This window comes from Pithys albifrons, chromosome 2, assembly GCF_047495875.1.
Source record: "Pithys albifrons albifrons isolate INPA30051 chromosome 2, PitAlb_v1, whole genome shotgun sequence".
NCBI classification, from domain to species: Eukaryota; Metazoa; Chordata; class Aves; order Passeriformes; family Thamnophilidae; genus Pithys; species Pithys albifrons.
Genome location: NC_092459.1, coordinates 8,659,943 through 8,732,031, shown reverse-complemented (window position 1 = coordinate 8,732,031; position 72,089 = coordinate 8,659,943). Strand labels below are relative to the sequence as shown.

General features: G+C 40.1%; 2 protein-coding genes across 2 annotated transcripts; both read right to left on the bottom strand.

Moving 5' to 3' along the window:
• Window positions 1-37,446: 37,446 nt before the first annotated feature.
• Window positions 37,447-41,866, bottom strand: RDH14 (retinol dehydrogenase 14). Its single transcript, XM_071548307.1, has 2 exons — window positions 41,456-41,866; window positions 37,447-38,240 (listed from the first exon to the last, which is right to left on the bottom strand). The coding sequence occupies exons 1-2, from the start codon at window positions 41,798-41,800 to the stop codon at window positions 37,623-37,625; spliced, it is 963 nt and encodes a 320-aa protein (XP_071404408.1). The 5' UTR covers window positions 41,801-41,866; the 3' UTR covers window positions 37,447-37,622.
• Window positions 41,867-48,405: 6,539 nt separating this feature from the next.
• NT5C1B (5'-nucleotidase, cytosolic IB) lies at window positions 48,406-55,215 on the bottom strand. The gene is made up of 6 exons (XM_071548306.1): window positions 54,946-55,215; window positions 54,546-54,713; window positions 51,703-51,832; window positions 51,118-51,240; window positions 50,294-50,478; window positions 48,406-49,309 (listed from the first exon to the last, which is right to left on the bottom strand). Exons 1-6 carry the CDS (start codon window positions 55,072-55,074, stop codon window positions 48,971-48,973), a joined length of 1,074 nt encoding a protein of 357 aa, XP_071404407.1. The 5' UTR covers window positions 55,075-55,215; the 3' UTR covers window positions 48,406-48,970.
• Between the last annotated feature and the right edge of the window lie 16,874 nt (window positions 55,216-72,089).

Genomic DNA, 72,089 nt, shown 5'->3' with positions numbered 1-72,089 from the left:
TAAAACTATTTTTAAAGGAAACATTAGATGCTGGGTTCCAAAATTATAAAATAGGACATTTTGGCAATGTCAGAATATTCATATCTGCCAAAATTTAATTTCAGCAAATCTAATAGGACTGTGCAAAGCATTTTCATTTCAGAACATCTGCATTTTTAAATTCTATTTTTTTTTTTTGGCAGGAGCAACATAGTGATTCTAAGAACATATGATTAATCCACCTGTACTTGCAGATCTTCCTAGTGAAGAGTAAGAGAATATTCTTAAAACTGGTTTCAATTTTGAGACATTGAAAGAAGTTTCAACTAAATGTTAGAGTTTCTGTTAAATGCAATTAAAATAGACAAGGAATTATAAAGGGAGTGCTCATAATGATGTAAGAATATGTCAAACACAAGTGTTGATTCAATGAATCCTGTTTTTAATCCTTACATCAAAAAATGGGACTGATGGCACCTTATTTTAGTTATTTAAATATTTTTCCAGGCCTATCTTTGTCTATAGTCACTGAGAGAGGCACTTTCAATAGAATATTAATCCTAACAAAAAATAGGTACAAAAGATACATGAGATAAGCTTTCCTCCATAAATTTATGCAGCCTGGGTGAGGTGTCTGAAGAATACTGTCTTGTTTTGGCACAGAACTCCAGTTTTTGCCAGAAAGTTGCAATACTAGAAAAATGAGACAAAAAAATGCCTTAAAAGAAGATGAAAACAACTCATAATAAGTGTTTTGGTAACTCTTGACATTTCTTAGGACATCACTCGTAAAACCTCTGTTCAGGGTGATGTCTCACCCTTCTCACTCTGTGATTAAAGAAAGGAAATAGAAAAAAAAGAGATTTATAGCAGACCATCCTCAGAACAGGTCTCGCTGCCCCCCTGCTGATGGCTGTCAGTCACCAGGCTGTGCTGGCGAATGTGCAGTCAGAGCTAAAGCTAAAGTGTACCAAGCTTCTACCTGCTTCACTGTTTTCTCTGTACCTGGAATGAGAGACAGAAGAGGTGAAGAGGTTGCATTCACCTTATGCAAGGTAAGAAAAGACAACAAAGAACTTCTGTTTCCTCTGTTTTAACTTTCAGAGGAATTGCAACCAACAGCCATCATAAGAGCAAATCTTATAACACAATATGTTTTTCCCCACAGGACAATCCTAGCCCTTCATTATCTGTTAAACACAGTCCTCCAACATGTCTAGGAGAGGATTTAAGCATAAATGGTTGTCAAATCACTCTCACAGTCTTGTGGTATGCTGTAGGTCTTATGGGAGTAGAGTGGAAAATTTGTCTCTAAATGAATCAGAGTAGAACTTTGAGAGGCTGTGTGGATCTCAAATTTGTCTTTAGGGTATACAACAGTTCATAAGACTGCTACTTTTTTGTGACATAGCTTTTATGGGGGTAGAGCCAGAATATTAAGCTCATTACTTCCAGATGGAAAGGTTGGACAAGACAGAAATCCTTGGCATTGGGACCATGGACAGAGTGGTGTGATACGAACATGACATATTGAAGTAATCTAGATAGAAGATACAATGTTAGCCAAGGTTGTCAGTTGGATACTTTTTAAAACATTATATGGTTTGTAACAAGGTATTGTGTATCCTTCAAAACCCTCTAGATTGAAATCCTGGAAAGACTGTGGGGAAAATTGTGATTATTTTGCTTAAGTTACGAGAGTTCATTTTATATATATTAAGAGCTTGGCATCATTTGCCTACAAGAAATTTCAGGCCAGCAATTTATACCGTATGAGCAATGTACATCATGCTAGCAGCACTTAAATGAGTCCAGGTGCTCATTTGTAACTTGGGATCTTGTGTGTTCTTATTCATAGGCTGTACACCGATAATAGTGTAGTGCCTCAAATGACAATGTGACCCAGCTACGTCTCAGGCATCACACATCTGTTTAGAGATCTCTTTGCATGAAATCCTTACAGCTACACTGACAGTTTTCCACCAGGGGGCATGAAAAGTCCACAAGATTAATCGCTCTTCCAACTTAATTTGCTTTGGATGTTTTGCCAAGGAAGACTTAAGTGCATTTAGCAGTCAGAAGCTCCATCCTGCACTTTCAAAAAGTGTGTTATCTAAGTGAGAAGTAGGAACAAAGGGAGACACATAACAAAAGACTTGAGGAGAACTGCACACTGGACACAACTCTTTCTCATAGTCTTTATTGTTCAGGTGAGCTGTACATCTCCTTTTGAATACTATGTGCAAAATTCTTTTCATACACACAGGACATTATGCTTTTTATTACTTCAGAGAACATACATCCAAAACCTTTTCATTGTAGCATTTAAAACAAACCCACATTATGATATTTTCCTTTTGTGTACTTTTACAGATCCAGTGATGAGCACAGATGTCTTTGTCATAGACTTGGATGAATCAAAGAGAGTTAAGTTCCTTAGAAATTTTTCAAGGCCGCTTTAGAAAGGTATACTACTCATTCCTGTGGATTTTCCTATGTTTAATGCATCATCTCCAAACTTGTAAAGCTTCAGTCAGCTCCAGCCAGTGACAGGATGCCTCAGTACAAATCAGAGCATCTTTAGATTTCTGATCACCTTCAGTCAGAAGATTTTTTCCATTCTCTACAATTGTCCAAATGCACTTCAGAAAATGCATCTTACTCTTATGAACACACCCTCTCACTTCTCTGACTTTAAAAGAAACCTGTCTCCCTCAATGAAATTATTAACTTAATCACTTTGTTCAAAAGGCTTGCTCAGTAAGGTCCTACAATGCACTCCATTACTATTTCTGCAAGAAAAATTAAGTAAACACAAATAGGGAGCTAATTGCTCTAAAAAGGAGCTTTGCACAAGATACATGTTATAACTCTCAAGGGAATTGTGAAATTTGGGAAAACACAAGGTGTATTCTGTAGGGTATATATGTTTATGTGTTAGCCAGTTTCTCTTCACTGTAGGGTTTCACTCTTATCTATGTATTTCACTCTTATCCATTTCTTAATGTTCTCTGATTACACACTGACTATTGCGAAAGAATTGTTAGCTGAAATTGCCATGGAAAGCTTACAAAGCCTTTCCCATTTGCACCAGCCTTTACAGAATAGGTAGGACCCTGAGAAGCACAGAGATGCAATGCCTGCAGCCAGCCAGCTGTGCAACTGCTCAAACTGTGCACAGGGAATCCCAGGCTCTGGATTAAAATATTAGTCACAGATAGCCTCATTTTTTTTGTAGTCTACCACTCTTCAAGTATTGAGAACATAAAAAAAAAAGGGGGGGGGGGGAGGGGTGCCAGAAGGGCTCAATTTGTAATGAAAACAGTAATAAACAGACTCTTATAGAGTCTCGGGAAGATCAGAGGACTCTGTGGCAATAAGTAATAGCCATTCTACTTTCAGGAACTATTAGCTCTGCAACTTTTTCAGATGACCTATTTTCTAGAGAGACTGAAATGCATTTCTTAAAATCTGGGATTCTCTTTTATGTAACTGGCTTTGACTCACATTAACTGAAATCTATACCACCTCAGTCACAGTTACAGAACTGGATAACAAACCAAATAAAAAAGAAAAAAAAATTATGCACTGATTAAATTTTTTTTAACCTGAGAAGACATCAGGAAATTTGACCTGATGAACACTGTTATATAATTTGGTCACATCTGAATTAAGGCAAATAGCTTATTCTCAAAGAAAGTATATCTTTGCAACAGGGTATGAACCTATATTTGAAAACAGAAATAAGATGAATGTTTCTCCCAGTCATGTAAACCCACAGGTTAATTACAGTTCAGCCACTTCAAACTATTCTACATTCTTTTTGAAAAAGAACCTACGGTGTATGACCTTGTTAGGGAAGTTCACAGACTATAGAATAAATGAATCTATGAACAGATTTAATTATTTAAATTTGAGAGACAGGAAAACTCCTCAGTCATCCTGAAAGAAATAAAATGAGACTTAGTAATAGAGACTAAAATAGACGCAATTGATATATCTCATAAACAGAAAATAAGACTGCAGTAAAAACTTCTTACTGGAAAGTGCTGAAAGATCCTCAGGCATTCTTATCTATGAGGTCAAATTAAAAACATATTTGCTGTATTTATCACTTCAAATTTTGAATTTAGAATGATTAAGTATAAAGGAAAGAAAACTGGCAGCAATTGTCTGTCTGGTGCATTTTCATAAGAAAAATAGAAATGGGTGGAAATGCAGAGTTTGAAGGTAGTGGAGGACATGCAAGAAGCGGGATGAGGATGTCAAAGCAGTAAACTTATGATGTACTTGTGGGAGTTCAGAAGCCTGTATAATGGTTCATGGGGCCAAGAACTCTGAACCTAGTTCATTGCAAACAGGTTCTGGTATGCAAGTTTTGGGCACAAAGCCATTTAGACTGAAAAAACATCTTCAGAGTTCCCACAGACATAGGATTCTGCCCTGGCATGGGTATGATGCTTTGTGCTTGGAAAGAAAACCACGCCAGTGGAGTAGACGGACACTGCATTTTATGCTTCAGTGAAGCATGGAGCAAAACTCAGCAGAGATCTGCCTTGAAGGATCATCATTTACCTCCAGACTGTAGGAGTGAGTGAATAGCAATGCACTGCCAAGGACAGAAGAAAGAGACGGACTTTCACTGAGCTGTGAAAACTGATGGTCAATCCACAGGCAGGGAACCTGTGATCCTTCACAGTCTTTGTGATTTCACTATATCTCAACTCCCTGGAACCATATTAGTATATCTTGACACCAGTTTTGGCTGCGCTGTGAAACTCTGACACAAAACTGATGTTTCAGTGTCCCTGTACTTTCTGTGGTACTGCTGGGTAACTTACAGACAGTAAAATTTTAAGAAAGAATAAATGGAAAATTAGCTGGGACTAGTAGTTCTTTCAGAAATAAGAACGTAGGACTCAGATGGGACACAGCCAGGACATTCAGGACGAGTCACCACAACTACTCAGCTGCTTCCCTGGCCTTTGTAGTCCTAGTAGAGCAAGTCCTAGCAGCAGTAATCTGATCCCCAGGAAATGTGTCCCTCTGAAGGATGAAAATGTCAATCAGGATCAACAGGTTTGCCATGGAAATCACTGAAACTGGACTGTGTCTTATGCCCAAGATCCAATGGGATGATCACAATGTCCCCTTGATCCAAATGATTATGGCTCAGTGGTAGTTTGTTGCAGACAAATACAGTAGCCAACAGATGTAAAAGGAGATAATTTTTGCCAAAGTGGTTTCAGACAAACATCAGTGAAAAACTTACACTGAAAGGATTCCCCTCTACAAGCAAATATATCAAATTAAAAGACACATTTACTTACAAGAAACAGAAAGGTTCTTTCAAGTCTTAAAACTTGGGAAAAGCATCAGCTACAGGCAGATTTCCTGTAGCTTTTTAAAATACATTTTTGCAACAGCTGTCTCAAGTCCTGTGGAAATACCCCAGAAGGGAATCCTGTCCCATGACAGAAGGACTGCTTTGATCATACTGATTATAAAAGCAGATACAGAAGGTCACAGTGACAGAAACTTTCAATTTCTTTTTCTGAATGTGGAACCTAACACATTAACCAAGACTTTAGCTATTTGGATATATGAAATTGTTCCTACTCTCATCCAGAAGAGTTAAACAACTTTGATGCAATGTAAATTTGCAGAGTTCAATACCCAGAGTAGTTTTCCTTTAGTGCATCAAGATCAGCTACCAGTGAGATCAGCCTGCCTTGGCTTTGCTGATAAGGCAGCAGATGTAGGTGAAGTCTTCAAAGTTGAAAATGTTTGGATGAAAATTTAAAAAAATTGCATTAATATTTATGATTCACTTTATACTTCCCCATTCCTATTAACAAACACTGATTACTCAAATATTCATTTTAAATTATAAGCAACCACTTTCCCCCCTTTTTGCTATATTCTTTCATGTGTTTTGTATTCATCTTTTGCTTATGCCAAAACTCCTGACAACAAAATATATGCTGTTAAGGGAGATTCTCTGGTAGGACATTTTTGAATGTCAGAAACCCAAAATTCTTCACCTTTGTGATCTAATACATATCTTAAGCTTCATGTACTTCCATGCAGAATGAAACAAACCATGGCAAATGGAGATATCTAAGGGACTGAAGTGGAAAGTATGTTATTTACTTTCAACTGACTTTGCACAGACACTGCAGTTCGTGAATCCTTTCCAAAGCAATTTCTGAGTTATGACCATGCTGCATATTAAGGAAGAAAAAGAGATGCCTGTAAGATCCTTTTATCATTGCTATAGCATATGGAAACTAGAGTGAATATCCATCCTTGACTGCCCTACTTACATTACAGGTTTATTACTGCTTGCATTCCGATTTTGTGTGTGAGTTGTAAGACTACTTACAGCACGGACTAATACAGGGTGGGGGAGACAAAGAATATTCTGCTATTGCTATTTGTGCTTCACAAGTTGTCAATAGGAAAAAGTGTCCATTTTTCAAAACTGTCTGAAAACAGGAGGCAACAACCCTTAAGTGCATCAAGTTTACATGCTTGCTTGGTTGCTAGGTGAGTTTCCTTAGGAATCTAATTCCTGTATTGGCAAAAAAATAAACACTTATAAAATTCATTCCTAACCCTGATAAGGAAGCCCAGGAATTGAAGCAGGAAAATGGAAGCTCTGTGTTTTGGTTAGAGTTCAGCTTCACAAACTGGGAGCAAGAGAAGACATCCTGACCCTGCCCCTTTCTTACCACTTCCCTTGGATTTTTGGGAAGCAGATTTCAGCTCTGGGACTGAAGGCCATGGTTAGGCAGTGAAAGTTTCCCACACCGTAACCAATTGCTCTTATGAGAGATGGTTGTTTCTGATTCTTTCTTTTTTTGATCAGAGAAACATGACAATAGCCAGGAACCCCTGTTTTTTTCAGGGTAAAACTAGTAACCATAGCAATCTTGGTGTCTTTTACCTGCACAGATCCATCACATCTGAGACTCTCAGAAACAAGACACTGACAAAAATTGAGTGGAAGCTGGAAAACATGAGAGGGAGCAGTTCCCAAGACTGCCTGCCCCTCAGCACCCACAGGAGGTGAGAGGGCAGCTCATCCCTCCCTCCCTCCCATGCTACCTTCCTGCTTATTATCCATGAGCATTCAGAAGGCAGCAATTTTCCCTGAATCACAGTGGCCTGTGGGTGCTCAGAACTGGGAAGTGGTGAGGCAGAACAGTCACTTAGGGGGTACTCTTGGCTATGGTCAGCATTGCCACATGCTTTTCCCTTTATGAATCTGCTGCTATGCCCTTTTTGGTAAAGTGACTTGGATTCATAAGTCATTTAGGAGCTTTAACATGTTTCTCCCAAAGTAACTGGCCCAAGGTCACAGAGGAAATCTGCAGCAGAACTGGGAAATAAATCAAGATCTGAGTCCCAGTCCGGAACTTCAGACACAGAACTACCATTTTTCATAGAAGGCTTAAATATGTGATGAGTTCTTTTATAATCATATAGTTTCCTTTCCAATGCCCTAAAGTTTTCTTGCTACAATCATTAAACTACTAGATGTCCACTTTTAACAGTTCTGCAGGAATTCTTTCATGTCAGTAGTGTTTGATAATAGGCCACATATGAGATTCCAAACTTACTTTTTCCATTATTAACCTTTCATTTACTGATATTTCCCTCAGTATGTTTTGTTCTTATACCCTCCTGCACCATATGTTTATAATCGTCTGAAACTTCTGAGTAATCCTATTATTTTTCTATTCTCTCTCACACATCATAAATGTGGGCTAAGTTCCAGGATAATTTATGTAGGATTAAAACATGGAATTGCCTTCAATGCTTCATCAATGATGTCTTTAGAGTTTATTTCCCAAATTTGTATCCTTCTGGGCACTAAAAGTCTGGGAAATGGAGATCACAAACACACAGTCACATACACTCATACACATATTTGAATACCAAAGTAAGTGAAAGATTACAAAAAAACAAGATTCATCAATGAAAAATACCTCATTCAAATCATATTGAAATGCAGAAGAAGACTTCCTTCTACTTCTCTGTGCATCACACTAGCTCACTATGTTTAACAGGGAAGCCTGAAATAATTATTGTACTGATGAAGTGTAGAATTGTAGAAAGGTTTTTCCAAAGGACAGGCACAAGCAGTCAGTGTATGAAAAGAAAGAGTTGAGTATGTGACAGGAGAAATAGTACCTGAGAAAAATCTGGAAGCCTAAAGAGAACAAGATTCAGCCTATAAACCCAATGTGTTGAGGCAGCATCTAACACCTCTCCGAGTCCGCTGTTTTTAATTAGCCTGTTTTACTTTACCCTGAAGGAGAAAAAGCATCAAAAGTCCTCCCTCCAGAGATTCCAGTGCCTTCTACCTCCCAATGAAGGAGCTGGTCTGGTTATTTCATTCTTCAAACTCAGTGGCAGGACAAAGGAGTCACAAAGGCTGTCACTGGAGACTTAGAGATCATGAGAGCACTGCAAGTGCAGATGGGGTCATAGGGCACAACCGAGGGCTCCAAAGCCAAGCACAAAGTGGCAGTAGAGGGAGGAGCATGTTCTGAAGATAATGAGGGAGGACAGGAATCACCAGGAGCAGCTCTTGCTGGAGGAAGCTTTTGGCAGCTGGCTCAGGACTTGCAGTCAATTTTAACAGCCATCCTACCAAACCCACTGAACCATCTCCAGCTCTAGAGCTTGTGGCTCCAGGCAATGGGCCAAACATCCATCATGAAGATAGATGTGTTCCTCTCAGCATGCAGCCTTTGTTCCAGTAGATGAGGTAGTCTTTTGGTAGAATAGAAGACATAAATGTAGCATGAAAAGCCTAGGATCCTTCAGACAAGTGCAAGCTTCTGCTTATAAAGACAAAATCAGATGTTTGCCAGGAACTAGCACTATTCTGACTTATTTATTATTTTTCTAAACTCCCACAACCAGCATTGTGATTTTTGTTGGTAGGTGTTAGCTTGAAATGAGAACAATTTTAGAAGATCCTAGGTGAACACAATATTTTTTTCTTAAATTATGACAACTCATTTCTTGACGCAATTAAAAAAAAAAGTAGGTGAGTTTTTTACTGAACCCTAATGACATTCATAAGTTTTTAGACATGGGAAAACTGACAACTGTGGTAAAGAATGGGTGAAGGAGCATGTCTGGGGTGTGAGTGGAGAGCAGGGTTCCTGTTTTGTGCAAATCGAATTACATATATGTGAATTTGTGGCAATGACTTGCTGGGGTAGGAGTCAAAAACTGAAATGAGAGGGGGAAAAGGAAGGTTGTCACAGAGACATAAGTGAAACAAGCAGAAAAGGCAAGAGAGCAGATGATGGTAACAAAGCTAGTTCTACTTGAGAGAAGAGAAAGAAGAACCTTTGACCACAAGAACAAAGTCTTTTCCAAAGCCCAGGCTGCACCTTAACAGTGGGACCCTCTGTGTCTCCTGTATGTCTAGACAATTTTAGCTAGAGAGAAAATGAGTTTGCAGTGTAGCTTCTAGAACACCCTGCAGGAAAACACTTCAGTACTTTGGAGCAGACTAAAAGGTGTGATGCAAATAGAAAAAAAAAAAAAAAGAAAGAGGTGCCTGCAGCTTGGGATAACTGGAATCAGCTTCAGTATTGGTCCTAAACATCAACTGGGACTCATCCTAGATGAGACGGATCTTATGAGAAAGAATTTTGCAACAAAAGAATATATAGTAGTGACTTCATATGACAGTTATAAATATCACTTTTCTGCATTTTGTAACTTCTGAGTGCAGGACAGCAAAACCAAAAGCCTTTTAGCCCAGTCTTTTCTCTATATTTTTTTGTATCTGATGGGAAATAGTCTGTCCATACATTTATTACATGTATATTATATTACATGTATACATAAGTATATGGGCGGTTCCAGTCCAAACTGAAAAGTCTCACAGCACACTCCTGAAGATGTCTCACCCCTTTGGTGCCCTTCTGGGAGGTAGAACTGAGTGTTACCTGATGGGAAGGGGTTGTGCTGCAGCATTAGGATGGGAGTCCGTGACAGGGTGCCGGCAGAAAGTCTGGATAACAAGGATTAATCAGGCAGTTCCAGAAGGACTCGTAATGATCTGATGTACGTTGCTAGGGCCACAGCAGCTCATTCCTCTATTTTTAATGAAAAGGAGGTCTCCAGTCCTCTGCAGAGAGAGGAACAACATCTGTATGAGGAAATTAAATAAGCCAAGGACCGTGATTTGTCCATGAGGCCATCTGGCATGGCATGGACATTCATACTCCTTAAAAACAAAGAGAGGGATGGTCCTCAGCCTGTCACCTCAATTGTGCCCACGTATTATCTGGTATGGTATTTGATGCCACAAACAGTACCAGAGAGACAATTTAACTCTGGGGATAACTGGGTGACTGTCTGTATGCAGGCCTTGGTTAAACTGCTGAAAAAGTCACTGTCAATTAATCTTACCTTCTCTTTGATTACTACTTACTGAATAAATATAATAAATATTTATTATTTATTACAAATAAAATACTTACTGAACAACAACAATAACAACAGCCATAACAACAAAGAATTATTACCTTAATATTTCTCTGGATAATTCCAGGAGGGCACTGTAACCTGCACTGAGACAAAATAGGTAAGATGACACTGCCTGGATGATATAAACATTCTGATTTGGAGAACTGGCACGGTTTTAAATAATTTGCTACCCATTAGCTCATATTGTGGAGTGATTTTCTTGAGTGAAAGTTAGATTGCATTTAAAGGGCAGTACCATTGTCTCAGAGTGCATCACAAGCTTTCCAACTCCTGCAAATGAGGGTTTTTAAATTATGTTTCAATAGCTTCCATCCATTATTATTAAATGCAAACTAAAATTACAGCAATAAGTAAAAGTATTTTTTTTTATTTTTTGAAAACCAAAAGTGCAAAGTTGCAAAAATGGAAAAATAGTGAATACGTACTGTGAGCACTATAAATTAAAAAAAAAAAAAAAGAAAAAAAAATTTAAAAAGAGAGAATAAAGGAAAATGGGGCAAATACTATGATTCAAACTTATCAGTGACAGTGAAATGCAGACAGCTCCCACAGCTCTGAACATTACAAGCTACAGCTGTTTGTGGCTGTGGGTTTTCTGCCTGATGACCTTTCAGGAATCTGAAGAGCTGGAAGAAATACTGTTGCAGCAATAAAGTCATATTAGGGTTGGAGGAATTCAAGGTGGGCACTGCTGTGGTCAGTGCTTTGTAAAAAGCTGTGTTTTGGGTCCTCAAGGACCTTGGTTTTTCAATCTGATAGTTGTTTGGAGGTGTGGGGATCCAGACACAGTCACTTGAAGCTGCAGGATGAGAGGGAGTGGGAGGGAAGCTTCAGTGTAGCATGTTTTCCATAAGGGCTGCTTGTCTGTTCAGAATCACATTAATCTCCCTGTTCTTTCCCACTGAATCCTGGGTCATTGCAAGGTTTCTCAGTCGACTTCCTGCTCATAGAAAGACTGTTCCTGGGCTGCATTTTCACATGTTTAGCTGCAGATCTGAAAAGTTGTGAGTTCTCCAAACATTTCCTCATCCTCATATTTTGCAAGACACTCAGATAAGTAAAATGTATCCGAAAGCTTCTTTGCTAAATCCTGCTCATAGTTCAAAAAGTAACCAAGGGTTTGGTTTTCCTCCAGTTTTTTATCACAAATAAACAATTCTTGCCTTAAAATGTCATCCTTATAATCTCTCATCAGCCTCAAGGGGGCTGAAGTCCTTTCCAACCTATGTTCACATGCCTGGAAGTCCTGTTGCAATGAACAATCTGCATTCTAAAGGTCTTTGTAGTGAGCAGCCAACTGCTTTGAGTTGCTGGCTTGATGCTTTTCCTATTGGTTTCTGTCACAGAAACAGTGGGTTGGCAAGCACAGACATCAGCTTTATCGTTATGTGCAGGAAATGTTGAGGTGGGATGAGGGCAGGACTATTTCGCAAAATAGGGAAGCAGGCACTAGATGTTCTGAGCAGATAAGTGTTCTGGGCACTGACATCTCTGCAGCTGTAATTCAGTTATAATATTGGAGCATTTGTCACTGATCCAGGGGCTCAGGGAGCAGGGAAAATGATTGATTAGGAGGTCTAAGGGAAGCAAAGCAAGATATTTTCTGTTGTTAGTTACCTGCTGTTTTGTGTGACAGGGAAAAGTTAGCCATTTATTTTGGAATAAGTGAAAAAGATTTAGTACAGTGTTAACTGAGCTTACATGTTAATTTTCTAGACTTTTCAGGCCTTGTGGCTTGTGGTGAAATACATGAACTTTGGAAATTGCTGCTTGGTCCATTTGCAGTTAATATGACTTGAATACCTGGCACCTGTGGTGCAAGGAAAACACCTCCCATGGTCTTACACTAACAGATACTACAGGATGGACTTCAAAAGGTCCCCTAAGGTACCAGAAAAGCAGAGCAGTATATGAAAAATGAAATTATTTGAAATATTCTTCATTAACTCATTCATTCCTAGTTCATGACATACTCAATGAAAGACAAGAGGCAAAGTGACCTGTGTTGAATCAGTAGCTTTGTAGGGGAGCAGGGAACTGGAGGCAGAAGATTCTGCAGCAGGAGGAGCATGAAGGGTCAGACACTGGGTGTGTAGCCTTGAGAAAAGAGTTATTAAAGACACTGAGTACAGCAGGATAGTTAGAGCACATCTCCAACTGGGTGAATAAAAGAAGGGAGATATGGGGAGGGTTGTAATCAGGTGAGAGGGAAGGGACAGAAATAAGTAGTGCTTAGATATACATATGTGTAAGGTATAAAAAATGCTAAAATTTCTGATACTATAGTCAGGCAGTCCTAAGATTTCCCTGCGTATACACAGAGGCCATGGTAGGTGTGACTGGTCCCAGCCATAGGCCTGTCATTCTGTACCTGTTTTTCTGGGAAGTCACAGTGTTAAATCTGGCTTTCTGGACTAATTTCATCAAGAAATATCTGTGTTTCAACCTCTCTGCAGCTAATATTCAACTGTGAATTTTAGAGGAATTTGAATTTATAATCAAATGTTTACAAGTCACAGACATTACATAATGCTCATTGCACAATAGAAAGTAATGAAGATAGCAAGAACAGACTGGGATACTGTGGGCAGGGTATTTGAAAGCCATAATGATACAGCCTGTGAAATCAGACTTTGTCTTATACTATGGCAACTGCTAAAGAGATCCTGATGACATCTCTATGCTGCTGCCACGGTGCCTTCCTGCCAAAATGCCCCCTGTTACTTGCTGGAGAAGCCCATGTCCTGAGAATCTAGGAAAAAAGTCAGGCAATGCCATTCTTCATTGCAATAGTGGACCACGGTAGAATCAGACTTGGCACTGCAGTGCCTGAGCTTCAGTTGCTAGAGGAAAATGACACAACAACAGAATATATGAAAGAAGTACACCTGACAGCTCCAATATTACTTCATTGGATTGTAGAAAAACCTTCCTATAATAAGGTTTTGTTCAGAATAGCTAGAAAGTGTTTTCTCTTTGGTAGTGTGAAGTACATGAAGAATGCCTGTATGCAACAGCCTTCCCTGATCTTCCTTTGCATAATATGTGATGAATGTCATGTGTGCCCATATTTTCTTATTCACCACTTAGGATGACTATATATATACATATACATATACATATATATATAGTAATGTATAGAAATATATATATAATTATTTTATGTATGTATGTATGTATGTATTTTAATTTTTAGGATCAGTCACTGGTAGATCTTGCTGAACAAATTTCACCCACTGTTCAAAGTTTAGCAAGGCCTGAAGAACACTCTTGGTAGGCAGTTTGGATGTACCTAACATGTTTTTTTAGGAATACACTACAACAGACGTGGCCAGACAGTGACCCAGAAACACAGAATGAGGTGTAGTGTGGCTTTGTCTAAAGATACCTGACCTCTGGCAGTGGATCTTACCCATGTTCAATTAAAAGTGAATGCTCATGTGCAAACCACTGCAAGCATGAACTGTTTTTCTTCATCCAGGGGTAAGGAAAGATGTGGTCAACATGGTCATGCAGAAAAATTGTTAGGAGAGTGTAAAACCAAAACTATCCCAGTGATGCCCTGGTCAACAGAGGCCCCTCAGAGCTGGGTGGTCCAAGCTTTCATTTCCTGTCTTCTGTTCCCCACCTCTGACAACAATCTCACTTGGTTTTCTGGTTTCCTACCAGGTACAGAAACTTAAATTGTTCCTGAATAAAAAAGGGATGCAAATAATGGAATACCAGTGCTGCTGCTATTTCATCAAAGCATTATGATAGTGATGAAAGATTTTGATCTGTACCATGTTATCACACAGGACTAGAGCCTGTTAAAGGCAATTTTATACACAAAACCACTTAAAAAATTTTAGAATTTGACCTGTCTAATGTGAATACTGTTTTAGGCCACACCATAAATTTTGTCCTTGCATAAATAAATTTTGGTGCAATATATGACTAGAGCTCATCTGTGATATCATAATGAAAATAACAGTACTATCCTTGTAATCCAGGGCATTGCTGAAGACAACAGGAAATATTTTTTAACAGAGGAAGACAGCAAATGAAGAGCTAGGCACATGCTGTGTTACATAGAAAATGTTCTCATTTAAAAAAAAATGGCAGCATTTAAAAAAAAAAAAAACAAACCAACAGTTCCCCCAAAAAAGCACCCGACCAAAACCAACCCAAAAACCTAAACTGAACTGGAAGCATTGAGAACCAAAACATACAATAGGCTGAGGAAGAAAAAATACCATTATTTAGAGCATCTCTTTGTAGCACTGTGGTATATTTGAGGAAGGGCTGAGGGGAAAGTAAAAGAAAGAAAACCAATGACATTTTTAATTGAGATTTTTAGAACTGTATTTTAGTTTAGAATTTCAGGGGAAAAATAAATAATCTGTGGAATTCTTTGGATTATTATGTCGTCTGCACATATCTGTTTATCATTAACAAGGAGCTAGACACCAGTAGCAATTATTTGGAATACATGAATCCAGATGACACCTAGATAAAAGTATCAGAGGAAGCAATATAATAACAAGGGGCTATAGAGAGATACAAAATTTTACCAGTAGGATAGTCCAACACAAAGATGTGTGAGCAAGTTGATGGGTACCACACAGGACAAGCCAGAGTGCTGCTCTCTTGTGTGCAACAGGAACAATAGCAGAAAGAAGAGCATGAGAAAGAAGAAAGGACATCTGTGTGCACATCCATCCCCAGTTGGTTTACTTTTTTCATTTCTATCAGAACACTTCACATTTTTCATAACTGGAAAGATATAGCCTTGTAAATTACATGGATTTTCCAATTCATCTACAGTATAAGGTTGAAGACTAATGATGGTGGAAAACATGTACCCATGGATGAGTCTCTTTTGAAAAGCTTTCAGATCCTCTGCTGAGTCTGTTCTAGGCAAGAATCTCTTCTTGACTGTAGACTGGCAGTTTGCCTCACACGAATGTGAAGATGTTGGGCATTCCTCATGGCATGGAAGATGGCAAAGGCACATTGCTTTGTGGGGTATTGTCACGATATGATTATGAATGGAGATGGTAATAAAGCTATTGTGACTGTATAAAATAACCCCTTCTTTATGTCACAGCCACTAGAAGGCTCCAACCATGATACAATTTATCTGTTAGTGTACCTCTGTTGGTGCAGAACTGTTATCACCTCAGCGAAAGACAGGCCAGCAGGCATCCTGGCTTGTCCAATATCACAGAGGGAGAGAAAATCCTAGGATTAAATCAGTTATCTTCATCCTGAATTCAATTTTAGTGCTTATAAATGCCTCACCTTTGTGTTAATGGAGTCCACAATCAAGTCCACGTTAATGTTCTCCAGGTGCCTCAGATTTGGTCCTTAGCTCCCAGCTGCCTCAGTTTTGGCAGCACTGAGCACTCCAGTGGTTAAATCCTCTCTGTGCCCTGACAGAAAGCACAAATAAAAAGCTCTTCCACTCAACCTGCTTTTAGCCTACACCCAGGGCTCCAGGCAAAATGTAGTCATTCCATGTCTTTTATCCAACACCATCAGCTGAAATGTTTACAGATGTTAGAGCCACTGAGAGCAGCATCCCAGCCACCAGGCCTTGGTTGTTAGTAGGTTATGTGTGGGATCTGTGTGGGAGGGTGGATAGAGTGGCTGGAAGGAGGGTCATATGCACTGTTCAGATAGTATAAAGGCAGAACCAGCTACACAAGCCAAAACAGCAAGCACATGGCTATTTTTAGCTTCATCTGGATCATATTAAGCATTCAATGGCATCTGAGACTCCCCTTCTCCCACTCAGTGATGCTACAGGGCCATATTTGATCCTGCAGCATAAAGACTTATGCTAAGAAAGACTCAAGCAGTGGCAGCCTTGATCTCAAATAATTGCTGTTACTAATGTGTTGTCAGTAGTGACAAATGAGGAGGAAATACTATTTTTTCAGGTGTAAAAGAAGGACTGGTCTAGACTCAGTGTTGAGCTGAGCCCTGGCTTCTCAGCTCTATGGCAGCATTTAGAAATATGAATCTGAAACAGGAGAGATGCTTTGATTTCACAGGAGCACGATTTTAGCCACATCCTTCTTGTTCACCCATTTTCTCTCATCTGTATCAGACAGTTTTCTATTAAGCGTCTTGGATTTAATGAATTGTTCTGATATTGTGCATCAGAATTCGAACAGACCTGCTTTTTTTCAATAGTGCAGGCCACTGTTTTTCTTCAAACCAATCTTTCCTGTCTCCCTAGAAATACTTTTGCCACCATCCTAGACTGTATTAATTAAGAATTCTGAATTATTCTCGATGGAGCTTGGCAGAATGATTAGAGAATAAATCAGAGAGAAAACATTTTTTTTAAGTACAGTCATATATTCCTTGTTTCCCCAAGACAAGTAAATATGCAACTTATTTCTAGTGATGCAGGTTAAAAAAAGTAAGGAGCAGAAAGGAAGCACAAAGCTGCTTTTTTCTCAAATTTTTAAAAAGCACCCCCAAAACATCTTGCTCCTTGAGCACTGGCAGGTCACACAGTTTATTACATCACTGCTTCAATACCTGATGAATACAAATGGATTGAGGCATAGAAAGGTGTTTCATAGCATATTTTCTGAAGCAGGAGCTTTAGATGCTGCTAACAGACTGTGACTTGTGTAATTCTCCTGCAGGTTTCTAGAAGATCAGATACTCTATAGTGTGTTTCTAATACATCATATTTCCATAATGCTAAGGGCTCAAAATTAACAATTAATGCTGTGATTTGTATTTACATAGTGGAGGATATTAGTACTATAAGTGAGGTTGACAAAGATTGGTAGATGAACTGCATTTCCAGTATCTATAAAGCTGGGATATTTGGCACTTGCTAGGAATGAATATTCCATATTGAGGATTTAAAACTTTCCGTAATTCTTACATATATAAATTGCAATTTTGACACCTGCCTTGTAAAGTGCAAGTGTGAGGAATGGACTCACAGGCATAATCATCTTCCATATACTTTTTTGAACATTCATATGATTTTTCCAAATAATTACTCTTTAAATTTATACATTGTTATACCAGGTGGCAAACTGCAATGGAATAAACTGCACGGTACCTTGTTATGTAATGGGAAAGCTCCCAATACCTAGTGACAGAGCCAATAAAATCTACAGCTATCACGTCCTCCTTTTCAGTGGGTTGTTTACTAGACTTTAAGTGTCAGATTTGTGTTTTCTGTCTGTAGGTTTCAGGGGCTTTGTCCTCATTGTGCACAGCAATTTGCAGCATTCCCTCATGCCAAGACACACGTGTATGGTTTTATCAAGGGTAACAGTGGTTTATTCAAAGAAAAAATTCTGCCTGCATTTTGTGGTGGGTTTGGCAATCACCTCTTTTCCAAACTTGCCATATTCTTCAAGAAAGAGGAATTAGGTTTAAGAGGCTCTGCAGCTGTTTGGCACCTGATATTCAGAGCTTATTATTATTAGTGATTTGTGATCTCTAACCAGTCAGATCACTCCTTTCTCTAAACACTTTTTACTTTATTTTTTTCACAGGGAATGTAAAACTTTCCTCCTTTAAAGTCCAATGAAGGGAGGTGAAGACATTTATTTTTCAAATGTTAATAAAGTGAACTTTATATTATTATTTCAATGACTGACTAAAAATATTATTTATACCATACAAGTGCTTCCATGCAATTATAGGGTGTTTCATTTGTGATTCAGCTGAGATAGAACAGTTCCCTTTCACTTAACAGTCTTAGAGAATGACCCCAAATTATTCACAGAACCGTATGTAATGTAAACAGAAGTACCTCTCAGTAATGTGTAGGTTTATGATTTTCCATTCTATGGAAAAAAGAGATTTGGGGTTGCAAAGATCTAGAGAAATCTTGTGGCTTGTATTATGCAGGAGGTCAAAATAACTAAGCACAGTGACCTTGTTGGTCTTATACTCCATAAATCCATAATGAGCTACACTATGCACAACTCATACAGGCCCCATATTCCACCGGCTCCAGTGGCACGGAACCCACTTACACCAGGGGAGGACTTTGCCCAGTATCTTCTCTTTCTCTCCATTTACCAAAATGGGCAACCAAGTCTTGCTAATTGAATTATCATGGGTAGGTTCTGAACAGGTGTCCCCATGTGTTAATGGAAATCAATTGGTTTGTTCTGGTCTTGCAGAACAAGTTCCATGTGCTGAACTGTACCATACTTGGCACTGGCTGGAAGTCAGTAATGGGTAAGATAGTTGGGGAACTGAGCAGAGTGCAGCAAGCTCCATCTTCTAATAATTCTACAGTTCTCCAGCACCAAAAGTAATTGCCATCAACTGTGTTATTTGAAACCACATCTCACTGAAATGTGGGTCTTTTTCTTAATATGGATTTGAAGCAATGTTTCTTTTGCCATGGGCTTCCTTGGAACATGCTTATGTTGGAACCTCAGGCTGGTGATGGGGTTATATATTTGGGCCAACAGTTTGCCTCAATCTGGATTAAATATGGGTGATATTAATTGCTGCAGATAATTGGAGTAATATGCTCTGTAACATATCTTTCATTTGGAAATCCCTCAAGAACTATATCATTGAAGCTGAAGTATGAAAAGGCTCCTGAGAGGTTGGTGAGCATTTCTGCAGGCATAAATATGGCAGACTCCAGCGTTATGAAGCAGTCTCAACTCCTACCATAGCCACTAAAAAATATTACAAAAGAGACACCAGGTTAAACTAAAACATCTTATTAAAAAGTCTTTTTGGTTGCATTTGCATCATTGTGATCCTGCTGAGTTTAGTAAGCTTTCACTGGAGCCTGCTGCTTGGTTCTAACAGCATGCCCAAAATAATGATTGTTGTATTGAAAATCCTCATGGAAAACTGGGCTAAAAATGTAATTTTTCTATCTGAATCTTTGGCTTTTTTTTTCCTTTCTTTTCCAGGACTCTCTGTTCTGTACAATGCAGAGGTGCTTCCAAGATGAGCCGCACACTCAGAGATACTCATGGTTCTCCCAATTTGTCGCCAGTGGGCTTTTGGCCAGTTATCCCAGACCACAGAACTGGCAGAGTATACTGAGAGCTATTGGCCAGGGACATTCTCAAAGTAGAAAAATAGTCCTTAAACATAATTCTCTGGCCACTACAGCTGAGAAACAGTTTCAGTACCATGGTTGTAAGAAGCAATTCTCATTTCCATCAAAAAGTTTTCTGTCTAAAACCAATTATTTTATGCCTGGAATAGAGTTTGTATCAACTATTCAAAGACAACCTAGAGTGACTACTAGATATAGAGTGACTATTAGATATCGTCTGAGAATCCAGCAAACTGATTTCTGCTACTGGAATATGAATGTTCATGGGAAAAATAACCTGAGTTTTCTGTTCTTTCAGTTCCTGTGTCCATCCAAAGTGAGTGATTACATGGACTCCATTTATAAAGCACCTTTACATCTGCAGAGCACTAGTCTGACAGCTGGGTGTTATTAGTAGTATGTTCAATTGATGTTTTATACTATATTGATGTTTTATACTATAACCATGGCAATAATATATCTGAATGACTTCCAAAGGTAAAATTAAACAATGTGGTTATTTAAACGTAATTTCTCCCATGAAGGAAGTTGTGCATTTCTTTATAGTTCAGCATTAACAAATACTAGCAAAATCCAGATTGGAAGGATAAGCAGAAAGGAAAGTACAGGGAAAAAGTTGGATTTGGACTGAGAAGTGAGATTTGCATAGCTCCCAGTGGAATTAGTTTTATGATTTTGATTTATAAATCTTACCTTATGTAAATGAGTTTCACTGATTGAAAGGTTTCCAGAGAAATGAACTCCTAACAATGGTTAATATCTTGATGGGGGGAGACTCCACCACATACATTAATCTCTGCCAGCAAAAAGAAACATAGGGGTTTAGTTTTATGCATCGTGAATAAATGCTTAACACTGTGGAGAAGGCACCAGACTTCAAAAGCTAAAAGTAGCTGGTAGGAAGGCTTGATATTTGACCAAAGACAATCATAAAATCCTTTCCTTCCATAAGATGAAAAACAGTTGGAAAGATTTACCTGAGACTTCAAACCAGTGCTTTGGCAGGTTTTTAATACCATTTCAGAGTAAGGTACAGTTCTATGCTTATTCTAGTGTTCTGTATCATTTTAGCACCAGTTTTAAAGATTCTTAGAATTACTACATGAAGAGTCAGCCCCACTTGTAGATCCATCAAACTTTTTTTTTTATTAAAAAAAAGAAAATTTACATGATGTTCCCAGTGATGCATCTGATTTCTTTCAATATTGCATTTTCATAGCTCCCTTGTCCACCGTACCCTATGAAAATTCATGATGTTACAATCATTGCTCTTCAAGAACTCTTTGAAGGATGAGGAACTAAGCCAGAGGCTGCTTCTACTGCTACTCTATATGATAAAACCATTTTACCCAGGGAGTGATTCAAGCTCAAGGGGTGCAACATGGTCACATCCAGTCTGTCCAGAGCACACTGACCAGAGCACACAAGGTATCACTTGCCTATGGGTGTCCTCTGTCACTGTGGATATCTCTGTGGTGATGAGACTTGATTATTTTATAACTTATATCAGTTTATGGTGTTAAAAATAATTTCTGTGCTGTCCTGCAGCCTACTAGAATAGCACTTTTATGGTATGAGACAGACATTATGTGCTGCATACCTTGGCACATGACAGCGTATGGCAGTGCTTGAAGTCACAGGACTATGTAGAGCAAAAGCATCCAAGCCAGGTGCATCTGTCTGTTCTGCCTATTGGTCGCAGTTCGGGAGCAGAATTCCCCAAGAAAAGCACCTGATAGTTTCTAAGGGAGCTAACTAATCCACTCCAGAAGGAAGCCCAGAAGTGAACATCTACACAGGCCAGACTGCCACGGGACCATGATGGATGAAGGAAGTGGAGACATATTCATTTGAGAGTACAGATGTATCCAGATGAAAAAAGATATGTACTTGTTAGCTGAGTGAAGTTACGAATGCAATTAGTAGTCTGGGTCCTGCAGAGAAGTTCATAGAGACAGCATCAAGATAGTTTCCCTAAAGCAGCCAGTGGAACTGTCCCAAAGAGCCTGTGGAAACACAAGAATTTCAGCTAAATGAGGGAATTATGCCAAAGGATTCACTTATTTTTTTCTTCTTCTACAGAAATGTGATTGCTTTTTTTCTTATTACCTCTGATGTCTTAAATGTCAAACACCAAGAACTGAGTCTCCATAAACAGTTGTTTTGGAAGATGAAATATATGTGGTCAGTTTTGCCTATGAAAAGTTCTTTTGATGTGCAGCTACAGCAGTGAGCAGGAATCTGCAGCTGCAAGCAGGGGAGCAGAAAAGGAAGATCCAAATTTTATAGGTTTATTTATTTAAAGCAAATTCTTTGATTCAACATTGCACTCAGCTCTGTCAAATGTGTAAGTCACACTATGTAAGTGAAGGCTGAAGTGCTGATTCTTGCTTAGTTATTCTAAAGTCTATTGTCAGTTCTGCCACTTTAGTAGCCTAGCTTCTCCCAGCTGTCATTCTTCAGCAATGAGTAAACACAGCAAGATTCATCCAATCCGTGGCAAAAAGGCTGAATCAATGGGCTGAGGCCAATTTTATGAGGTCCAACAACGTGAGTCCTGCCCTTGGGTCACACCACCATGCACTGGTACAGGATGGGGGCAGAGTGGCCCATACCTGGAGGTATTTAGAAGACATGGATTGGTGGCACTTAGGAACAATGTTTCATAGTGGTTTTGTCACTGCTGGGCTAATCACTGGACTCTATGGCCTTAGAGGTCCTTTCCAACCTAAATGATTCTATGAAAAGTAAAATTGCAGGAATGTCCTTTGTGGTTTTGCTCATCTTTAGCCATAGTACATAGGCTACAACACAAAGGTCTAGTAACAGTCTGCGGAAGCTCCAACTCAGAATACCACATAACACAATGAACATTGATCCTTTAGTTTAAATACTCAGACAGCTGGCGATCAGCCTGTAAATCTCATGTCCAAATTTACTTAAACCTTCATCTGAATGGCCTAAGTATCTGGGTATCATAAGGGGTTATCCTTTACAGGATTTTACACCCATGGTTGTCCTGGTTTAGACACCTAATTTGAAAAAATAGTTAACAGTCATTAAAACAGCATACTGGATGGAGTAAGTTCTGTGTGGGGCAGCTGAAATTCAGCTCAGTCTCTTCAGCAATTCCTCCTGACTGTTGCTGGTGGCTTACAACTCTGGCTGTTGAGCTCTGGGAGCCCACTAATTGGTACTCAAAACTTTCTCCTGATTGTGCAGGGAGGGAAAATGGATAGATCATTTTTAGTTCTGATTCTTGTAGCCTGGGACATATCTAAAAGAGAAGCTTTACAACATGAAGTTTGTCCATGCAGCTGAGAGTAGCACCCTAATACAGACTCCAGCCACAGGTTGTCAGTTTATAGGGCATCTAACTGTGAAGCTGTGGTGGGTTGACCTGGCTGGCCACCAGGTGCCCAGCGAGTCACTCTACAGATTAAAGACAGTTTAAGGAAGCACCATCTCCAAGTTAGGCAGCTGACTGACTCCAGCAACATCCTTGGCAGTAGCAGACAGCATCTCACTGAATGTGGCAAGACAGAAATGAAAGTGTGAGTGAGCTGGTGCTAGTGCATGTACATATCTTCCCTTGTTAGTCCACAGGCTTTATTTCCAAATACCTTTTGAGATATAGCCCCAATGACTGCACTGTTGGGTTGTATTACTTTTTTCATATGCAGCCTGTAGGATGTGTGTGACTATCAAGACAAATCACTCACCCAGAGACCTTGTCTTGCTCACCTTTTTTGGCACTAAGAAATCTGAAACAGGCAGACATTCAACTACATATATATTTTATATTCCTAATGTTTCAAGGAAACTTTAGGTTACTCCATACAGACTGTTAAACTTTCTTTATTCTAACAAATAATAAAAACAACATTTCCCAATGTGGCCTATTTAGCAGGAAGGTTTATGCTCAGGCTGTGTAGTAGAATTATACTTGAGTAGTAAAAGTGTAATGCAGCAAACTAAACAGCACCTTCTTCCAGAGAGTAATGCCACAATTAACAGAAGTGTTTCTCCATTCCACTACCATATAGCTGCTTGTGAAGTCCACTTATAATAATGACATCTGATGACTTGCAGGCCAAACACAAAATAGTTATTCCATTCTTTCACATGAACTAGAAGCTAATTATTTTGGGAATTTTTATTAAGAGACCTAGAAGCTGCAGTAGTTTATGCTTCTGCTGACTCAGATATATCTGAGGCATCAAAAATGGTGGATAAAAGAGCAGTTTGGTTTACATTTTCTTTCCACTCTGCTACTGCACAGAGCTGGAGAGAGCTGAGTCCCACTGCTCCTACAAAGTGATGTTATCCTTACAGCTACTTGTGTCAGCCAAGCCATATGGACCATGCATTTGAAGACTGACCTTTGTTCGGGTCATATTTTCACAAAATTTTAAAAACAACAGGATCATTTCCTTTTGTTTATCTATTCCCTTGTTCAAATAAAAGAAGTTGAAATAATATGAAACATGTCCAGTTTTGTTATCAGTTGGACTAACTTACATAGGCATAGAACTATTCTAAGTATTTAGAGCCTTTAATTAGTATGTTTTCATGAACAGACATTTCTAATCTCCTTGGACTTCCAAGCAGATGTTTTTGAATTAAAATCATTCTATTTCAAAAGACATCACTGGGCTTATTATAATATTTAAATAATACATTCCTTTTGATCGTGGTATTGTGACATACCTCAGACATCTTCATTGTTTGTGCTACTTCTCTCAATGAAAGTTGATATTGTGTTGGCACTGAATCAAGTGGTTATGCTAGGCACTGCTCTATGTCATGCAGTGTTTATTAAAATCAACACTATAAACAATTTAAATCCACTATTATTACACAGAAGACCTTTAAATTAATTTGTGCTGACAGAAAAACTACAAACTCTGACCTGCTTCAGCAGTTTATCTGAGAAAGCAAGACAAATATTATACACAAAAGATAAAAATCTATGTTTTGCAGTACCTGTTCCAGAAATGACATTTGACTGGAGGAAATATTGAACCAGAATAGCAAGTGTGACCAGAAAGAAGTACATTGCAAAGGGATGGCCAGTTCATTTTGGTTTTCCTACAGCTCACATCTAACCTACGTACAATATTATAAACTATTATAGATATGAGTTTCCTCATCACTGCTGCAATACAATATTTAAGAGGACTATTGGCACAACAATGCTAAAAAGGAAGTGCCATTCCTGAACTGCCAGTTGGATGTCTCCACTTTCGCAAATCTATTTTCTGAGTAAAAGAAGAAGTAAACCTTTTTAAAAGAAAAATGTTTATGTTTATCAGATATTGCCTCTGGATATGCGTCAAAATTCTTATGTGATAACAAATACATGAAAGGATAAGTTTCATCTGAAATAAACTTAATTCAGTCCCAAGTACTCTGAGCCTCAATTCAATAAACACTTATGTTTTCGTCCACCTCAGGGGAATTTAGACATATGTGTCAGTACCCTGCTGAAAAAGGTCACTACCTTGAATTTCTAGATTACTTTTTTTTCCTGTCTTATTTAGCAGCATTACCAAAGCTGTAGAATTCAGATCTCAAGTCTAGAACTGGCAGAATGTGCACATAGTAAACTTAGTCAAATGGGATGTTTCACTGTAATAGTCCAGAAATTTGCAAATAGAGAAATGTCTTTTAAGATACGAAGGCATCAGTGATATCTGGCCTCTGTCACATGTATTTATGTTTGTCTATGTATTTTATACAAAATGCATAATTTACCCTTCAAGGCACATGAAACGTTACATTTTTAATTTCTCTCTGCCTTTTTAAAATGTAAAAGAAAAGTATGAACATACTCTTTGTTTTGGTGCCCCCTCACCCCCCCGCCTTGCTCTTTCTAAACTTTAGAAATATAGGAAACAGGCCATTTTACTGTAAAATAAGTTAGGTATATCTGTCTAGCAAGAAGTTAAACGAAACCCTTCCTTTACTCAAAAAAGGTTCATTTGTTCAGTCTTTGACAACAACACATTCTAAGCACTCTGATTAACATTCTTTATTTTGAAAATCTCCTGGCATCCAGTTATTCTTTAAGACCTCATCTCAATACCTCTCCATTCATTTGTCAAGTTTTCCAGGCAACAGAAGACCCAAATTTCTTGCCAGTGAAAAGGGTGCAGAAAAATAAAACCATATTTTATGCAACACATTTAAGAAGAAAAAAAAAATCAAAACCAAATCACAGAAAACTCTACAGGGTAGGGTTTTTAGCTTGTTACCTTCAGAGCCTGATTACCATTTTCATTGAACTTGGCAAAATGATCTGAAATAATTTCATTTCTTCCTTCAAATCTTGTTCGATCCTGTGCTAACATCAAACTCAGGATGAATTCATAGGGAGTAAGGAAAAGCAATTCTGTAATTTATGAACAGAAAGCAGATCCATCCTTGAAGCATATGTACAAACACATGGCCATGCCCCAGTGCGAATTTCAAGCAAATAGTATGTTTCATAAGAAACAGTCAGTTTGCTCATTTCTAGAGAACTGGCAGCCACTTTGACTTGCTGAAAGATCCAAAAAACATAATTTAAGTACTGTATTTAAAGTTAATCTAGCTAACAAAAAACAGGGATAAACTTTCCTAGACTAAAATTGTAAATTAGATGCAAATTGACAATAGAAGTGGAACTTTAATGAAGTACAGTATTCCCCACTGCTGAGGAAGTTAATTTGATGGTTAATGACATTCATTTACACATGGCTTCATTTGCTGACTTCTTCCAGTGCAATGGCACTAGCTACCCTGTTGGTAGTCAGCAATCAGGAAGGAGGTTTCTTAAAAAACTCATCTAACAGACTTAGGAACAAACAAAAGGACAAAAAGGAAAATCAATGGGACTGATATTTCTTAATTTCCCCCAGAGAGCAGCGGGAAGTTTTAAGCAGAAAGACTGAAGCTTGAGTAAGTATTTCTGTGAGGCAAAAGGAAGTGAATCTAGGATGCTCTAAGGGTACTCAGACCTGCCACATGGGCATATGGGGTCTATTGGTGAAGTAAACTCAACCCATTGGAATAAGCCCAGTAACTTGGAAGAGAGTAGGAACAAAGGGGAGGAATCTGACGCATTCCCAGGTTTTTCAGCCCAACCATGACATGCCCATTACAATTTTCTTACAGCCATTCTATACAAGTGCTTATAATGCATTCAACAAAGCTGTGACCAAGCCCTTAGCTCTGTCTTGGCACAGATCAAATCAATAGCACAGCAAATAAATTACTGAGTCAACAATGCAAATGGTTTTCTCACTATATTGATTGCCTGACTATTCATTGTGCCCTACTTTATGCTATTTCAATCATCCTGAGGCAACGAAGTTCCAAATGGCTTAGCTGCTTGGCTTCCATACCAAAAAAGAATTTATTAATATCCCTGTGAATTACATTGGATTTTGGATTGTTTTCCATACTTTATTATTTATTGTGCATAGGCTGAACAGGAACCTACTGAAATAGAGTCCCAGCATTTTAACAGCAGCAGCTGAGGAGAATTTAGTCTTTTTTACAGATGCAAGAAACATGTTTTTTAATTTTTTTTTTTAAAGAAAGGAAAGATTGAAAGACAGAAAAAAACCCTTAAAAATGAGAAATACTTTTATTAGAGTATTATGAAAACAGTTTGCCATGCATATTTTGTTTCAAACTGTATTAACTGTAGTCTACTGAGATCAGATCAAACTACAGCATAAAAAGAGTGCATTTGTTTTCTCTGTACTCAGCAGGATTATTCACTTTTGTTGTTTCATCAGATATTGTTAATATAATAAATTGCACATGTTACAGTAACTGGCCTTTGCCAACTTTCCTAAATTAGTCTTCAAAGAAACATCTAAATGTTCTTCCACTATAAAGGAAAGAAAATGCTGAATGTACAGTGCATTAAGAAAACCAGAGTGGCATCATAAATGTCTGCATGCACATTTATTTCTGCTAGCCCAGTCTGCCTAGAGATCTTTCACTGCCAGGGCTATGTAAATCCAAACTAAACCAATGGTGATATATTTGCCCAGGAAGCTTTTGTTTTAAGTAATCTCATCTCTTTGATCAGCTGCAAAACTGCAAATCTAAAATCAACATGACAGAACAAACTTTAGCAAACAAAGACTTGCCAGATGGGCAGGTGCTGAGAAATATTAGGCTGCTGTTGTAGTGTTTAACTCCCTTACATGGTGATGAAAGAAACACTGCATGTGTCACTGAAGGTGATGATAATAAAACATAATGAAAATAATAATGAATCCCCACTGTATGTCTGCAGCAGGCTCTGCTCTGGTTCACACCAAATCAGCTACCACTTCAAATTATTCCTGAACACAGGTGTTTTTGAGGGAAGAACTGCAATTTATGCTTTTTCTATATTCACACAAGTGAATAGGAAAGCTGGTTTAGAAGTGACAAAAACCACAAGACTGCTATCCATGTTTGCTGGCAAATCTACCTCAGGTGACTGAAACAGTTACTATAATTGCCATCCCTTCCACTGTACCCAAAGGGTTACTGTCGTCTATCAAGGATAACTGAACAGATCAGAAATTTGGTTCAAAACTACCACAATTCACAGCCCACTCTACAGCCAAAACTGGTGACAGTCTCTGAATATGAGAGACTTCCCATATTCTCAGAGCTGTGAATATTCACAACTTCAATATAGTGTGCTCAGCATTTTGTGCTTCACAAGCACCTGTCTCTTGCAGACAGTGAAACCAGTTGCAAGAACCAGCCACAGCTATTGCCTAACCAGATCCACGCACGAATGCGCTAATGTTTGAATTTGAAAACTTGGAATGGGAGATTTTATTTCATGTTCAAATCCTACTGTAAGAGAAAATTCATCAAAAATCTTAAATCCATGCAAATATATTTATGGGAAATATTTTTACAAAAGAAAAATACTTCTGTGATTCAGATGCACAATTATCACAGACAGGAGTCATCCCCATAGGAGTCATCACAGAAAAGTGAAGCTGAGCAGGAGTCATTTCACCTAAATCTTGTCCTAAAAAGTCAAACTTGGGCTCTTAATTGTCCAAGTACCCATTATCATCAGTGTTGAAGTGAGGAGAGGCAAATACTGCCAGAGGGAGAATATATTCAAAATAGGCATCAGAGGAAAATGCGGTGAATGACAATCAGGAGATCAGTAACTTGACAATATTTTCATCCAACCAAAGTGACCAGTTGAGTCCACATATCTGTCCTCTGGGTTCTTAAAGTGAAAGAGAAAACATGTCCTTTTTTAGTACTTTCACTGAACCTAAAAGTATAAGTGATGCTTTGAGTATAACTGGGACATCCTAGACTACCATACTGAGTAAAAAAAAATCCAGGAAAAGTTCCTAGGGATTAGTGCCTGAACATATGCATCACTGAATGGTTATTTTTCATCCCTGACATGATTTTGGCTTTTGCCAGTATTTTGCCAGATAATTTCCAAACACAGGAGTTGCCAGGAAGCAATCTCAAAGAGCAGTTTGGATGTTGACAACCTGTTGTGGAAGACAAAGAGGATTCAAGAGTAGTGATACAAACTGTGACATTCCAGCTGTTCTCAGTGCCAAGGGGCAGCACGAGGCACATCCAAAGTAGTGATAGCCCGAGAGCAAATGAGGGAAAGCACTGAGTACTAGGATTGCCTATAAATGGACACACACTGGAGTATTACATCCAGTTCTTGTTTCCTTGTTCCACAAAAGAGGTAAAAAATTGGCTGGGATGCGGAGGAGAGACACAGAAATTATTGGAAACCTTGGAAGAGAGCCTTGAAATAAGAGATTAAAGGGGTTCAGTGTGTTGAATTTAATAAAAACATTCAGAGATGAGTTCTGTGATTACAATGTGCAAGTATCAACACAGGGAGAAAATACTGAATGGCAAGAGCAGCACTCTCATCTCACGCAAAAAGGCATAATGAGAGATGAAAGCTGGAAGCGAAAGCCAGACAAATTCAGGCAAGAATCAAAACACACATTTTTTAGAGTGAGAGTGATAACCATTGGACTGCACTTCCAAAGGAAGTGATGGATTCTCCTAACTACTGATGGCTTCAGATCTAGACTGAACGTTGCTCTGGAAGATAAGCCTTAGCCAAACACGAATTGCTGGACTTGACACAGGCTAACTGGGTTAAATTAAATGGCTTGTGTCATTCAGGAAGTCAGACTAAATAATCTAAGGGACTTTTCTGGCTTTAAAAAAATCTATGGATCTATAAAATGCAACTGTGTAACTATGTATTCTAGTCCAAGAATAACAGGTTTTGATAAAATAAGATTTCCATAGCCCAGTGCTATGTTAACAGACACAATTCCAAGAGATCAGACTATAGTTATAAAATTGGAAATGAATAAAGCATGATGACATGGTAATGTTAATAACAATACCAATTCCCCATGTGTTTACAGGGTCAGTCCATAGAAATTGAAGTAAAGTCAGTGGAATTTTAGCACTATAATATTTAGAGAAAATGTGCTTCAGCTTTCCAGACTGGTCTCTGAATGTCATGGATGTAAATTGAAAAATCACTTCTATCCTGTAAACACTTGAAGGAGGAAGGGGCACTTTTTGGTTATGGTTATTCCACTCAGTTACAGAGTTACAGGGTGCCAGCCTAAGCACTGAAATTCAATCATCTGCGCTGTTCAATAGTTCGGACACTTGGTATGGTTTTGGCTCCGGCCAACTAATGCTTTTCGAAATAACTCTGCATCAACCAGGAGTCAGCAAGGGGCAAGGACACTCCTATAAAGCCATTTGGATGTACCTATGTCTCTTCTGGGAGAGAACATAATATGGTAACATGAACATTGCCCCACATCCCATTCAGCCTGTGGTTAAGGAAACAGGTCCTAGCACTACATGCCCAGCAATACAGATGCAGACAGTGAGTTCAAAGTGTCAGTTGCTCCGCAGGAAAAGAGCTGAGCTCTCAATTCATTCCCTATCTCTGCTACAAAAATATTTACACTATATATATTTTAGTTTGACATATGAATTATATTGATCTATCTCTGAGGAAAATCAGCACTTTATAAACTGTTCAACTGCAAATTCAACCATAGCACTAACTATCTGAACTGACCTACCAAGGCCAAATCAAATTAAAAGCCAGAAGTGCCTACAAACAAGGTACACTCAATACTCTTATTCTAGATCTTTAGAATTCAGAGTGGAATTTGAATCCAAAATAAGAAATATATTAGGTATGCTGAGTTGGGCACTGTGGAAAAATCACTGAAAACATATCAAGAAGGGAGCATTATATTATCTTGAGCATCACAATACCAACCTCTTCCTAGAATTTAAATGCAAGATTTAAGGGAATGCCCCCATTTACTCATAACTTGAGATTTTTTTTCTCAAGGTATAAAGTTCTGCGTATTTTCCTTCCAGATAAAGCCACTCGAGGCTCTTTCTTTCATATTACAGCAAGAGGAGGCAAACTAACATTAATATAGTCATGAAGCAGCTAGATCTTTTGCCTGATAAATGGGAATATACTGATCTGAAGACAATTTTGGCTCAGGTTTAGGAGATAGGAGAGTTCCTTAACCACAAAGCTACTGGTTACAGTATGCAGCTGTCCTACAAAAGTCACAGCCATATTACCTAGCAGGAATACAAGTTTCATGAGGCTGAGAAGGGACCTTACATGAGCAAACACAATTACCGTCAGGGCAAGGATACCAGCCTAGGGATGGATGCCCAGTGCTCTGGTCCCATCTGAGCTACGTGTAAGTGTTGACTTAAATGCTCTAAAGTCCAAGTAGAACTGGAGAGCATAAAACCATGAAGAGAACCAAAAGGAAACATCTGACTGAAGGAAAATGTTTAATATAGGTAAAGGCATAATGAATTTGGCATATCCCATTCCTTAATGCTGTTCTAATTTTAAACAGCCTTTTGTACTGTGCTGTTGATAGCCTTGTGTGAGCCATCTAGGGTTCAGCCAACTCAGCTGCATGATCAGTAAAGAGACAATGCTACCACACACAGGGTTATTTGGATTAGTGAATACCATACGCAAGTAAATCATCTGCCAGATGGCATTGGAAGAAAGCTGCAACTCTCTCACTTTCATTTCCACAGCAGCAAACAATGTTCCATGTTTAAAATAAACTCTTCCAGATGAGTAGGAGATAAACTTTGTGGTGCTTTTTCCTTGGTCTTCCCTTTTACTTCAGGTTTTTTTCTTTAAAAAGAAAAAAAAAAGTGAACAAAAAGACCAGGAAAAACCCCCCCACCTACTCTGATTGAGTTACATTAATGAAAAATCCCAGTTTAGACCACCACAGTACAAAGCTGTCCCTCTAGGCAGCATCAAAATTCCATCCTATTTACTGAACAAAAGGCAAAAATGAAACACAATATTTTCATTCATCAACTTCTGTCAACAGAACTCTTAAAAATGAACACCTACCACATTAAGCCATTTCCTGTCATTTTATGGGTTTTCCACAGTGAAGAATTGTGCCACTTTGTTGAAACATGGATGTTTTCACATTTGTGCAGCTTTAAGCTTTTTTTAAAAAATAGCAAGTATCTAGAATGAAACAAACAGATCCCCCCAAAAAATCCAAATGCAGAAACAACATAACTGTAATCAAAGCTTTTTGATTATTATGTTTTCAAGTTGCTTCTCTTGCCTCTACAGGTGACAGCTCATTATCTCTTATTCTATTCTATTGTCCCAAGACCATGGTCTTAGTAATGCTAATACAATTAGTTAATTATATCACCTTGCTACTATATAAAAAAAAGAAATTACGACTTTTGAAAGTTTCCATCAACAGCAAACTTTTGTGAACAAAAACCTCCATAAAGCAGGTTTACTTTTTTTTCAGTATCTGTGGTGATGCATCTGAGATACATTTAGGCCTCTGAAAATTTGCAGAAAGGTATACTGAAGGAAAATGATGCTCTGGTCTCTTCCTCTTTCCAAGTACTTTCAGTGCCAGATGAAGCATCAAGCAACTAAAACTATCAATGATGTCAACTGGACCTGTAGGTTCTCAGCCTTTCAGGAGAGAAAATGGGTTGTACAGCAGCGATTTTCAATTTACTGTCTTCATCATAGGATATACCTATAGTACTGTATATAATAGGCCTTCAGGGCAGGCTGAAGTCTAAAATACCTATCTATTTACACTGGAGAAGGTGTTTCTGTCTGTAAATGAGTATATAAAATGATACGAAACCTACTCGTTGCAGCGCATGTAGGTTCTGAGCCTCCAGATGTGTCACTTGTCACTTTGCAGATGCTCTTCACGACCGTTTCCTTGAAGCGTCTAGAAAGACCCTAGCATTGCTTGTCTCAAGGGAAGATGGTATTTGGAGAGTGGGGAAAGCAGTGACTTAGAAGGACCCAGAATACTGACCTACTGTTGGAAAAGTTTGCAACAGGACTTAGACAAACTGGAGTAACATCAGTCATCACCAGACAGCAGTCCATGTGGCAAACTGGCAAACATCCCAACAACTGCAAGATGGGCTGACATTTCTTTGGGGAAAAAGCACGCAAACTGCTGGAGAATGTCACAGGATATTTAATATAGCCATAGCACCTCTACCATGACCCCTACCCCACCCCCATACTTCCACAATTTGTGAAGTATTTCTTTTTAAATGGCATACACACACAGAAGTGCATAAAGCCTCATTCATCCAATGTCTCTTAGGGTTCTACTGCCCAAACCCAAAGCCACGAGATCAAGATCAGCAAAAATATTTAAGTGTCTGACTCCCAGAGCTTTTAGGGGGATCTTGATTCCAGATTGCTTGCTTTGGCCACGGAGCAGGTGGTGAGAAAAGGTCAGTACCATGCTAAAATGATTATTAGAGATTTTGAGCATGTGACATGCTCCTGAATCTTTGACAGAAAATAAGCTATAAATTCTTTGCTTTACATAGACTAATTAAGTTTTTTTCACATTACCTGCAGAAAAGGGATCATTCTTAAATGTCGAAAGAAAGGGCTATCATAGGTGGTCAGTGTGCCAGGCTTCCCCCAAAAAGGCAATTAAGAAAGCACTCCTTTCTCTATGTTACATAGGACATTTGGAGTTAATTAACTATTCAAATTTATTTCTCTGATCTGAATCCAGTGACGACAGGTGTGAGGCTGCCAGTGGTAGCTGAAGCAGTAAGTCTAGAGGGAGGTCATCATTTTCTGTTATGAGAAATAGCAGCACCATTCCGGGACAGATGAAAAATAGTAATTCAACTGTGGAGGCCTCCTGGATCGTTTTGCAAGTCAATTATGCTCTAAATGATTAGTTTGGAAAAAGCTATGGGAAAAAGGGAACAGGCCTTCCATTTTAAAGGTATTTGTATGACTCTTGCAAGTTATTTATTTTCTTTATAGCCTTAGGTGGAAAGAAATTAAGTGTGCTTGAAGTGGGAATTATCCACATTTTTCAGCAAAAGCATAATCATGCCGCACATTCACAGGGCTCAGGCTTTGAAGCCTCTGAAGCATTCACTTAGTAGGAAGCTTAGGCAAACCAGCCAACTGCTGAAGGGAGGGGAGTTTAAATACTTCTGGTTTTATTGCATCATGGAAAAAATTATCATTTATCTCATTAAGATGGAGAATTTTTACTGGAGAACCCCCCCGGGTTTATAAGCTTGCCTGCTGTGTTGACCGGAGTAACTGAAAAAGAGTTGTCCCTTCACCTGGGGATAGATGTTGGCCTTTGTGGCGAGGTAAGGAAGGTAAATTAGTGACAGATTCAGAATATTTTTTTTTAAGTATGTAAGTTTCCCTTGGCTTAAACAGATGGGGCATATAAAATAAATACATGCAACTGCAATTTAGTTCACTTGCAGAAACCTCAGCTGTAATAGCTACATGTATGCAGAGAGACTGGCTCATAGCTAGAGCCTGTGACTGGGAATCAAAATAAAGAAATAAATTAAAAAAAAAGTAAGGAAATTTTTCTTTCTTAAATTCTTCATCTGTCTGTGAGGGAATTTGGATACAGGGTGCTTTCAAAAGCACCATAGCCAAATGTGAATAAATTACACTGAAGCAGTTGAAAAGCACTTCCCTTAAGACACTTGAAGCCTGTTCCTCTTGATCATTACATGGAGATGCTTCCTCCCATCAGCTATGTTTGTGTTCTCCAGCTGTGAAAGCAGACAGTGGGTATTGTATACCTGGATGTAGCTTTAAGCAGCTCAGCTCAAACTGATCTCAAGCCATACAGCTCTGACCCCAGTCCAGTGCATCCTGATGTACCACAGCAGCACAGCAGCTGATGAAACTCCAGCACTAACAAGCCACTCACCTTGATTTACCTCAGCTCCCTGATAAATCACTGACAGCTCTTCCTTTCCATCTTTTAAAATGAAAGATTACACTGGAGAGGATAGGGAAGGAAAGAGAAGGGGAGAAGAGGGGAGGAGAAAATGCTTGGTTCCAATCTAGACTCAGTAAGCATTCCTGCCCAGGGAGGTGGTGGATTCTCTGTCCCTAGAGGTTTTTAAGGTGAGGCTGGATGTGGCACTTAGTGCCATGGTCTAGTAACCTAGGGTTGGATTTGATGATCTCAGAGGTCTTTTCCAACCTGCCTGATTCTATGATACTCAGAAGGGCTCTTAGGTTTTGTACTCAGATTTTTTAAAATCTGTTGACCTGTCAAGGGAGTAATCAAAGTTTTCTAGTCCACAGTGGTTAAATGACATTCAACCTTGAAAGTGACTAATTTTACTTATTTCAGACGTTGAAAAATGCCTACCTTTCAGTCAGTCCCTAACAATCCGTCCTTTCAAATAGTTTTCAGGTTAATATTAATTCATTAATATTCCATTAAAAGTCCATTAAGGATTACTATACTCTGGAAAAAGGGCTCCAATTTAGTTATGATTACAGGAATGTAATCCCTCTCTGACAATGACTCTTAATTCCACAATGTTTCAAAAGAACATAAATACCTGGTAGATGTACGAAGCGGGGCACAACTGAGAATTCCTATTCTGCATCTCTTACTCCAGTACACACCGACCTTTCCTTTTTTGAAGGTAAGTGTATGCCCTATGTTGGTCATTCAGTCTAAAAATTATACATCTCTCTGCTCTGCAGGCAGTTTCAGTGCAGTTCTTTACTACAGTATTTCCAGGCTAACCATCTTCTCCGTTCTCCACTTTTGCATCCAAGGCTTTCCTTTCAAGTGGTATACATGTTTCAGCAGAGGAACAATACAGTAGTTTTCCTTTAATATTGCTACAGTAGTATTGAAACACAAACCCAGGTTTGGCTCAGCTTCCCTGGATCTCTTTTTAAGGAGAAGTTAATGAAACTTTAATTCTTCAACCACCTGTTAAAGGTGTTCCACAAAGCCATTTACAAGTATTTAAAACGAAAACGTGAAATGCAACACTGAAGATCAAAGCAGGACTTCTCTAAGCACATAGCACAGTTCCCTCTGGCATCCCTCAGAGAACTGGACTGTCAACACTCAAGAGTATGATCTGACAACATGCCCACCTCTACACTTTGCCTTACAGTGAGCAGTACAAAGCTCAACACATCACATGATTTTAAAAGCAGGCCCTGCTTTGTAGCTTGCCTTCTGATTTTCTGGAACGCTGCTGCTTTCTGCCCCATCCAAGTCACTTGCCCAGCACACTGTTGCCTATGAAGGGTAAAGCAACATCAAATCAACTCCACTGTGCAAAACCTAAAATATGCTGAGAGTCTGAGGAAATAATCAGAAAAATAACCTGAAAAATTTAGTTGATTGCCCCCTGAAGTGCAGAACTGATGTATTTATAAGTAAAGAACTACTGAATACCTAATTTATAATTGATTCTCATACAAGTAATGTTAACATAGGTCACTCTAAATAATTTGTCCATATTTATACTATGTATCTTTACTAGAAATTTTTAATAATGTAGAGCAAAATAAAAACCATAAATGTCAGTATGAACCTGTAAGTTACATGGATTAAGAAAAATAATCAGTACTGATTCATATAATATCTGTGTATGTTTTTGGAGCCATTCTATTTGTACCAGCCCAGACAACAGGCTCCCTGAACTAACCCAGGTTCATCTGCTTTAAAACAAGGCTGCCGGTTTCTGATACATCTCCCACAACGAAAGAGTGAATGCTAAGTCTTTTTTTTAAAGATTTTATTAAAGAATATTAAGTCAGCTGCATGAGACAGGATTCTGGAACCTCATTAGTTATTAAAGTGCCATCAGTCAAGGCAAACACACATTGAGAAGCACATTCTCTTCAGTCTAATCTGAGTGAGTTCTTCCAAACTTTGTACGCACACAATTTGTGCCATGCAAAGCCCTATAAAGACCCTAATACATCTTGCAACTATCCTTTTAATGAAAAACAAAGTTTCAAGAAACAGCAAGTTCAGTATTCAGGGAAATAAAAATACAGCTTGCACGACCAAGTGTACTTACACATTTAACAGCAGCAACACCACTAAAAAGAGCTGACTTTGTGCTTCACAGCAAAAAACTGTGCATGGCTCAGTAATTTTGTTCACTGAACCCTAGGGCTATCAAGCCTTTGAGCAGCACTCTGAGGCCTCAACAATTACAGTGCAAGATATCAGAAAACTCTATTCCATTTTTCATTGTGATGGCTCAGAAAGATGACAATTCTATTATTTTCAAATAATTTTTTACAGAAGTGTTTCACCAGCAGTACCTTGTATTGTCCAGGCTGACTACAAGTAGGAGAACACGAGAAATATGCACATATATTGCAAAACACAGTTCTGTTTAGTTTTTATTTGCAAAACATGAGTTTCCAAGCAGATTTAACCAGAAATTATATTCACACCCACAAACTGTATTTCAGACTCTTGTGAATGCCTGTGTCTATTGAAGATTGTCCTTTATTTCAAAACAGAGTTCCAACATAAACCACTCCCGTATTTCATATTTATTGAGCAAAATACTCTGTATTCCCACAGCATTTAAAGTGAGAATTTCACTGTTGCAAAAAGGCATTGCATAGTTATCTGCATTCTGTTTTGCAGACACTTGCTGGCTCTTACTTCAATAAGCCAACCATCACTTCACTGATATCCCACAACTTTCTTGCAACCAAGTCATCCATGGCTTTGGGCAGGAGTTCTTCCTCTTTGCAGTCTCCAAAATATTTTCCTGACACGCCTTCAACATCAGGAGAAGAGGCCAAATAAATAGAAGTCTGGGCTCCTTCCAGAGGCGTTTTGAAGAAAGCCCATGACACCAAGTTGAACAGGGGTTTGGCCAGCAAAGGAATATTCACGTGTCTGCCTAGATTTGTTCTAACAATTCCAGGATGAAGTGAGTTGACGGTGACTCCTGTGCCTTCCAAACGACGGGCTAGCTCCCTTGCAAATAATATATTGGCCAGTTTACTTCGACTGTAACAGAAGCTTTTATTGTAACTTATTTCACTGTTCAAGTCTTCAAAGTTAATCTCTCCATATTTGTAAAGCTTTGAGGATACTACAACAACCCTGCTTGGCGCAGAATTTTTGAGAAGTCCCAGAAGAAGGTTGGTGAGCAAGAAGTGACCCAAGTGGTTTACACCAAATTGCATCTCAAAACCATCCTCTGTCTTCATGTACGGACACTGGAATATTCCTGCATTATTTATCAGAACATCCAGTCTTGACTCTTCCTTTAAATAGAAAAGGAAAAAAAACATTCAGTTTTAGAACTGTCATGAAAAACACACTACTATGCTTAGTATTTCTCATTGGCCATTGTTAGAAAGAAATAATTTCATTCCTATTTTTCTGAATTGTAACTTTCTGATATTCTTTTAGAGCACTGCTGAAAAAAACCCGTTAGGCTGAACTACCACTAAACTGAGTACTTGACCCCAGTAAGATGCACCTATATGAAAGTAGGTCTGTACCAACTTCTAACAGAGGCAGTGAACACAACTATCTGCTTCCACAGAAGCAGCTTTTTCTGCAATTCAGTGATAATTTACCTTTGTGATATAAACACGCCCCCCCCCCCCCCAAGTAACTTACTGCACTGCAAAAGACCACACATTAATTTATGGCAAACCTGTGCTACAGCAGAGGGGTCTACTGTGTGAAAGACATGCAAACATGGAACACAGCCCAAGGAACTAACCTCAGGGCTGAAGAGGAACCATTACATCACAGACTCACCATCTCACTGGGATGATGTCATGAAAAACTTTTCAAAACAATGTTCTCATGATTTTAAACAGTTCATTGTGCTGCTTGGTGAGAACTATGGAGCAGGACTCACTCATAGAAAAGTAACACTTGTGTTCCATAGAATTTCAGTCTAACAGGTCTAGTGAAGAATGAAGGGACTGACGCTTAAAATATGCATGAGGTGCTCAGTACATGCTACTTGATGGATCAGTATTCTGGTTCAAGTCAGTAAAAAGCACACTCAAGGACATATGTTACACTCTACAGAACCAGGAGATGTAAGTAATTACCAGAGAGGATGGTATGGGTAATTTAAACATATGCATCATGCACTTCAAGCATGCTCCAGAATCCACTCGAAAATTGAGCTATCCAGTTCACCCAAAACTCAACTTTTACAAAAAACACAGATTAAAGTAAGCTGCCTAAAAAAGCTCTGAATTCAACACTTTCACCCACCTATGACAAAAGCCTGTGAAAGCATCATATATGCTTGCATGAATCAGAGACAAATGTATTCACTTTCTCCAGAAAGAGCAGCATGAGTTTTCTTTAAACCCAGTGCAGGGACTGGAAGGCTAGCTGAGATAATTTTGGGCCATTCTGATGATAAAAATAGAGAACCTCATAAATGAATTCTGTGCCATTTGCCTTTTATTTCACTGCTATTAGTAGCAATGATACAAAGAGAGCAAACCCCAAATCTGCAGTTGGCACTCAGTTAAAGGTGCTGGCATCTGATCACTCAAAACTTCAAGTACTTCAGTTTCAGACTGATTTCCGTGGGACTTGAGCCTGCTCAGTGCTTCATATAATTCGGTCCCTGAGGAATTATCCAAAGAGCGTCAAACTCACTCCTCTTCACCCACAGGGACACAGTGACCACTAAAGCAGGACAGGAATTAAGAAGTACTGACTGTACATTTGCTCACTGAAGTGATCCTTTCTTCAGAGAAAAATATTTGACAGGAGGATTTATTTTGCTAGACTTAACACTTCAAGAAGCAAGACCTCCACATGTGCCATTTTCTGAAACTTCCACATTTAGTAACACAGATTAACGTGATCAATGCCATGCAGGCAGTTTACTACAATCAAGTGCAAATACAGCAGAGTGCACTAAACAATGCTTTGATGGGCAATGGTACTCCTTGTAGCCTCTGAGCTCACTTCCATTTTCTCTGTTTTCCCATGGAACCCTCCAACATCTGTCATTTATTTTTTCAGTGAGACTTGGGAGTGAAAGACGCAACCACTCTCAGTTGTTCAAAGTAAAGCTCCCACAAATAAGACTAGGCAGTGGGAGTGCACTGTTTCCCCAACCTGCCAATGTTTAAATCTTCTTTATGTCAAACAAAAACCACAAGAACCCCCAAACAAACTCCCAAGTAACAGTTCCAAAAAGGACTCACAGATTAGCAAATGTACATAACATGGACTTGGGTGGAAAAGCTCTTGAAAGTATTTCTTGAGCTTGCATCCCTTGACATTCAGGTGCTTTTGGAATTATTTTGAAAATGCAAGTTAAAATGCAGGCATCAGCAACACTCTGCAGATAACATACTTTTTTCTTTACCCATTTCTCACTTACAGGCCACTTGTACTGGCTTTAGCAATAAAGAGATGCTAACAAATTCACATTTTCTTGATATTTTGTACTATAAATAATTCTTAGAAGTTAGACAATATGTTTCATTTTTGATATTTGTTTATTATACATGTTTTACATCCTTTCATGTATTCAAGTTTTCCTGTAACACTGCAGCAAGATTACAGCTTATCACTGGGTTCATGTATGAATGTGTGACTAGTGTCCCACCAGAGAACTTAAAACTTGACACTTTAAGTTCTAGAAAAGTTGCTTGAAAATTAATGCAATAAAGTCCCTCTGTTTTCTTGCATTTCACAACAATATCTAAGCATCTTTCAAGTACTTAACAAGCACTTCTCTGAGCAGCAGCACAATTTAAGCCTGGCTTCCCATGTATCTCATGGTTTGAGTAGCAGCTAGATGTGGTGAGACCCAAGTCCCAAAAGATATGGCAATGAAATAATGCCTCCAACAGGGTCTCCCTCTGCTCCGATGTCTAGTAACACTGTCGAACTCATCTAGTGGCATTTCTGTCTGGTAAAGCAACTGGATGTTCCTGTTCTCCTGAAACCCAGGTTTTCAGGAAAGCTGCAGAACCTTTATATATTCAAAACCATCCAACAACTGGACACAGCCAGTGGTGGCCGAGATCCTTGGGGTGGGGACAGACCATCTGAGAGGGGGCAGAAGGATGTCTGGAGCATGTGAACAGTGCACTCCTGAACTTGTATTTTTCCTGGAGACAGAGCTGAGCTGCAACACCAATTTAAGGCAATGGTTGTTAATTAAGACAGAAAGGAAGACAAATAATTTAATTCACACACAAACTATTGCTTCCTTTTCAGAACTAAGGTCTAAAGTATGTTTAACTAGAGTAGACCAAATCAGTACACCTTCATACTTCCACGCGCTAATTCCTGTCAATTTGCTTACGCCCTCCTCCCCATCGCAGCAGTGACCTCAGCGCCATCCCGCGCCCGCAGCCCGAGGGCGGCACAGCCTGCCCTGACCTGGCGCCCCAGGACCCGCCGGAGCCCGGCCGGGCCCGAGCAGGCCGAGCCTGTGCGGGGCTCCAGGACAGGCTGCCCCCCCGCGGGACCCCCGTACCTGCAGAACGCGGTGGCAGAAGGCGCGCACGGAGCGGAGCGAGGCCAGGTCCAGCTCCCGCACCACCAGCTCGCCCTCGCCCTCCTCCCGCTCGCCCACCTCGGCCCGGATCTCTCGGGCCGCCCGCTCGGCCCGCGCCCGGTCGCGGCAGCCCATGATGACGCGGGCCCGCATCCGCAGCAGCTCTGCCGCCGCGGCCCGGCCGAGCCCGCTGTTGGCGCCGGTGATGATCACCGTCTTGCCCCGCATGGAGCCCGCGGTGACGGCGCGGGCCGCGCCCCGCAGCCAGCGCCAGGCGGCCGCCAGTAGCCCCGCGCCCACCGCCAGCGCCAACGCCGCGGCCATGCCGGGCCTGGGGCCGCGGGGCCTGCTGGGGCTTGTGGTCCGGGAGGCGCTCCGGGAGCGTGCGCTGGGCCCGGCGGGTCACACGGGGCGCGGCTGACGCATCCGGGCCGGGCTGTGCTGCTCTTCCGCGGCACCTGACAGCCTGTAGAGTGGGGCGCAGAGAAACCTAGCGGGGCTCAGCAAGGGCAAGTGCTGAGCAAGGGAGGAATGACCCCGATATCAGTACAGGTTGTGGGCTGAACTGCTAGAGAGCAGCTCCTGGGAGTCTTGGTGGGTAACATGTTGATTATGAGCTGCCAATGTGCCTTTTTGCCAGGAAGGCCTGGTTTCCTGGGGCGCACTGGGAGGAGTGGCCAGCAGGGCGAGGGAGGTGATCCTGCCCCTTCGCTCGGCCCTAGTGAGGCACGTCTGGAGTGCTGTGCCCAGTTCAGGCTCCTCAGGACAAGAAAGACAAGGAAAGGGTCCAGCACAGGCCACAAAGATGATTTGGGGTCTGGAGCATCTCTTGAGAGACTGCAGGAGCTGGGCCTGTCCAGTCTAGAGAAGACAAGACTGAGAGAGGATCTCATTAATTCATATAAATATCGCAAAGGCAGATGCTAAGGCAATGGTGCCCAGTGACAAGAAGCAGTGGCCATAAACTACAAGAAGTTTCACCTCAACATGAAGAAGGACTTCTTTACATTGAGTGTGTCAGAGCACTGAAACAGGCTGCCCAGGTTGCTCATGGAGTCTCCCTCTCTGGTAATGTCCCAAACCTACCTGGACATCTTCCTGTCCAGTGTGACCTGCTCTAGGTGACCCTGCCTTGGGGGTTGGACTAGGTGATTCCCAGAAGTCCCTTCCAACCCTAACAATTCCATGATTACACAGAGCAAAACATTCACTGGCGACTTGGTGGCCTTCCTGGCCCCAGTGTGGGCTCAAGGGTGACTCAAAGCACACTGCAGGTCATTGTCAGAGGTAGCTCTGCAGGGCTGCCTTACACAGAAGCATGTCCTTCCCCAAGTCCAAGGCCATGTCACTGATAGCAATGCCCATGCTCAGAAACCCAGTTAGTGCTGGAGCTAACAGACACCAAATTGTCTCTTAATTCCTGAATGGCCATTCTTGCTTTTCATCCCATGCTGACTCCTGAAATGTGGATGGCAGTTGTCTGGGAAACATAGAATCATAGAATCATAGAATCATAGAATCATAGAATCGATTGGGTTGGAAAAGACCTCCAAGATCATCGAGTCCAACCCTTGGTCCAACTCTAGTTCATTTACTAGATCATGGCACCCAGCGCCACGTCCAATCTGTGTTTAAAGATCTCTAGGGATGGTGAATCCACCACCTCTCTGGGCAGTCCATTCCAATGCCTGATTATTCTCTCAGTAAAAAATTTTTTTCTGATATCCAACTTAAATTTCCCCTGGCAGAGCTTAAGCCCGTGCCCCCTTGTCCTATTGCTGAGTGCCTGGGAGAAGAGACCAGCCCCCACCTGGCTATAACTTCCCTTCAGGTAGTTATAGACAGTGATGAGGTCACCTCTGAGCCTCCTCTTCTCCAGGCTAAACAACCCCAGCTCCCTCAGCCTCTCCCCATAGGACTTGTGCTCCAGTCCCTTCACCAGCCTTGTTGCTCTTCTCTGGACCCGCTCCAGCATCTCAATATCCTTTCTGAACTGAGGGGCCCAGAACTGAACACAGTACTCAAGGTGTGGCCTCACCAATGCAGAGTACAGGGGAAGGATCACTTCCCTGGTCCTGCTGGTCACGCTATTTTTGATACAGGACAGGATCCCATTGGCCTTCTTGGCCACCTGGGCACACTGTTGACTCATGTTGAGCTTCCTGTCAATTAGTATTCCAAGGTCCCTTTCTGCCTGGCTGCTCTCCAGCCACTCTGTGCCCAGCTGGTCTGGGCCAAAACTGGTCTGGGCCATAAAGCTGGTCTGGGCCAAAACCAAGCCAGGAGCTGTTCCAGTACTTTCAGAATTATAAAGGAGTCTGTCCCATCCCAGTCTGGTAGAAGGGAGGCTGCTGGCAGAACATATGCACACATTCACTCCACCTTACAAGCACACTCACAATCAGAGCCTCTAAATATAGGCATGGTCCATCCAGTATCTATACCCAGAAACCCAGGCACCAGCTCTGATGCTGGGTTTTGCCAAAAGCTGGTCTATTCCTGTGCACCAGTTTAAAGTGCAGTAGTAGTTCATGTATGCACGTCATGTGGGATCTCTCAAGTCGCTGGTTCTGTCCAGCATCTCACAATGAAATTGAACCTCTTCAGTTGTTGGCTTTGAGACCCTTGGGCCCCTCAGCCCTGACAACTTTGTTTTGAATCCTTAACCCAAGTTCTGTTTTCAGCCATCAACTTCATGTTATGTCTGCAGACCCTGCCATTACTAATCCCGGACCCTGACGAATACAACCAAGGTGACATGAACCCATTCAGGGAGGCAGGAGTGGCCATTGAGCTTCCTGCACTCAAAATCCTTTTCACCCTAGCCCTGGCGGAGTCCCGGGTAGAAGTGTGCAGAGAGAGAATTAAAAGGTAACAATTCTGATCAAGAGCAATGTAAGTTTAAAAAAATAAAAAGCCATTTAACAAAAAAAAGGCAGCAGTAATTGAGCTCAGTACTGATTTACGGATAAGGTAGGGACAAAGAGGAAAGAACAACATAGATTAAGAAAAGTTCAGGACCAGGACTGAGGGAGCATAGGTGAGTAGAGTACAGGGAGACAAGAGTCTGTAGGGGACACCAAAAATAAATTTGACTTGGCCGCTAATAATGAGGGTGTCTGTCTTGAGTCAAGAAATAGCCAGTTTGGGGAAATGAGTAAGCAACCCGAGAAGAAAACCATGAGCCTTTCATCAGGTTTCTTGTGACTTGTCTAGATGTGATAACCATTTGCAATAGTAACCTCCCCTTAGCTGTCACATGTGAGCATGACCTGCAGTCTTGTCACATTGCTGCAGTCTGTTCTGGGGCTTCATGACTTTAGCTCATGTTACTGCTACAGAAATACATCAGACTTTTCTGGGAGTATCCTTATCATGTCTTTTCTAACTGCCTGTCACACTTCTCAGGCAGATTAAGGGCTCTCTAGGCACCACATCTGAACACTCTAGATTCTCTGAGAGACCTCTTCAGTCTTGTCTTCACAACAGAAAACTTTCTCTCTTCATTCTCAGCTCTTCATCATTGCCTCATGGTTACACCAAAGAATATTTCAGCCAGGCCACATCATTGCCTCTGCATGTGACACAGAGGGATTTTGGCATCCTTAACATGGTGTAAGAGCCACTTTGAGGTGTTCTTCCATATGCTCTTCTCATAATAAATAACATACTGGGAGGTGTTGAAGCCAAGCCCACCTTGCAGGCAAGGACCATGGGAAAGAAGCAGCGGTTGCCAATCAGATGTGAAAATAGGAGAACCGGGAAACACCTTGTTAGAGGAACAGATTCATTTTATAAGTCCTCCTGGTGGGAGGTAAAGAATCTGCTCTTCGTCGTCTGGCTCTGGGGACTGACAGTCACCTGACACACCTACTCTTTCAGAAGGCTGTGAATATGCTGGAGAGGTCCCTGCCTTGAGGATCCTGCGTGCGTTTGTCGGTGGTCAGTCCAGCCTTCAGTGCAAGGAGCATTGTGCTCAGGAGCTCATGGGTGATAGTTACAAGAAGCTGCTCATGTAGGCGGGGATGATGACATTCAGATGTTTGTCCCAGATACTCCTGAGCAGGATAACTGGAAATTACTATTTCTTCTAAGACATTGACCTGCTTCACGGATTCCTTTACGCATCTGTTGCACTTGAGGTTGTGTTTAGCAACTGCAGGCCAGGGCTAGTTACAGGATCTGGCAGAGGAGCCCAATGGGAGTACCTCCTTAGAATGTAGAAGCCCTTTGAATCCTAAGTCCTTAGAACAAATCAGGATCCAAAGCAGATGCCGGAACACATGTAATGATGACCATCTCCAAATTTGCATCTGAAATATTTTGTTTCCTCCAGATGGTTGGTTGACTATGCATGAGATGCTAGTCTGGAAACTGAAAGGGTGTCTTAGAGGTGTGGAGGAACTGGGGAACATGGATTTATTATGTTTTGGTAGCCCGTGAAAGGTATCTAACACACTTTGAGGATACATTCCTCTGTAAAAAGAAAAAAAAAAGTAAAGCAAAGTCACCTTCAAAATGTTATTTCTGACATTTTTGCCCATGGGAATTGGTAGGAGTAAGAGACATTCCTATTTGTCTTACCTGGACTCTTCACCATGTTGTGATGCAGGAACCTGGAAGCTAAGGGAACAAGAACTGACTTCGCCTGAAAAGGTTCTGTTACCTCACAGAATTCATCTGTGTTATCACTAATCCTCTTCTATATTTTGCTTGGGATGACAGTTTCTTTTTCATGAAACTGTCTTACAGTGTTGTAAACAGTCTGATAGACAGGACAGTCCTCTCTATTCCCCTCTTTCTGTTGTTTTAACTGTGACTAGGTAAGGGTTATGAGGTGCCAGGGCTTAAACTCATTGTATTCCCATGAGCGTGAGAAGCAAGACATTTTTTGTTGAGCTTTGTTGTTGTTTGCTTGTTGGTTTTGTTTTGTGGACTGGAATGCTATTAGGAGACAATTCTCTTCTATGTCTACAAAAATAGAAAACTTTCCCTCAGCTCCCATCCCATTTCAGAGAATTTCCTTGAAAAAGATTATTTCAGTCCACTAGCCAAGCTGTGCCTTGGAGCAGAAGAAAATAATTTTAACAGGCAGAGGCTGTTTGGCAAGCCTGAGTCTCCCCAAACATCCAGATTAGTCTGGAAGGTACTTGTATGAACCAATGAGGCTCACTCACCCACCATGCTGCCAGCTGGATATGCAGAGAAACAGCCATTGAGCCTGGGACAATTGCCTGACAATTAAAAGGCAGTGTATAAATCTGAATATCTAAGGGCATTTTACTCACCTAACTTAGAAGTGATTGTGGACTGCAACACCAACTTCTGAACTTCAATGTCAGTTTGAATTCTGTGACTAAGAATGCAAATTCTACGATGCACATTTAATATGTGAACTCTTTTCACACATGCCTTAGTGCTGTCAGGAATGACACTGAAAGAGGGAGGAGTCCTCTAGTACTATGGGTGTACAGACCAAGAAGTGGAAGCTCCTAACTATCTCCTGGCCAGCAGGTTTCATTCTTGCTGTAGGTGGATGATTGACTGGAAATAAAGGTAAACATAATAGACCAAAAAATTGAGCTTCCAATTTATTCATTGATTTACATCCTTTACCCTGTCAGGCATGAGATTTACCTCTGGACCTCACAGGGATCAAGGATCCCATTAGCATTTTTCTGTATCAAGAGGTAATTGTTATGTTCAATGAAAGTCAAGTGCCAGCTTTATGTTTCCTGCACCCAATCCCCGTGGGTCTAACAATGCATGGATGAAGAATGGCTGATCCATGTTCTGCTTCAACAAGGCAGGCCTGGTCTTCCTGAAATCTGCAGCCTTGCTTTTGTGGTAAAGGCACACACACAATTTATATTCTACAGCTAAGGAATATTTTATAATTCCTTGCAGATTCAGAGCTCTCACATAAAAACATCTGCTAGTAACATTTTTCACAATCTCCATTTGGTGAGGTAACTCTATCCCATCCTGGCAGACAATGACCAGGCCTCAGTTATTCACGTCTTCCTCACCTCCTGGCTGGGCTGGGAAATGTGATATGTTTGGGCACAAAGCCTTTAGCACTTAAGAGTTCCAAGTACACCAGAAATCTGAAGTGCATCCCATCAACAACACATACTGGTGTGAACACATGAAAACCTTTCCAATGGTCTCTATTTGTGTTTCATGCAGGATCAAAGCTTTTGCCTTTGCTTCCAAAGAACTTTGTGGCTTGGACCCAGAATATTAAAATGATTGCCTATGTTCCTGGGAGGGAAACCATAATTAATGCAATGAAGCTTTCTGCAATAATGGGATAGTTCATCTGGCCATAGGAATCAAACTTTCTCAGAGGCTAACCTGGGATTCTGGACCGAAATCCCCAAGGAACCACAGATCATCACAAGCCTGATTCACCATTTCTACTCCCTCTGCAAAGCGCATTCTTTGGGTTTGGTTTCTTCTGGTATAAATATACCACAACAGTAAAAAAAACCCAGGACAATTGTTCCACTGAGGAGAGAAAGAGAACAAACACCACCTGACAGATGTTAGTGCTGTCATTTGGGTATTGCTACTTACATGGATAACACTGATATACAGGAACTTAGCATAAAAGAGGTAAAATAGACCTATGGTGTAAATTTGAAGTCATGTAGGAACAGACACCTGTCCCCTGGAAACCCATTTGAGGTTGCCAAACTGAGTTCACTGAGATAATGGAACATCTGTAAATCCTAAGGGAATTCTAGTTAAGAAGCAAATAGTTTCATCAACAGTATCATTTCTGGGTAGATTCTCTGCTATTACAAGGTGTGATTTGATTGAAAGTGGTCACTTCTGGTTCTAAACATCAGGAGGATGCTGATTACATAAACTCTGTCTAGGAAATTATGCTAAAACCCCTACATAGAAAAATGACAATGTTTTGTAAAGCCAGCTTTATTAAGGTAAGAAAACAATATACAAAAATATATGTAAACACAAGATCAAGTATGCTAACATTTTACTGGAAGCTGAAACCTTGTGGTGACAGATCTACTGAACACCTATTTAACAAGCAAACCACCAACAGGGAAACAGTTACATGTAATCTGTGTTTTTGGGAACTTCAGAGATAACTGTCAAGAACTAGCATTGCAGCATGAATTTGTTTATAAATAACCCGTCAACAGCTTTTTAGAGAAAATATAACTGCTCTGTCTCTCAAAATATGTCTCAAGCTATAAAAACAGTACAAATCTTTTCCTAATATCAAAACCCACAGTGTTAGATCCAGACAGGTAAAAAATCTAAACTGCTTAAGAATTATATTAAAATAACTCTATTAAAAACTTACCTATATTAAAAACATTTTTTTAAATGCTGTTCTATCCAGAAGTTAAATCTTTAAACATAGTGCTTACAATACACAAATGTAGAGGTTTTCAGACATAACTATTGGTATATTAAGAGGCTGGCTGAGTTAAGAACCTTATCATTCATGGTGCCATCCAGTCATGAAGATTTGTGGTACTTCTGAGCAACGCCATAGGGAACGTGTGCAGCTATGGTGCCCAGTTTCTGTGCTCCTTCGATGTGGAACATCTGGTCATCAAAGAAAATGTGAGGGCGGATTTTCACCAGGATTGGTCCTTTAGGAGCTCCTGCTAGGAAAAGTGCCTCGTCAATCTCCAGACCCCAGCTACGAAGAGTCTTCAGCACTCTGGCTCCAGAGCTTGCCGCACTTCTGGCTGTGACCAGGTATGTCCTTATAGGACAATTTAATCGTTCGTTTTTTGCATAGAACTTCTTCTGAATCTTCCCCAAGTCTTCCAGAAAACCCTTCAAAGGACCCTGAGTATAAAAAAGGACCAGAAGCATATTTAGACCAGAGTTCCCCAAATCACCATTTTGCTTTCTTCCAGACTGCCAGCTACACACAGAATTCCTTTCCCTCATGCTATGCTACTATGCAAATTCTCTATGTAACATATCCAAATGGTTCTGCATCCTCACCTGGAATTCACACATTGGAAAAAAGTCAGAACCATAACCTGACATGGTATGATCAGTGGGAAAATACTTCTCACTAAGGTATACAAGATGACTTATGATACAAACTTGTAACTGTAGTCTTAAATTTAATGTAGATTTCTTTAAAAATACTGAACTCTTTTTACTATGAATCATAAGCTGCAATTCTTTCCCCTGCACAAAAACCAATAAAAGACCTAATTACAAAGACACTAATGAACTCTTTCCAAATTAATGACCATATCCAATTAAAAGAACTGAATGACAGTTTGGTTCAAATTGCAATATATTGTACTGTCCAGTACTTTCATAAATCAAGCTTTTATTCTGAATTTGTAAGATTTATTACAATAGCATAATTGGTCTTTCAGTTTAAGCTAATGTTAAAATGTTTGTGTTTTTTAGACAAACAACATAGTTCTGCTTGGGAATTAGCAGATATTACCCTGTTTCAATAACCAGAATATCTCAATATTTGAAATTAGCATTACCTACACAGTCTGATTAAAAAAAATCAAGGAAGTCAGTACTAGCATTTCTTTTTCTAATACCATTAAAATATAACTGTAAGTCAATGTCTTATATATGCAGTTCTCTCAGAGAAGTGAGAAATCTGGTGAAAGGACTGCAGTGATTGCCTCTTTTACGTGAAACATGTATTTTGAAGACTACCCTTGAAAAAGGTAGTAAGTAAGGCAATCAGTTTCCACAAAGAACACATACACACTGGGGAAACTGGAGAAATACAGCAGAAATGGAAGTCATCAGATCTTCTGGAAACTTACTGAATCAAGAAATACAAACCTGTGCAAGAGGCTTATTTTCATTCAGCTGTTCATGTTCAAAAAATCTATCTAATCCTTGCTCTTTGACAATCTGTTCTGATTCATCAGAAAAGATAACAGCATCCCCATCAAATGCCACCCTCAGCTGTGTATCTGAGTAAGCAACACCTTTGTTGGCAGTGAACATTGTAGCTGACGCAATGCCTGAAAATGGATCAGAGAATCTCAATGAGTCCTGTGAAGTCATTCATTAAACCATCAGCAGTTTGGTTCCAACAACTTATTTGTGGTGACCTTTATATATGGTGAGTGGAAACAGTCACAATGGCTAATTAGTAATGGCTGTTCTGTAACACAAATGCATGGAATCTGTCCCATTGACAAAACTTCTTGGACACGCTTCTTTCCACTTTCATGTAAGAATATACAGAACAGTCCCCAAAGAGTGGTGCAAGGAGACAAAGCAGGCAATTCCAAGGATACCACTCAATCAAACTATTTGCTATTTTTTAACTCCTTATGAAACACAGAAGTTGTATTTTTGAGTCGTATCAAAAAGATGATACAATTCAAATAAAAGTTGAATAGAAGTGGGAGTTCCATTTCTTGGTGAACAGAAGACAGAAAGGTATAGGGTGATTGCCATTATCAGCAGGCTGAGGGGTCAGAGAGGAACTGTATCATGCGATTTTATTTGGTTAAGTAAAAGTAAGTTACAAGCTTGCACTATACAAAGTGGTGACTTTCTGCATTTGATGAAGCAGCACTACTTTCTGAGAAAGACAGACAGTATATTCATTTTTGAACAAACTCAACAGAGAAATAAGGAAAGTCAATTCAAACCTGCTTCTATAGCTTCTTGTACTTTTTCAGAGTCTGCTGAGAGGTACAGGTTTGTAAGGTATGCAGTCAGGTAACCAATAGGGCTTTGTCCTCCCGTCATGCAGAAACGTTCAATTGTTAAGCCTACAGTAAGAATAGCACAAGGTGTGACTCTGCCTTGACACTACAAAACTGTAAAAGGAATCTGTGAAAAAGTACACTAGCCTAGCTGGCAGTAAACTTAAAAAAAATAAAATATGTTCATCATAATTTCAACAAGTTACACAACTTAAACTAATATGTTTGATCAGCCCATCCTCATTTATAACTTAGGAAAAAAAATTCCCTCTAAGATAGCAGTGAAGGTGTATCTGTAGAGAACACAGACACCAAATTATGAAAAAGTTTAAGGATTTCTCAGAAGATAAGATTCACACCTGACAAGTTAAATCTAGAGCATTGGAGAAAATTCTGTTTAATACGATCTCACTTATGCCGACACTTATGAAAGAAGCTGCTTTTTCCAAGGTCAGAACAGGAAGAATAAAATTAATTCATATTATATAATAACCGGCAATTCTACACATTAGTATTTATTTTACTTACCGTAGTGATTGATGCTGTTCATGAGCCTCACTCCCACCTGGGCATGATTATTAGTCATCAGGACAATATCAAATCGTTCTTCATCATCAGGGTACAGCTCAAGAAGCCGGGCATTGACATGCTCCAGTGCCTGCAAGTTAAAAGTGTGGAAGTCAATAGACAAGTGGAATGTGCCTCCTTTTGTTAATCACTGTAGTTTTAGTGATAGGATTGTCTTGAACCAGAATGTGAAATACCTGATAGCTTATCTTGCTGAACTCGTTTTACTCCTTTCTGCTTTGCTGCTCCTAGTAACCATTTGACTGAGTTCATTTGAAAGGAAGCAAGTAAGTTTCTTTTGTTGAGTTACAGAATTTAACTTTTTTGTGGAAATCCTTGTCTTAGGAAATCATAATCAACCAGAGTAAGTTAATGCACTATTGAACATTATCACAATTGCTGTTAATTTTTTTCTTGTCCACTTGAAAATTGTTCTTGTGAAATCAAGAGGAAAGTATAAAGGAATGTATATGTGCAGCTGGTTGTTTTACATGCATAAATATGAATTTGGGTCACATACTTATGCAAAGATTTACTGACACAGTTCAGGTGGTCAGGTGGCAAAGATCATTCTTAAGTAATGAGTACAAAATCATATCCTGTCAAACATGATTAGCCTGACAATTTCTAATTGCAGTACTGAATTAAACAGATTCTTTCTCATGAGATCTCTTTAAAGATAATGGGCCAGCATGTTATATCCACAGTCTTGTATTCTTATTTCCTTGACCCTTCATCTGCTCATCTCTCTCTGCATCCATCTGTTCTCTCTTCTTACTTAGAGCCTCATCCCTCTGGAGTAAGACCTTTTTGCATTGAGATCTTGACCCTTCAATGGAATTCTTTGGGATTACGGTGATAAAATCAACAATGAATCACCAAATGAATGCAAGATGGATTGATTTTCAATAAAGTACTTAAAAAAGTCAGGCCAGTTATTAAGAACTAAACCTCAGATTTCAAAATTAAAATCAGGGAATCTCACTTTCAAAAACACGGCTTTGTTACATGGGACCTATGCTGAGGAAAATTCTGAGTGGGAGCCTGGTATATGGCCTAGGAAAAAATCTCAGTATGTGGTCATAACCCACTTCTGTTCCTAATACTCTAGTGCACTGGTAATTTCTAAAACTATTTGGAAATAAGCGTGAGTGGAGGAAAGGATTCCATTTTTGTCCAGTGCCTGTATACTTTGCAGCCTAAGGAGACCCTGGCCTGTCATTACAAATCTTAAATGCTACAACCATGAGATATAATACTTTTAAATTAGTAGTATTTGTTTTTGCCTTGTCTCTAAATAGAAAAGATGACTCAATAAACCAACAGTTCTCTAGACTAATGATTCCAGTGACTAAGCAGTATAAAGAATTCAAACACAAGTACCAGACTGGAAGGGAACAGAGGTCAAGGTGCATTTAGCTGGGCATAGCTAACAGTTCTGATTTTCAAAGTATGGGCAGTTAAACAGTCAAATGTTGCTTATACTCAAAGTGAATTTGACACTGAGCTCTAATAAATCTTAAAAACTGACTGTGCTAGCAGGGCTGCTACATATAGGAAACGATGCAGTAAATTCCCTACTCAGCCTACCCTCACTGGTGTACAAAGTGAATTATTTTATGACCTCACTTTTATGTTAAAAGCACCTTTACAGTACTTGTGCTATTAATGCTACTAACAGCAGCGTGGGTATTGACATAAGTAATTTTTTCACTGTGTATGATCAAAAAGTGAAAAATGGAGAAAATGTTTTAAATTCCTGAGACTAAAACTGAAGTAATCAAAATCTGCTTTTAAAACTTGAAGTGTTCTGCCACAACTCTGATACAGCAAGTATGATAGCTAATTATGATTGAAGTAATTTTCTAAAATTGCTGTGGTAGAGCTTATCAAACAATTCTCAATGGAAATAAAATTAACTCTGTACACAGCATTTTTTTCAAGCCAGTCCCACTAAAAGCTGTGTTCCTCAAAACCATACTATTTTCAAGTCTTTTGTTTTGTAATTTCACTTGTTTTACATGCTGGAGGCTGTTTCCCTTGGAGATTTCTCTTATCTTGTGCCATGAAAGCAAAACATTCTGTTTCAGCTCTGCTCAAACCCTGACTCCCAGCTAGGGAGTCTAATTCTTTTCCTAGTCCTCAAGAACAATTTCCAGGGTGGTAATGAAAGTAAGGAAAAACTAAAGCAGATCACAAGAAATTAATTTCTTAATAATTAGATTTATACAGAATCAACAATGTTGTGGGAGGTTTGTAGGTTTGGTTGGTTTGTTTGGGGTTTTTTCTTTTTTTTTTTTTTTCGCGGGGGACTGTTTGGTTTGGGTTTTTTTTTGAGGTGGGAGGAGGTTGTAAAAAACCTGGGGCCTATCTTGACTGAAAAAGGTCTTAAAAGGAAAGGTGGGCCCCATGTATAGCAGCAAACGCAGGTTGCTCCTTACCCACAACTGGGATGTGATGCTGTGAGCCGGGATACAAACCGTGATGCTGAGGGTGCAACTCCGGTCCCGGTGACGAGAGCAGTACGTGATGTGCCGCAGGCGTTCGGCATTAGTGCCGGCGGGAGGGGACGGGAGGGGATGTGAAAAGGAGGGGAAAGGGAGAGGGGAGAGAAGCGGTGGCAGCAGGGCCAGGGATGCTGCCGGGCTCCCCCGCGGCGGGGAGCTCACCGCTGACACAAGAAGCGCCGAAAAGGTCTCCTCGGGACAGGATTATCTCCGCCCAAGGAGGTTTAGGGCTCCTCCTCTTCCCGAAATCTGGCCTTGCAGCATCCTGCGCCCCCCCCCCACCCCGGCCCCGGCTACCTTGACGAAGTAGAATGCTGGTCCGGGCTTGAGGGTGACGTTCTCGTTGTTCTGCTGGTACTCCACGTACTTCTCCAGCCCTTGCTCTTCGAAGATCCGCCGCTCCTCCACCAGATCGAAGAGGGCTCGGGAGGAGACGGCCACCGTGATGGCGTTCTGGGGCTTGGGCTGCGGAGAGAGCGCAGGGTAGCGCTGGCCCCCGAGCCCTCAGTCTCCCCCCGGACCCTCAGCCTCCTCCCGAACCCCCAACCTCCCCCCGGACCCCCAACCTCCGGGTCCGGGCCCCCCAACCTCCCCCTGGGTCCCCAGCCTTACCGCAGCCCCCACCCTTACCTCAGACCCCCAGCCTCCCCTCCGATCCCCGGCCCCGGCCTCCGGGTCCCCGGCTGCCCTCACGCACCGGCCGGGGTTTCTTGGTAACCAGGCTATCGTAGAACGCCTTGGCCGCCGCCCAGTCCTGCTCGGCCTCCAGCAGCCGGACCTCCGCCGCTTCGCTGAGCTGCGGCGCCTCCGAGCCGGAGCCGCTCATGGTGCCTGGCGCGGCCGTGCTCGGGGCGGGCGGCGGGCGCGGCCGGAGAAGGGGCAAGGGAAGCGGTGGCCGGGAAGCGGTGGCAGCGGTCGCCTCGCCCCGCCCCACCCGGGCAGAGGGAAGGCACCGGCGCTGCCCTTCCCTTTGGCTGTGCCGCGCCCGGGGATGCCCGGCCCTCCCGCGTCACGGCCCTCGGCGGTCCAACCCTGTCCCGGAGCGGAGCAGCCCCGGCGCCGGGGGCAGAGGGGCCGCGGCTCCCCCCGGGCTCGGCGCAGCCCCCACGCCGGGGCAGCCCCGCAATCTGCCCTGGGTGCGCGGCAGCCGCAGCTCGGCCCCTCCGGCACACGCCATGACACCGCAGCTCCCTCCACAGCACCCGCGGCTACACGAACTGAAGAAACAGCCTCCAGCTCTGAGCATTAGAGTCACTGTTTAACTGCAGTGGCTTAATTGATTTAACACTGACTGCAACAAGTTCCCAGGAGATTTCTTATAGAATATGTGTTAGTAATCAAGATGAGTTTGATGTCCGTCATCTGGGGTTCTCATTATACGCGGCACCAAGTGAAGAACCTTTCAGAAAAGGCAGTGTGGGTAGGGGGGTGGACTGGGAGTGTGTGCAGCACTCACGGGGAGCTGTTATTCTGGCATGACGTTTGGGCGGTCCCAAAATCCAGAGTTCCACACAGAGCTGTGGGCACCCATCTGATACAGCGCTCCGAAGCAGTCCCATCTGCCTCTGCAGATCACCATCTAAGCCGCTGCAAAGCTCGCCAAACTGATAAGCTGCAGGAGAGAGTGGAAAGTGAGGAAGGAATCGGATTTTCTCCTGAGCCAGCATGGGATCTGGCACAGCAGACGCACAGCCTTTGCAACTGGTGACTCAGTGGTATCTGTCATAGCACATGTGATCACCATCCAAAGGACTCTTAACGTTTTGAATGGAGACTCTAAATATTGATTTTGACCCTATTCACTGCATAATCTTTATGAAATTGTCAGATCTTTCTGCCTTCATCCAGCCTCAAAAAAACCCCCAAACCCCCAGGATTGGTTTTGTTACTTTTGCCCCCCCTTTTTTTTATTTTAAATGTGGCTTCCTAGTGAAAGAAGGCTTATGTAATTATGCCATCTGTCTTTCCCCAGTTCAAACAAATTTGACAGAAGGATAAAGACCTCAAAAAGATTTAAATTCTTAAAACGTTTATTGAGAATCCACAGCAATGTGCAATTTGTTGCTCTGCTGGGGAAGGGACTTTATCTGCTTGTTCCTCTGCTGTGTAGTAGCAAACAAATACTCCCTGGCTGATTTGCTAGTTCCAAATCTGCCACATTGCTGTTGCCCAGCCAACTAAGGAGGGATCTGGAAGCAGGGAAGTGGTGGAAATGGAGAGGTTTGAGTAAATAGGAAATGGGAGTTGACCATACTGGGCAAGGGAGCTCGAAATATGAAGTAAAAGGAAAGGTACTCAGGATAGTGTATTAGGAAAACAAATGCAAAAAGACAAGATAGGATCATCTTAGCGGCTGCTGTCATGGAAAGCTGTAAAAGATGTAACATAAATCTGAACAAACCTGATTTTAGTAACTGCTACTGATAGATGTGCTTGTTTTCCTTGAATTTTGATACTAAATTGATCCTATTTTATTCTAGTGTCTGAGCTCAGACGTGTAGAGTCTCAAACACTACTGAAAACACCTGCTCGCCTCCATGCAGTGAGGTCAGGCCGAGCAGTCAGTCTGAGTCTGGAAAAAGGATTCAAGCCACAGAACAGCAACTTGTGGTCACAGTCCTCATCACTGTCCTGCTCAAAGACTTCAGCACCACCCTAAGAAGGTGATCTCTAAGAAGAGGCTATTCTTGGTTAAATTAGTATGTTCATTGCCCACGGAGAAAAGGGGAAAAAAACAGGAGGAATCAGGAACCAATTCTCTGGTTGTTACAAAGCTGAACTGTCATCCCTGTGTGAACCTGTGGCAATACATGTCCCAGAGCCGTGCCCAAGTTGGCTATTTGTCATGCTGTGTTCCCCACCACTCTGTGTTTACTCAGGAGCAAAATCATAGCTCCTCAGGCATGTTCTTGGTTTTTATTTTTGTTCCCCCCCTTCCTGTCCACCCAAGAAAAGTCATCATGCAATGAAGACTCCTTTTAACCTACACCTGAAAACTTAAAGGATGGTAATGTGGGACTGGGCCCAAGCAGTGCTGTTGACCTGCTGTGCTGAAAGCAATGCTATGGTAACAGAAATATTTTGCTTGCCAGAACCCACATGGTATCTCTACACAGCATTCAGCTGTGTGAACATATGCACTGAGCTGCCACGTCTCTGTTCTGTGCTTGGCTGCCTGCTGCTGACATACCCTCCATTTCCTCTTTTGCTGGAGATTGTGAGCTGAGGGCCTGACATGAAAGCTTTCCAGATTCATCACCTTATAAATGAAATCTTGACTTCCCAAATGCAGAGTGTAGCAGCCTTATCTACATCTAAAACATGTAGTAATGCCCACAGGGTTCCAGGAAAGGGCTATGTCTTGCTTTCACTAAACCTTCTGGGGAGTCTGAGAAATAGGAATGGATCCAAAATTGAATGGCTTTATGGTTTCTGAGCTGAGCTAGAAAGGAAAGGAATTTTCTGTTATCATGCATTAATTTGTAGGGCATTTACATTATTTAAAAAAAAAGTTTGTGTTTCTATCTTTATATGTATTTTTTATAGTAAGTCTTTTATAAGTATTTGAATGAAAAGGAAGCCCCCCTGCCTGAGCTCCTGGTATTTTTCCTGTGTTAAGAACAACCACTCAGACAGATTGATATGTTCACATTCAGGAAACAACTCGAAGTGCATTACTACTAATAAAAAAGTTGTGGGTTTTTTTCTTCTTTTGATACCTACTTCTGTCTGAAAATATGGAAATATTTCCAAATATTTAAAACAGTGACAACAGAAGTGAGAGGAATTTTTTTAATAGAAGGACTTTATCTCCCTGTAGATATATAGATTCCAGTATGTTTTATGTGTAGTTATATCACAAACATGTAGACTCCAGAGTCTAACTTCCTGCAGTCATGTCAGGGGCAATTCAGTGTGATTGCACTGACTTCATGAATGCAGTGTGATTTTTCATGCTGAGAGCCCAAGACCCATAGTGTAACTATGGTATTCCCAGAAGGAAGGAACCTGAGAAGAGCTTTGATCTAGGTCAGCTGTGGCAAAATATGTGACAACACTGTCACATTACATCTGACCTGTCAGATAACATAGTTGGGAAAATCCTCCTGTTTGTAGATAGTTTAAGTACTTCTAATGCAATCCTAGAGTTCAGGACCTGATTCTTTGAAACAATTAAGAACTAATTTTCTACATGTTTCTACACATTCTTTATATGGATCTCAGGCAGTCTATATTCCTTTATTTGCGTGCCTTCTGTTGGTCAAATTGAGCCTAACACAGCTAGAAATACAAAAGGAGCTGGTATGTGCCGAAGATGTGCATGATAAAGCTATGCCCTTGAGGGCACATCTATTTAAGCTGAAGAAGCCTTATCATTGCATCATAGTATTCACTTTCCTTTTTTTCATCTCATGATGCCTTCTAGTTCCTCTTTTGTTCCCCTTTCAGCAGTATTTTTCATCCTCTCTCTCTTCCTCCCTTCCCACCCCCTGTGTTTGTGCAAGGGCAACGAGAATGCAAAAACCTGTGGCATCACTTTGCAATCGATGGCAACTCCCTTTTGTCTTCTCCTGGCATTGCTTTTCTGCTGGTCTTTAATATTATGTTCATTTGCAATATATTCATTGCAGTTACCTAGAGACAGATCTTTTGTTCTTCTAAGATGATCTTTTTCTTCTCCCTCATTCTGAACATGACCCATTCCAATGTTTATGTGACAGGTTTGGTTACAAGGAAAGATAAAGCCAGCACAAATAGAAAGGAATGCTACATAAGGTTCACTGACCCATGATCTCTTTTCCCTGAACAATCAGTTCAATCATTGCAATACAAGTTTCACTTCACCTGTTACTGAAGTTTTTTATTCTTTAATCTAGTCAGGGTGCAATGAGCTGCCACATTTTGCCTTTAGCTTTTTGGAGATTTATTCTCTCTAGAGGACTTCTTTTTTTTTTCCCTAGGAAAATAGACTCTGTAATATAACTTCTAGAACTAAATTGTCTTCCTAACTATTCTGAGCTGAAAAATAAATTTTTAGCTTTCTTTACCCCAAGAAAGGCTCATTGTTTAATTGCAGTGTTTAAAAACAAATCAAGAATTCTGAAATTCAGATAAAATACTATTTTTACCTAGATGCTAACTAAAAAGGTAGGAAAACAGTGCCTTAGCTTCAGTGCTGAATATGCCTACTCCATCTAGTAGTTTGTCGCAGGAAGAATTGAAAAGTGACTTCTTTTAGAGGAGTGCAGGAGTTCAGCCATCTTCTCAAGGATGTGGAATATGGCAAACAGGACAAGAATACAGTCTTGTTGAAAATCTGTGGTCAGAAAAGGTTCAAGAAAAGGCACATATGCTATCAAAAGTAATCATATTACTTTTGTTTAATTAGAATAGAATCAGTAATAAAGTCATAACTTCTGCATTAATAAAAAAGATGAACAACAAAACAATAATAAATAATAGGTTTAGTTGTTCAGTATTTGACTTTGCAGCAGTGAAATCACTGTGGGTAGTCAGAGAATATAGAGAAAAAAATAAATAATTATTTTTAAAAATTTAAAAAGATCTGTTGGAAGGTTTACCCTTGTTTCAAGCTTAAATAGAAGAATATGTGCATTATAAGACAACCACACATAAGATGGAAGGTGGATAAATTATACATACAAACCCTCTGGCATTCCTATATCCTACTGAATAACAAGTACAATATAATGAAAAATTTTAGATTCAGTTCTATATAATAGAAAGAGTTGTCTGAGCATTTTTCATTATGCACTAATTATCTCTTTAATAATAGAAATAAATGGAGGCTCTAGTCACGCAAACTGCTCCACAAAGGGACATGTCTGTGCAAGACCGAGACCTAAATGTTGCAACCTTATTGATCTATTTTATCATAACAAAAGACACTAAACTATTCTAAGATTCACTCTAGTAATTACATGTTCTATTCTGCATTAAATACCCATGGTTTAGTTCTTAGGTTGTGCTGTCTTCCATGAGGGTTCACGTTAAGTATTAAATTAGGTTAAAATCTTTCATGAGAAAATCATAGTGAAAGAGATTCTTGCGTCTTTTTTTTTTTTGTGTGTGTGGTTGTACAAAAATACCACAGAGGTATCGCTTAATCCCTGTTGCACTGTGCTAGTTATAGTTTTAAAAAAGGGGAGAACAAGGAAGACTATTAGATGTGTTTCTCCTCCCCCACTCTCTGGAGCATAGATATAAACCCATTCAAGCAAAATCTGGTTTCCCACCCAGTTCCTGAATGGAAGAAGGTATCAAACAATATGTGCGCCTGAGTGATACTGATGGGGGCTACCGACTGTGCAGCCCTTGATGGGGCAGTGGAGCGGTTCCACAGACTTTGGGCAGCAGGAGAGCAGAACCATCAGAGCAAAACCATCCACTGCTTGTGTTACAGCACTGACTGCCATTCACACATATATTGTGAAAAACAGATCCACTGTTTCCTGTAAACAGAACATCTGCCTTTCTACTTTGCGTACATACTGAGTCTCATGTGAGCCTTACCCCAGTGTAACTCTCAAATAATGGGACCTACAGAGCAGACAGGGCAACAGGAATTTTGTTTTCATAGCCAGCCATCCTGCTGTTGCCCTTTTTTCTTTATGAGGATATGAAAAAAAATGCTTTCTACACACTTCCAGGCAATGAAGGTTAGGAATATAGTCAGAAACTGTACAAATTGCTCCAAGCAAGGGGTGTGGGATGATGTGATTATACCTACCAATAAAGGAGACAAGCTTTAATTGCAGCGAGAGTGCTTTTGACTGCAGAGTTACCACCCAGTTCCAAGAGGATTGTAAGTGATTAGTGCAGCGCTCCTGGGAGGTAAAGAGGAGCCAGAAGTGTAAACAGAAGAGGAGAGTTAGGGCTTCTCTAAGCTATGGCTTCAAACCTGTCAGCAACCTGCACACAACATCTCTGTTACTTAAGTTATGATGTGATTTTCTTTTTCAGGGAATGTGTATCCCATTTCTGGTTCAAGTCCCCTCTCTCCTTTATGCAAGTTAAGCATTTGGGAGAAAACAAGTGAAGACTAACAGCAATGATAATGTGTTATTGTTTGTGTTGTGCTAGTTTCCAGGGGCCTCAAAAAGCACTGGGGAGCTGTTGTGTCTGATACTGTAGGAACACACAGGAAGGTGCTCCCCATATGACACCCCTCCTCCCTTCTTGAGTCTTCTCAGTAGAAGGAAGATTATTTTTGCAGACCTCTCCAAGTTCAGGCATTAAGTGTGAGGCTCTCACTGTTGCCCTTCTGCACTTGATTTCCCAAAGCTGGGCTGCTTTCTGGTGCATTTGCAGGGCAATGTTTTAATCCCTGTACTGCACTTGGCCTGCAGAGAGCCAGGAAAACTGGGCTGACCTAGCTGGTGTGATCACTGATGGGAATTGCCTGCTGCAGAGGGTCATGAACCGAGGTTATGGGACTCAGCTGCAGCTGAAGGTGAGACACACTCAAAAGCTCTTTGTGCTGTGGCTTCTCCTTTTTGTTGCAAGTCTTAAATGTTCCCCAGACATGTTCATCAGTTCACACTCTGCATGCATCAGGACAGAGAATACTCCAGCAATCTATTTTTAGTTCCCTTGAAAGTGACTTTCAAGTTCCATTATTTACATTAAAGCAGTATTTATGTTTCTCTGTTTTCAATGTTTTTCTTGAGAGTGTGTAAAGATAACAGTACAAGCAGCGAAAACAAGAGCAACACCAGTAATAGCATAAAAACAGTGTTTGATGTTGGAGGCTTCTGTGATTATCATTCCATAAGTATCTGCATCACAAAATCAAATCCTCAATTTAAATGGTGCTCTAAAATCACAGAACAAAAAGAAATTGAATGGGATTTCAGTAGGTCATGGATCATATAACTGAATTATTAACTTCAGCTCCTGACTGAACAAAACACATAAGACTGTCCTGCTTTCATCTCTTCCTGTACAGAAATTTCCAGGTTGGATGCAGTTTGTTATGGTCTTTCTCTATTGAGAAAAAATGTATGTGTAGAAGATGGTTTATTCCACTGAAGGCTTAACTTACACCCTGGATACTCTTTTTTACATGGAAAGCCTAAGGTAACTGTATTGATGAGGTCAATGCTTTGGTAAAAGTGTCTCTGTAATACTGGTGCAGTGCAAGGGAATGCATCCAGACCTCTGAATCTGAGACTTTTAAACAAAATTGATTTCCAGTCTCCACAAAGGTACTGCAGTACTTTCAACCTGCCTGGCAAGACCTGTGTAGGGCTCCAAAGGCAGAAGTTACAGACCTACGAAAAGATTGAGAGTCTGTGAAAACTACAGTCAAAGGTAATTCAAATATCTTCACCCAAGGGTCTTCAAAGTAATTGTGCTGGATATTGGTGTGGCAGCAATAAAGTGAACAAGACAACTAGCAAGTGTTTGTACAGCCTACGCTGGCCAGGTTCAGGTTTGCTTGTAGGCTGTAGTCAACCTTGGCAGCCTCCTGCTGTGTAAGTATACCTCAGCAAGTAGCTTCTGTTCATCTGACATGCATATTCTGTGGTTTTGTCGGGCTTGTATATATGTTACTGTGTGAAATTCAGTGGTCTGTGGCATGAGGGAGGTTATACATGTTTATAGGAAGGGTTGTTCATGTGTTTAAACTCACTGAATCACTGGCAGATCAGATTGAGTCTAGGGTTTGGAGAGAACCTAACAGGTCCCAAATGGCCTGTTCAGATTTGTGGTTATGTGGTGACTGCTTGCCACTGCCACTGTTTGGTTTTAATTAAAGTGCATTGAGTGCTTTTGTGACCTGCAGCTATGTCCTTTTACACTGCCCTTCTGCTTGCAGAGGCTCAAAGGATTATTGTAAATCAGGATTTGTGTGATGCGGGGTGCAACTGTTGAGTCAGAAAGCTGAGCTGGTCCTGAACTCATCTCTAACAACATTATTGCTATACCCACTGCAAGAGACTAGTCACAAAATTGAGTCTGAAAATGTTGTGCCTGGCTAAATTTTGATTTAGGTAACAAAATATAATAAATATACTGCTTAGAGAGTATAAAAAGCAATGACAAGTAAGAAAAGATTTCCTGACTCTATTTCCTTGAACCTCACAATAATGTGAATATATAGAGCAATGTATACATTAAAACCAATTAGAGTTCTTTTGTTCTCTGTTGAAGTTGGTAAACTGTTATAGAGTCTTACTCAGACATATTTTCCCTACAGGCTGAAGATAATGAATATCTCTGTTGTGCCAGAGCTTTTCATGTTGCCCCTGTCTCCATGGTGATGTACCTTCATTCTGGTGAGGTGTTTTCCACGCTGATTTCGGTTGTCCTTCTCTACATCTGTTCCAATTCCAATAAGCCTTCCACAAACCAAGAAATTCAAGATTTCATTGAGTATACCAGTGTCTCCCCAGGACTTTTTGGAGTTACATTTACGAGAATACTAGACATGTGATTCTGAGTGCTGCATGTGGTTATGAACCCCACCATTCTTCAAGACTGTACAAACAGACATAAGCCAAATGCTGTGACTCAAAAACCTGCCAGTTAATTATTGAACAGGAATAAAAATCTTGAGCTTTTTCTAAGCCTTGTCTTGTGTGTCACTCAGCATACATTAATTTTATTTTAGCCATATTTGCTAATTATCATTGTTTATTTACAGTTTTGGTTGACCAGTGAGATTCTAGATTTCTTGCTTAAGCTCATGATCTTGTACCTTTTGCCATTGCATTTAGTCTCATTTTTAATCTGCTCAGTTTCAAGGTTTTTCAACCTTACTAAACAAATAAAAGCAAACCTGATAAAATCTGCTGGCTTCTCAAAATGAGGAAAGATTTTGACTAACAACTAAGATAATTAACAAAAATCAAGTAAAATCAGATTATGAATGTCTGAGAGGTATTAAAGGCAGCCAATGAGTATCCACATGTCCCCTTTAGTAGTTCCTCCCCCACCCTAACATCCTTTTAATAACATCTGGGTTTATATATAATCTGAAAATCATTCAGTAATAAGTCATAAAATATGGTGTTATATCACATAACCAAAATCAGCTATTTTATAGACCTTCAAGTTTAATTTTGAAGTACATTCTTTGTAAAAAACCCAGATATTAATGAAAAAAGTTTATTTGTGCATGGCCTGCCTTTTTTCATGAAAATAATGCTATTTTTCTTTCTTTCTAGTTTTGACTCACAGTTTTGAATACTACTTTTTATCTTCAATTTATTTTCATCTGACTCAATTACTATTTGTTTGATAAAAGGCTATTTATAGCTATTTCTGTAGATACTGCTTCTCTAATATCCTCCCCATTTATACTAATCAAGTAAAAATAACATTACTTCTTATCCAGACAGGAGGCATGTGATGAAATATGTTGTTTATCAAGTAAAGAAGTAGTTAATGCTTATCATTACTGGTTCCATTTGCTCTCCAGTCTGTATCCATTTATTCCTACCAAAGGGACACAGTTCCTGATCATATTTATATCTCTAATAATATCACAAATATTTGGATATGTTATTTCTCACAGTCTTCTTTAATCGTTTTATAATATTCCTCCTTAGCATGACCCTCTTCCACATATCTTTCAAATAAGGTCTATGGTCAAAATTCTGTCTTTCCTGTCTATAGTGAGATATTTTTATCAGAATAACTTCACTCTTCCAGGAACTCTTCTTATACCAAACAGACTTTTTCCAGTTTGTCCTGAAAGTCTTCTTTTTTTTCCTTTAAAAATATCCGGACAAACCAACCAAACGCACACACAAAAAAACCCCAGTCAAGATTCACTAGAAATGACACAGCTGCAGGTTTGATTCTTGACCTGGGGTTTCAGGGCAGCATCAAAGGGTATTCTCCCAAATAAATAAGCTACCCCATTCAGTTGTAGCACGTGGCATACATACTAGCCATGCTACTCCTGATTACATGCACTGGGTGGTAAAGCCAAAACTGAACAGTTTAGAGGTGCTCCATTTTCTGATGCTTACCTATTTTGTTGCTGATGACCACAGGAATGCTCATTTGCTTCTATTTGCTAAAAACTTAATTTGAATAGTCTACTCAAGCTTTGGGGCAGAAGGTTGCTGTGTTCAGGTCTCTGGAGACATCTTTTCCTATGCAGCCTCAGTAGTTAACTATAGCAGGGTGGATATGGAACAGAAGCAATATGGAGCAATATTAATTTATTGTTAGTTATATCTCCGTCATTTAGCAAATGTAGTGTCTGGCTCTTTGCTATACCTCCCCTTTCCCAGCATTCAGTATTGACTTTTGGAAAAAAATATGGATATAACAAGATGGCTTTATGTGAATTATTGCTGTATTTCTTCCTAATCTCCTGACAACGAAATATATAATCTGAGTTTTCCACTTCAACAGAAACATTTTTTCTAACAGTTTGTTTTAATCCTTCATAACAGAGATGATCAGAGCCCTGGCAGGGCTGTGATCTGTCCAAGTGCCAGCAGAGAATCTCCAGCCTGATAACAGACTGAAAGCTTCTGGTCTAATGGATGATGATGGTGCCAGCACGTGTGCCTTCTGGGAGATAGGAATGTCGATCTCACGCTACAGCAGGATTTCTTTCCCCTTACAGCAGGCAGCGGTTGCTGCCAGGAGCAGCAGCGGTGGCATTGATTCCAGCTGCTGCCGCCCAGCTGAATGCCAAGACAGATAAACTGTGGGATGATCTTAGCAACTCCTCCATGGGGTAGTAAGATAACACGAGAAACATAAGGAGATATTAAAAAGCAGATGATAATCCATTTTCAGGAAACAGCATTTCTCCAGAAAAAGAGACTGAACTTTATCAAAGGGAAAATATCTCCTGGAAGACTTGCCAAAGTAAATCTCTTTGATACAAATAGTTTAAGCAAAGACATTCACCTTAATCTACTGTGAGGTGACCTGGTCTGATACACAGAATAATTATGAGTGTTTTCAGTATTGCTGTGGTCTGCAAGTCCTCTAACCCTAAAGAACATACAGTGTTCCTACTTCACCACTCTGATCTTAATCACCTATGTTTCTCTAAAATGTAATAATACCTAATGCTACTAGAATGGGCTTCAGTGCCTTGTGAAAGGCAGATTTGAAAAATGTAAGTCAGCATTAACAAGTTTCTTTAAGCTTTATTTTTTTATTATTTGGCCTGTGCTAAAAGGCATAACATCTAGTATAATGAATGACCTACAAAGAACTTGCCCAAAGGGTAGTACAAAATGGAGAGGAAAAGATGACTGTTTAGCTGTTGAAATTTGTATTTTCACGCAGATTGATCTTTCTGCCAGTTTGTCACCCCAGACATTTTCAGTTTAGTTTATTTGTGTTACAATAGAAGTGACGATGTAGTTAAATACTAGCCTCTGAAAACAAGATCTCTGCCTGTTTCATTTGTATTCTACTGTTCTTTCATTAAACATTTCTTCATCTTTGCAGAGCCAAATTCTTACAATAATAAATCAGAGACACCTAAAGTTCTTGCCAAGTCAAATATCTACAGTTTCTGGCAATTATGTAATTTCCAGATTTGCTACAATGGCTCTTGCTGATAAGTCAATTGTCATAAAAAGAAATGTTCCAGACCAATCTTTATTAGGGTGTCCTTCACTGATCTGTGTAAAATAATCCCCCTCCTGCCCCACTCTCTTTTAGAAAAGAGAAACATAATTACAGCTTTTTCCCTTGCTTTGAATGACTCTTCATCATAACAATTTATATCTGGAAAATGTCACAAGAAAACGTGAAAAAGGTAAGTTTAAACCAAAGAAATCAGGCACTGCTGTTATTAATAGAGCAGCTCAAAAATGTTTCCCATGATGTGTTATAAGGGCTCTGTCTTATAATAAAATTTAACAGTGATGTATTTCCCTTGTTCTCAAGTTGATTTTGTATTAGAAGTCCAGACAAAAGTAATTTGTAGCAAAGGTCTCTGATCCAATGTCTGTATATGGAAAAGACTCAAAGGACTTCATGCCCATTTAAAAGCCCTTTAAAATGATTAATGGCTAAATGCATTACAAATTATCAAATATTTCACACTGACAAAACAGAGGACTTCTTGTGAGTTTTGGCGAAATTTTTGTCCCTTAATATTTAGCATATAATATCCCATAAAAAGTAATTTTGAAGCTTTTGCCCATTTTTTGCCTTTTTTAATGTGATTGTTTTATATTTAAATGGGTTGCAATCCTCATTGCCACCTCCAGTGCAAAGCATACCCTAAGTCCTTCAACATTTTGATGGCAATGAGGAAGAACAAAATGAAATTCCAGGTCTTACCTACAAGTTCCCAGTTTCTGGTCATACCTGAAAGTAATTCTGGCACCAGCTCTAAAAATGAAGCCTGTTCCTTTCTGCACTTAAAACCTAATGATTTATTTTCCAGTTCTCAATAGTTTTTTTCTGACTGAAAAGGCAAAGCTGGGGTATATAGAAATGGGACCTGTCCTGACTAAAGGAGTTGGTCAGTCTCATTCCCCCTGGTGTATTTGAAATAAAGTGCTAAAATATTGTTGTTGGTTTTGCACAAGCAGAGTTGTGGAGTATTAACACAAAACAAGAGAAACACAAACCCTATGTCTTTCAGCAGTAGTCAAAAAAGAAAACTTATTATAATTTGCATTCCTTGTAACTACCATCTTTAGCTCTGATGGCATTTTGGACTCCTCAGTGCTGGTGACAGCCACACAGGAAAGCAGAGATCTCTTCACATGCAGCAAGGCCCAACACAGCAGTTTTTTCACCCCCCTGGCTGCACTGGCATTCCCAGAAGGCACTCTCAGGGCATCGCTCGCTTCTCCTCTGAAAAGCTTCCTCTTCCATAAGCAGCCAGCACTCAGAAAGCTGGCAGCACGCCTTCCAGGGATCTGCTGGATGCCACCTCTGCTTGAACTGCCACGCAGGAACACCCAGAGCCCAGTCCAAAACCTGTTGACAGCTAAGAATATATAGAATTATAATAGCTATCGCACATATTTAATGACTATGTATATACAACTTTATTAGGTCATACAGTTTCTTTATGCTAAGAGCTGCTAGCTGTTAACAAATGTGCAAAACTGCTGATTCTACATGTGAGAACACTGGTATCTTTTTTTCTTTTTTTGCAGTTGCAAGAGGTTTGAAACACACAGAGTAAAGGCAAAAAGAACAGAGTTGTCTACCATCTCAGAAACATTGTGTAGATCATAATATAGAGAAGCTTAATTAATCACACACAAGACATGATCAGCCTGTGTAATATCACAGAACAAAAAAGTGAACCCCTGTATGTCTGTTTATCCATTAACATATTATTTTCCAGTTTCTTTTTTTTCTCCAAACCATTGTTTTTTCCTCCGTGCATGTCATGCCTTAATTCTGTGCATATAACTCAATAACTTTTCTGAAGTTTGGCAGGTTTCCAACTTCCCTTGTGTCATCTTCATGAAATTTGAAAACATTAGGTTTGTACATATTATCTTTTGAAGTGATGATGTGATTCATTATCCTACAGCTCTCATTAGCCACAAGGGGCTAGAAAATTTATATCATGTGCAAACTCAACTGTTTAGTGGTTTGTTCAGGGGCAATGCTAGGGTCAAAATTAAAAACATTGAACCTTTCTCTTTCATTTTTCATGCTCCCTGCCCCCTCCTTACAAGGTCTCTATAAATGAACAACAACAAAGAAAAATATTTCCTTCCAGGACTTAAGGAAATCTCAGCTAGTAGAAAAAAGGGTGCCAGTATTCATTCAAGCAAGCTGAAATTCATCACAATGCTAATATTCTAGGAAGTGTATGAAAATTCTGTTCAAATCTCTTCCATGATACCAATGCCAACAAAATATCACACCACCATCAAGCTTTGCTATACATTGTAGATGAGGGCTTAGTGAGCTTTCAGGGGGTTTCTGATAAGGGTAGGCATGGTTCACCACTGACTGATCTCCCACCCTCTAGTTGGTCAGGGCTTTGTGTCTGGGGTTTAACCTCCAGGGTGACATTTTCTGTATTCCTGCCAGTAAATCTTTCTCTTCTGGCTGGTGGTCCTTTAAACCTTTGGCAGGAAAGTTTTCTTTCTTTCTAATCTTGCTTGGATGCTGGGCTCGATAGGTACATACTCACAAGTAAATAATACATGATTGCCTGTAGTGCTTTGCTGTCAGTGTTCTCCTGGACACAATGGAGCTGTGCCACACAGGGTTCTTCCCAACCATACCCACATTTGCTGTGGTTGTTTAATGAGGCAGATATTGCTTCCAGTAAACTATTTTCAACATGGACACTGCTTTTGGAGACAAGAAATGTTACCCTTGCAGACATGAGTTGTGTCCTGCTGACAGTCCTCAGAATACAGGAATAGCCCCCAAATGTGTTTTTACTGTAGATATGCCATAAAACCCCACTGAAGGCTACTCTCTTCTGCTGTAGAGTTGTGCTGGGAAAAGAGAGAAGCACACCCAGCTGAGGTAAAGGAATACAGTGCCTGATCCCACTTCAGCTTGTCCCATATCCAAGTGCTGGAGCACAGAAGAAATTCAAGCAGTCTTACCTGAAGTCTCAGATAGCAATGGGGGCAGGAAGCAAAAGGTCACAGAGGGACTAGGAATAGGATACAAAATTAGCAGAGTGAATACAGCAAGTCCATTAACATCTAATAATTCTGGATTTTTTTTCTGAACAGATGATATATATGACCATTTCCATGGTATTAGTGCATCTCTTATGATTATATTGAAGTATTAAAATATGGATTAAATTTAATATTAAAATTGCTCACTTGGGGCCCAAGGCACCCTTTGAACGTTCAGTGAAGTAGATTATTTAATGCAAATAGGGGGAAGTCTACTCTTAACTTTATGGCTAACACAAGCTAGATCTGAAAGATTTTGTGTATGTGTGAAACTATGTATCTACAGTTATCCTAGCAAGTAAAAAATTGGGTTTACAGCATAGTTATCTTTTGGGTCTGTGGAACTGATGTAAAATATCTCAGCAAAAACAGCCTTACAGTTGCAGTAGAGCCAATATCTTACAGCTGTGACTGTGCTAGGAGAACTGCCATCAGTGTGGTAGTAAAAAAGAAACAGGCAGGAAATAGGTTTCACATTCTGGCCAAATGTAACAGTATGGAAAAATGTTTATGTCCTGAATCAGGACAAATAAGTCAAAAATCTGAAAACATCATGGGCTGTAAATCCAGAAGACATGGTTTTGGTTCAAATCAGCTGTAACATTTTGTTTTGGCAATTTGGAAATATTTTGGTTGCTTTCAATATATACTTTGTAATTTAAGTTGTTTATATTTCTTCATGAAAAGTAATTTTGAGATGTAGAATGGTCATTTTTAGAGACAAAGTCTTTGTTACTTCCAAAAAACACTTGCAAATGATTTTCAATCTATTTCATAAATGTAACATTTCCCCTTGAAAACAATATTGTGTAAAGTAATCAATATGGTCTTATTTGAGAAGTAGAACAAAAATGTTCCTGACCAACTCACTGATGTATCCATAATGACAGCAATTTTCTTTGGTAAATGAGGCTTGGAACAATTTCTATAAATTAGACTCATGCATGTGGGTGTTGCAGGATTGGCAGTGATAGTTTTATATTTTGATAGTTTTATAAGCTCTGTCTTCATTTGCTGAAGTTGATTATTTTCTGACAGTATTGGGGATTCTTTCTGCCACACACGGATGTCAATGAGCAGAGCTATTCCCATTACTTCATAATGATTTTAGATTGGTTTTAGGTTTGAGCTGGACAGTTAAAGAATCCTAAATGCTAAAGAAGGTAGGGCAGGTGAGAAATAAAAAAAGGAATGGCAAGTATAAACATTATGGTGGAGTTGTATCCCTTTTTTGTGACTTGCAATACTTAAGAAAATATCTCTGTAGAGTCATTTTGACAGAACTTTTGGATATATCTGTTCATTTTGCTTTGGAGGATGACATATTCTCTTATTAGTCCATGTGTAGAATGTCCATGAGGAGTCTGCATGCAAGAAATTCACCAATGTTCACAGCAGAATTCATATTAGCTGAACATAATGACATGTATTTAATAGAGGGTGAATGACTAACAAATGTGATAAGAAAGGCTAACTCTGGGCACAGAGTTCAGTTTCCTCCATGGTCGGTAGGGAGCAGTGGATTCTTCTAGGGGGTGAGTGAAAGCAGAAAATTCCCACAGGGGCTCTTTGGCTGAGCCGACACCATAGGGCTGACAGGTCCTACAGCGAAATGGAGCAGGCTCAGTTCACACGGCACCATGGCCTCATTCCAGCTCTGGGAGGGGAATACATGGGGGTTGTGTTTCATTCACTTGTACATCAGGGTTTCCTTCCAAAGGAAATGCAGGTCCACAGATACAGACAGAGGATATCACGTATCATTTCAGTTTATGCCCTGATTGAAAAAAAAAAGTGGGGCAAACAGCAGAGCATATTTTCCTTCTGTATGAATGCACCTGGGTGGCACATACTGAGAGGGCTGCAAGGGGCACAATGGGGTACCCTCATGGTATTGCAGAGTAGCCCCTTGCTCTCCAGGATCCCTAACACCCTCAATCAGCTACAGGTGAAGTATAGGCTGAATTACTACTTACTTTTGAAGTTATGCTCTGGATTTTCTATCCCTCCAAACTCTGAAAAATTTCAGCTGTGAATCCAGATATTTCTTTATCAACTGGAAGGAAATCCAAGTGCCACTGAGCAAAGTCGTGCCTCTTAATTTGGAAAATGCATATCCTTTTAAATATGTTATCTCCTGGAAATAAATTGTGGAATTGTTTGCTGATGTTTTTTTAAAGACCAGCTCTGTACTGCTGACTATGTCAAA

Bases quoted from the DNA above. Each gene is read 5' to 3' on its own strand.
- RDH14 (XM_071548307.1), bottom strand. From the start codon at position 41,800: ATGGCCGCGGCGTTGGCGCTGGCGGTGGGCGCGGGGCTACTGGCGGCC. The intron at 38,241-41,455 runs GTACGGGGGTCC...TTCTATTTAAAG, and splicing joins TCTGCCACCGCGTTCTGCAG to GAAGAGTCAAGACTGGATGT.
- NT5C1B (XM_071548306.1), bottom strand. From the start codon at position 55,074: ATGAGCGGCTCCGGCTCGGAGGCGCCGCAGCTCAGCGAAGCGGCGGAG. The intron at 54,714-54,945 runs GTGCGTGAGGGC...CTCTCTCCGCAG, and splicing joins TTACCAAGAAACCCCGGCCG to CCCAAGCCCCAGAACGCCAT. The intron at 51,241-51,702 runs GTAAGTAAAATA...TTCTTACTGTAG, and splicing joins GAACAGCATCAATCACTACG to GCTTAACAATTGAACGTTTC.